This window comes from Erigeron canadensis, chromosome 6, assembly GCF_010389155.1.
Source record: "Erigeron canadensis isolate Cc75 chromosome 6, C_canadensis_v1, whole genome shotgun sequence".
Lineage (NCBI taxonomy): Eukaryota > Viridiplantae > Streptophyta > Magnoliopsida > Asterales > Asteraceae > Erigeron > Erigeron canadensis.
This window is the reverse complement of record NC_057766.1, coordinates 13,280,851-13,345,278: the sequence shown is the minus strand read 5'-3', so window position 1 is coordinate 13,345,278 and position 64,428 is coordinate 13,280,851. Positions and strand designations below refer to the sequence as shown.

At 37.3% G+C, this 64,428-nt stretch overlaps 1 long non-coding RNA gene across 1 annotated transcript; it reads right to left on the bottom strand.

Moving 5' to 3' along the window:
- Positions 1-14,995: 14,995 nt before the first annotated feature.
- On the bottom strand, positions 14,996-20,502 carry LOC122605809. The gene is made up of 4 exons (XR_006324724.1): positions 20,324-20,502; positions 19,431-19,504; positions 15,920-15,990; positions 14,996-15,192 (listed from the first exon to the last, which is right to left on the bottom strand). It is a non-coding gene; the product is annotated as an uncharacterized LOC122605809 (long non-coding RNA).
- Between the last annotated feature and the right edge of the window lie 43,926 nt (positions 20,503-64,428).

The window sequence follows — 64,428 nt, the reverse complement described above, 5'->3', positions numbered from 1 at the left end:
CTCTATATGGTACTTTTAGATTCACTGAGGAAAACAAAGCAGAAAGAGCAGTGGGTGAGCAAGGATGCAAAGAATCATTCATCTACCAAGTCAGCTTTGGGTCATTATTTGAACCTCAAGACACGCCCTACTATCTTGAGAGTGATCAGTCTGACTCAGTGAAAGAAGATAGTAGCTGAATTGATGAAAGTGGTATCTGATTTGCATCACATGAATGTGAGGAGGATGATGATGATCTAATTTGCTATGATTGCCAAAACTTTAATCGTTTAAGCTTTAAAAACAAAAGAAATGGCAAACAATTTTCATCAAACCAACGCTGTTGATAAGTCCAATCTTGAATGTTTTAATGTGGAAAGAAAATGACATTTATGAAGGAATGTAGATCATCACAACTTCCTATCACACATGCTCCTAACACTCTATCTTTCAAAAGCCAGATGAGGGTACAAAGCTAGTACAAAAAGCTTAAAGCCACATGGCAATGATGGCACAAGAAGAAGCCAACAAAAATAGCTGCATGGTAGCCAATACTGAAAAATGGGAGGATCTGATGAGTCCTCTGATGATGAAGAAGAAGCAAGGGATATGTGTTTCATGGCTCGTGAAGATCAAAGTCATGTTGAATCTGATGTGGAATCGGTCGTTGGGTGGATATTATCATGAAACAGGTTAGTGAATTTGGTTTTGAGACTGATGAAGACTAAAATGGATCTTTTAGTCGAATTGAGGCTGAAATATCGTATGTGGAGACTGTGCGTTCAGAAGTATTAAAAATTTTGAAATAAATTCTTCTGAAACTGAACGCAGTAGGTCAGATGAAAAACTGAAGATGTTCAGGACTCTGAAAAGTATCAATCAATGGTTTCAAAATTAGAATTAGAAAGGAAGAACTGAAAAATCATTTAGAAAAAGAACAAAAAATAATAAAATCTTGGAGAAATCACCTTTCCAGAAGCTGCCATAAAGAAAACTTTTGAAACCAAAGAATCGCTTATGGACACTGGTGATCTTCATCTTGCCTCTGTAATAACTGATTTTGATGCTCTCCAAAAAGAAATGAGACCAGAGAAATTGTTTTTAAAGATCTTGGAAATCAAAAATGATAACTGATCAAGCCCAGGAACAACATGAGGGCAAATCTGAAGCATGTCAGACCAGTGCTTCAGACAAGAAGGCTAAATCCAAGAAACCCTCCCCTCAATCTTCAAATCAGGTTTCCAAAAACCAGAAAAGAAGAAAGAATGTCATCCCTGCTGAGCCTTCTACCTCAGATTCTGGTAGAGCTCAGGTGTCTGATCATGAATCTATTTTGTTAAGAATTGAGAGTCAATTTCAAAACTTGGCTAGGCAAGTGCAAAGCTGTAACGCACGATTGAAAAATGTTGAAAGCACTCCCCAAAATCCTAAACAAAACCCAAAACCTTTTTCAAAGAAAATCAAACAAGAAAAGCAAAAATCTGAGAAGAAAAAGGTTTCTAAGATCATTAAACCAACTGTTTTTGTGTCATCAGAAGTTATGACTGAAATTCCCTTTGATCCATCTGTTCCACACATACCAAAGAAATCTGAGACTGTTCAGGGAAAGTCTAGTGAACCCATCAAAAGATGGGTTCCCAAAAAGAACTAATTTTTGTGTATGTGCAGGGTGACCGCAAAAAGAATACTTGGTTTCTTGACAGTGCTGCTGGCAGAACCATGACTGGTCACAAATCCCTGCTGGAGGAATATAGGGTGCAAGAGGGGCCCTCAATAACTTTTGGTAATGATGATCATGGACAAACTGAAGGATATGGTTTTGTGAATAATGGTCAAGTCAAATTCACAAAAGTTGCATATGTGAATGGTTTGAAATATAACCTGATCAATGTCAGCCAACTTTGTGATGATGGCTTTAAGGTTTTATTTGATATTTCACAAGGTACCATATTCAACAGAGATTGGAAGGTAGGAATGAATGCTCCCAGAAAAGGAAACATTTATGTTGTAGATATGAACAGTGCTACTTCTGAACAATGTTTCTATACAAAGGCTGATGAGGATACCAATTGGTTGTGGCACAAAAGGCTATGCCATATCAATTTCAAAAATATAAATAAATTGTCAAGAAAACAACTTGCTGATGGGATACAAGCCATGTCTTTCAATAAAGACAAGCCATGTCCAGGGTGTGAAATGGGAAAGAAGAAACGAGCATCTTTCAAAACCAAGCAAAATTTCAGCATCACTGAACCACTTCACATGTTACACATGGATCTCTTTGGTCCTGTGAATGTTCAGACAAGAGCTGGGAAGAAGTACACCTTGGTTGTAGTTGATGACTATTCAAGATATTGTTGGGTAATCTTCCTCAGAAATAAAAGTGAAGCTGCTGCTGAAATTATTGCCCTCATCAAACAAATTGAACTCAAACACAAGCGAAAAGTTGTCAGCTCAGAAGTGACAATGGCACTGAGTTCAGAAATTCCACTCTGGAAACCTTCTGCACTGACACTGGCATATCTCAGAATTTCTCCTCAGCACACACTCCAGAACAAAACGGTGTTGTAGAGAGAAAGAATCGAACACTGATAGAAGCTGCCAGAAGCATGTTGAATGAATCAGGTCTTCCAAAATGTTTTTGGGCTGAAGCTGTTGCAACTGCTTGCTACACTCAGAATCGTTCCATTTATGTCAAAAGACATAAGAAGACTGCCTATGAAGTACTCAGAAATAGAAAGCCCAATATTAGATATTTTCATGTTTTTAGATGTCCAGTATACATTTTGAATGATTCCAGCAAATTGGGCAAATTTGATGCCAAAGCTGATGAAGGGTATTTCCTAGGCTATTCAACAATTCGCAAGGCCTTTAGAGTCTATAACAAAAGACTTGAAAAGGTTGATGAGTCAGTTCATGTTACCTTTGATGAATCAAATTCTGCAATCTTTGATAAACCAGTCTCTGAACAACCTTCAGGAAGTCCTCTCAGTTTCGGTGATTCTGATCAAAATGACAAATCAGATTAGTCACCTGAACATGTTTCTGTTCACTCCAGTTCAGAACCAACTTCGAATCAGCAAAGTAACATTCCATTCTATCCCTCAGTCACATTCAAACTACCTCAGATATCAGTTTCCCCTGAAATACCTCAGAACGAAGAATTTCATGATGCAAATCGTGATTTACAAGATGATGAAGATGATGAAACTGAAATAGTTTATTCTGATCCATCTTCTGGAGTAGGACAGAGGAGTTCTTGCACTGATATCATTGTTCATCCTGGTCATTACTCTAAATGGACTCGCTCACATCCAATTGAGCAAGTGATTGGCGATCCAAGTAGAGGGGTTCAGACCAGAAGAGCCACAAGCGATCAATGCTTATTCATCAGCTTCTTGTCACTGATAGAACCGAAGAAGATTGACGAGGCTTTGAAAGATCCAAGTTGGGTTGATGCCGTGCAAGAAGAGCTCAACCAATTTGAAAGGAACAATGTTTGGGAGCTTGTTCCATGTCCCCCCAATCTGAAGAAAGAACCAATTGGGACAAGATGGGTTTTTAGAAACAAGGTAGATGAAGATGGCCATGTAATCAGAAACAAAGCCAGACTTGTTGCAAAGGGTTATGTACAAGTAGAAGGAATTGATTTTGATGAGACTTTTGCACCAGTGGCAAGACTAGAAGCTATCAGAATTTTCTTAGCATTTGCAGCTCATCATGAGTTCAAAGTCTACCAAATGGATGTTAAAAGTGCATTCTTGAATGGAGAGCTAGAAGAAGTTGTGTATGTATATCAACCTCCAGGATTTGAAAGCAAAGATAAACCTCACTTGGTGTATCGACTGAACAAAGCATTGTATGGTCTGAGACAAGCACCTAGAGCCTGGTATGATACTCTAACTCGACATCTTTTAGATAATGGTTTTCGTAGAGGTGCTATAGATAACACTTTATTCATCTTGCATGAGAAAAGTGATATCTTACTTGTACAAGTATATGTTGATGATATTGTGTTGGATCTACAAATATAAAATTGTGTGACAAGTTTTCAAAAATTATGTCTTCTGAGTATGAAATGAGTATGATGGGTGAATTGACATATTTTCTGGGTCTTCAAGTAAAACAAACCAGTGATGGTATTTTTATTAATCAAGAAAAATATGTCAAAGATTTATTAAAGAAATATCAATTTGATTCAGTTTCATCTAAAGATACTCCAATTTCTGCACCATTAACTTTGGACTCAGATCCTAATGGAAAACCTGTCGATCCCACAAAATATCGTGGTGTGGTGGGATCATTGATGTACTTAACTGTAACTAGACCAGACATAATGTTTGCAACATGTCTTTGTGCACGATTTCAATCTGATCCCAGAGAAGCACACCAGAATGCAGTAAAAAGAATTTTTCGATACCTGAAAGGTGTCCCCAGACTAGGTCTTTGGTATCCCAAAGGCTCAAGTCTAGATCTCATGGGTTATTCAGATTCTGATCATGCAGGTTGTAAGATAGATAGGAAAAGTACCACAGGTGGGTATCATTTTCTTAGTGTCAAATTAGTTAGTTGGACAAGCAAGAAGCAGACTGCAGTATCATTATCAACTGCTGAGGCTGAGTACATTTCTGCTGCAAGTTGTTGTGCTCAGATTTTATGGATGAAGAATCAACTAACTGATTATGGTGTTAAGTACACAAGCACGCCAATATTTTGTGATAACACAAGTGCCATCGCAATATCTCACAATCCTGTAATGCACTCTAAAACCAAGCATATTGATCTCAGGTACCATTTCATTCGTGATCATATTTTAAAAGGTGACATTGAAATTCATTTCATTCCCACTGATAAATAACTGGCTGATGTGTTCACAAAACCTTTAGATGTCAAAACTTTTAAACATCTCATCAGTGAATTAGGAATGCTAAATCCTGTGTAGCATTTCAGGGGGAATTGGCAAAAATGTTTTTACAAGAGAAGGAAACTTTCTTTCTGAGGGGGAATTTTTGCCTCAGAAAACATTTTGTCTGAAATGTTTCAGAAACTGAAGGACTTCAGAATGTCTAAAATATGAGAAGGTTGAGATTGCACTTCCTTAACCTCTCTCAGAAATTTAATATTATTAAATCTGAAGTCCATCAAAACCTTTTATTATACAATGGATACCTAGCTAGCAAGTGGACACATGACTTTTACTGTTCCAAGATACCTTTTGACTGACGTGTCATACCACTTGCGCCGTAAAGGAAAATGATCATTGCTTTTGCATTAAAAATGGTTGAATCTTTCTCGAAAAGGTGGGGTCATGCCCATTGTAGCATTTAATGCGGACGTGTCGCCTAAAATTATTTCGGACTTCAAACCCGATCAAAATTACCATCAATAAAATATCATTATTTTCTTTGAGTTTGAATTCCAAAATTCGTTTTATCTATTTTCAACTAAAAATCCTTTGAATTTCTTTGAAAATATATAAACCTTTTTCCAAAATCATTCTTTCATTTACTTCATTTTTCATTTACTCCCAATCATATTTCTCTCTCATTCTCTCAAACATTCAATTCATTCTCTCGAGTATTCAATATTGATTTCATCCTCTTTCATAACTTCCAACCCTAAAATTTCTTAACACATTTTCATCTCCTTTTCTTCATTTCATTCTATCTCTCTTTAAATGGCTTCCTCATCCTCCGTTAAAGAACCAAGAACCCTCATTGCTTTTGAATATTCTCCACCCAAATCTGCTGTTAAGCCCAGCTCTCAATGGCCAAAAGACTTTGAGTCTAAGACCATTCGCTTCAACATGAATAATTTTAAGGCAGCCCTGAATGCCAAATCTGAAGGGATTCTGGGCAGATTAAATACGTTTCTTCAACGCTGCCCCATTTCATACGCTCTTACTGCTGACCCAGAGCATTTATACCATCGTTATTTGCTGGAATTTTGGTATACGGCCGAAGTAGCCAAAGATGAGAAGTCAATAGCCTTCACGCTAAAGGAGGGTACGGTGAAGTGCGTATTGACGCTTGACGGTTTTAGGGAGGCGCTGAGGTTGAACTATTTGCCTCCCAACACCCCGTACACGAAAAGACAAAAAGGGGTGAACTTCAGGGAAGTTTTGCTGGTTACTGGCCACAACCAGATCGTTGATAATGATGGCAATTTGAAGACGTCGGGCCACATCTTCATATTGCCTTTCCCAGATTTTTGAGCATTTGTTTTTTGGCGATTCTAGGAAAGGGTTATGCTGACATCCTTCAGGAGAGTTCTCAGACTGAATTTTGCAAGGACCTCTCCAAGCTGACCGAGTCTGAGGACGAACCTGAACTATCCCCTGCCATGCTTCAGGTACTTAGTAACAACGTTAAAACTGACACAGCACGACCGACTGGCTCAGAAAGATCACTGGGTGGGTCACAAAAGAATGTGAGACCCACCAGTCGATCTAGTGGCACTACGCTACACTTGTTTAAACCCAAAACAAGTTTTACCCTGCCACTTTCATCTTCCTCTGATCAACCTGAGGATCTCTCAAAAGATTCCTCAGGATTTCCAAAGGGTTTATTAACACTGCGTCCTTTTAGGCCATCCTTACAACCCAAGGATATTAGTACCCAAGCTCAGCCTTTTGAAACCTCAAAACAGGTTTCAGAAGAAGGTCAAATGGGAAACCCACAAGCAGCCATCTCCAAAACTTCTTTAGGAGGAGATGGTGAAGATATTGGTGTGTCAGCCCAACACACATTAGAAGTTGTGTCTGCACATGCACTCCCTGTAACTTCACAAATCTTACACTCTTTGCTTGCACAAACTTTTGATATTTCTCAGGTGATACCCAGAGGAATGGAGGTTTCAAAGTCTGCGGCCGATGATGAGACTCTTGGATCCAGCACAAGAGTTACTGAGGCACAACTGGTATCGTCTGAAGCAGTTCCATCTCTGACCAGTAACGATGCACCTGCTGAAGCAACTGCTGAACTGGGTGCTGGTCTGGATTCTGGGAATCTAGACCAGAGCATATCTGACCAGGATGTAAATGTCTGGGATGAAGATGAGCTACCCGAGGGAAACCTCGAAGACTTCGTCTTTGATGAAGAATTACTGGGGGAGAATCTTTTAGATTCTGAGCCAACCCTCACTCATTTTGAAGAACCATCATCACAACAACAACAACAATCACAACAACAACAACAAAAATCACAACAACAACAACAACAACAACAACAATTCATTGATCTCGATCCACCGTATCAACCACCTCCTCAATTTCTTCACCCTCAAATCCATGATGCTCCACCAAGGAGGACTTATGAGCTGCCAGGAGAACAAGAGAAAGAGCTTGATTCTGAGACCGAGTCTGATGGTCCTTCAGAAAGAATTTTGGAGAAATCTCTGGCGAGCTTCAGAACAACTCCATTTTTTGCTTCAGCTTCCACTTCGACTGCTGCACCTCTGCGCATGGAAGCTCAGCTAGAGAAGTCACAAAATGCAGTCCACAACCTTCTCATTCAGGTTGAGGGCTTATCAAAATCTCTAGCTGCCAACACCAAGTCTCTGGCAGATTTGAAGGATGCCCAAAGTGTTATGGGTAATGAATTTACAAGAATTGCAGTAAATAAGAGCTTGGTGGTTGGGAAGTTACATGAAATGGTGTCATCATGCAATGGATTAAGTAGGGCTATTGATGAAGCATTCAAGTTGACCAAGAAGGATGTGCAGAGTTCAGTAGTTGCGAATCTGCAATCCTGGTTGTTAATGATCCAAGGTTCATTCTTGGCACTTGAAAAGGAAGTAGGTGAGTTGGTGAAGAAGCCCAGTGTTGATGAAGAGTCTCTTGGTGCCTCAGTTGGTGATAAAGTTTCTGCGACACTGAAATCTATATTTTCTGAAGATCTAATTTCTCAGATTTCAGTGTCGGTGGCTGACAAGGTTGAAGAGAGGGTTAGGATGTTGGTTTCTGAAGTATCTAAAGCAACAAATGACAAGGTTGACAGGGCTGTAACTGAAATGAAAAACTCTGTGTCAACTCCTGATAAACAAGTTCAGAACCAGTCAAAGCAACTGGATGAAATCCTGGCCCTGCTCAAGACAACTTCTGAAGTTGTTACTCCTCCTCCCTCTGGTATGTTATCTGAAGAAGACAAGGGGTTACTAAAGGAAGTCCTGTAGCATGAGAAGCTAAATCTGAACTCTACTTTCAGATTAAGAGCTCAGTTTGCAACTATGTCAAAGGGAATTTCTGATAGTATTTCCCAGCAGAATTGGGAACCTCTGCAGGGCATGCAACAGGCTATTGACTTATATGCAAGAATGCCTGCAAAGATTCCCAAAGGGGGAAGTGATGTGCCAATTGGGTTGCTGGCCAGCTCTCAAGAACATATTGAAGCAACCAAAAGGACATCTGGATATGAGGGGGAACAACCAAAGGTACAATCTGAACCTCAACCATCTGAACCATCAAGGAAAGATAAAGGCAAAGCAAAGATGGTTGAGGAGCCAAAGAAAAAGGGGGCCAAGGACTCTGGCTTTGTGGTTGGTGAAAATGTGGATGAGCATGGTTATCCATTGCCAGACTTGGAAGCTGATCAGAAAAAGTTGGAAGCCCTTCAAAAACAAGTCTCCAATCAATTCATTATGTGGAGAGAGACTCAAGAAAGAGAAAGGGCCCAACACTTGGCAATGGGTACCATTGATCTGGTGGATGCTGCAGCTCTTGGTCTTACTAAAGAAAGATATCAGAAGATCAAGCATGACGCAAGAGTGCAGAAAGCTTTGGTGGATATGGCAGAATATGAATATGGGATGAAGTATTCTCCCTTGGAACAGAAACTGGACCATCTCACTTTCAAGATATCTATTGAAGACTTGATAAAGAATAGAAAGAAAGAGATGGAGATTAAAAAGAAAGAAATAATGTCCAGTGTTCTGAAAGCTGAAAAGGAAATCTGCAGGCCACCCCAGAAGCCCAAACTTACTGGCCCAAGGACTTCAAGAAAAACTGCTCGAGATGATGACCTCTCTACATTCATACCCATTTCCAAAGAAGTTGCTCAGGTAAAGGATAAACATGAGAAAGATCAGTATGATTACTACATGAAACACAGGTGTCATCCTGCAAAGATCCTGGATGTGCAAATTCTGAAGGAAGATGGTCTGAAGCTGTTTAATCTGACTGTGAAAAGAGAAGGTAGAGCTGAAGAAGAGTATGAGCAAGTGTCGGTGCATAAGTTTGGGTATTCTGAGCATAAGGAGATGATCAATGCGCTGAAGGGAAAACCGAAGTCTCATCTGAATGGCGCCTGGATGCTGAAGATCCAACAGAAAATGAAGGCCAAGGTTGAGATGGAGGAAAGGCTATTTGGAAAGATCAGCTCTCCTAAGAGAAAAGCTACTGAAGGTCCTTCTGGCTCGAGGCCTGCAAAGAAGTAGTGTATCTCTTTGTAAATATTTGTACTTGTAAATATTTTCCATTTCACTTCATTTCTGTACTTGTAACTGAACAATCATCTCAGTATCTTTTATATACTTGCAAGTTACATCATATTATTAGAAAATAGTTTAAGTTAGAAAACAAACAAGAAAATTTTTCTTAAGGCATCGTGATCTATGAGATGTCCTTAGAAATATTTTTACAACTTAAACAAAAACTTGTACTTTTAGACTTACAAACTTGTATAGATAGAAGTCTAAAATACATGAACTATTTTAAAACAAATAGGGGGAATTTGTTAAGTCGAAAATCGACTAAGTATAATTTGTTCAAAATAGTTGAAGCTCAGTAAAGAAAGCTTGCTCAGGATTCTGAAGTCATTCAGAATATAGCTCATTGAAGCTTCACTTCAGATTCAGAATCAACCAACACTGAAGATGTTCAGACGAAAGTCAAAGACTGAAGACTGAGGAAGAAGATCATCTCAGAAGCAGAGCTCAGAGAAGATCTTACCTGAAGTTGAATCTGAAGAGGCTCAGTGAAAAAGTACTTACAACACTTTTTCACTGATTACGAGGAAAGTCTTTTTGCAGCTTTAACTACCTTTACCCGGTTAATTACTATCAACATGGGATTGGGAAAGTTTTAGCAAAAAGGTTGGGAATAAAGTATGTCAAGTCACATCAAGAAACTGACATACTTTACCTTAAACAAGCGTGTTATGTATTTGTCCTACAAATCTATCCAACCATATTTAGTACGGCTTTTTGCCATGTCATCAAGACATGCTTTGCCTATAAATATAAGACTTCTCACACTTGCAAAACTACTTGGAACTTTGGAAATTGCAACGTGTGATATTACTCTAAGTATTCTTACGAGTAATTCCTCGTTACATAGATCATTTGTATTTCTGGGTTGTTTAGATACTTTCACAAGTGTGATTATCTTTGTTCCGCAATAACTCTTGTATTTTGTTTATTGGAAATAAATAAAATACATTGAAAAATACATCTTGACTCATTGCCATAATACTTGATTATATTTAGTAATTTATATAGTTTCAAGCAACCATACTTTATTACTCTTATCCATTATCTGGATCATAATTCTAACTAGTCCCATCTAGTTTCGATTTACTTGCCAGTCGGGTTACTTGATATAACTTGTGATTATTATTGTCTAACCTTATATCTTGTTATATCTTGATCTTGTGTACATCTTGTTAGGTGGACTCACAGAAAACCTGAAATTTTACTATGGATTCTTTTTTTCAAGTCTTGATATGACATTATGGTATTTGGAAACTTGATAACATGATATGAAAATTTTGTCGATCATATGGTTTGGATATTTGGAAATGTAATAGTAATCGGTTTTCTAAGTATTTAAAACGGTGATGTACCAAGATTTATATAAAAACCTATGCGCTAACCAACTACGTTTTCGTAGTTGACACTTTTTCTTCATGCTTTTCAGGAATTAGCATAAGCTTTGAGGATTTATATGCATCATAATTGATTGCATTGCACTTTGGAGTTGAATATCAAACCTTATGATGGGCAATGGAATCCGCCTTGATCATTGTAGTTTACTATTTCATGTGTTTGTTATTTGGTTTGTGGACTTTATATCCAAGTATGGTGGACGCATTTGTACTTGGAAATTGGTTCACATGTTTTTACATTGTAAATTATTTTTATTAAATAAAGCTATGGTGAATGTTATTTATAATCCTTGTTCCGCCTTAGTTGGGGTGTTACACCAAGATTTATTAGACCGTTTGAGATTACAGAGAGAGTTGGTGTTGTTGCCTACCGTTTGAGACTTCCGCAAGAACTTAGTAATGTACACGATGTGTTCCACGTGTTATACCTTAAGAAGTGTTTAGCTGATGAGAAGACATACGTTTCTTTGAAAGAAATACGAGTAGACGACAACCTGAGTTTCAAAGAAGAACCCGTTGATATCATGGATCAAGAAGTGAAAAAGCTTAATAGGCATAAGTATATTATTGTAAAAGTTCGTTGGAACTCGCGTAGACGCCCAGAGTTTATCTGGGAAAGGGAGGATCAAATGAAGCAGAAGTATCCACACTTATTCGCCTAACACGATACACGAAGCTTAGTAAGTAGACTTGAACTTAATGTGTGACTACCTGACATGAACTTAATGTGCAACTACCTGACTCGAACTTAATGTGTGACTACCTGACTTGAACATAATGTGTGACTTATTGTTTGACAACCTCATCTGCGACTTGATGTTTGAAAACCTAATGTGGAAACTTGTTACTTGAGATCTAGTGTGCATTTTGATACTTGAAAACTAGGCGTGTTTCCTAGAAATGAAACGTATTGCGTAATCCGAATACGGGACAAAATTCCCTAAAGTTGGGGAGACTGTAACACCCGTGAGTTGACCATTTAAGTTTTCGAGTCAAAATAAAGTTTTTAGTGAATACGACCTCGTAAATCGGTTTCAGACTCGTAATTTAAGTCAACATCGTAATTTTTATTTGGCATCGTAGTTGGAGTTAGCCTCGTATTTGTGCCAGCCTCGTAATTAGGTGGCCGCATCGTATTTGGTTCGGCCTAGTATTAAGGCATTGTATGAAAACCTTCTCTTTAACCCTACCTATAAATACTCTCATTCTCCACACTTACTCATTTTTCCATCAACCTAGCCTCCTAACAAAAACACACACATACTTTTGCTACCCCATATTCCCTTTACTACCTCACTTTACTACCTCACCATTACTACCCCATAAACAAGTTTTAATAAAATCCAACCTTACTTTTGTTTAGATTTAGTGTCAAAAATAGTTTTTCTACCTTCTAAGCATCATTTCAAACATCTATTATGGGCAGATTTGATGTAAGAATCAAAACCCTTTTTATGCTCTTTTTTTTTGTATTTTTCGGTTTTTCTTTTAATACACACACTACACCCGCCAAGTATCAAACTTTTTACGTCCAAAACGTCTAGAATCATATACTACATCTTTTGTCAAAGTTTCGTGTGATTTCGTTAACAAAATCTTGTGATATAAGAATTTTTGTACACTTTTTATAAACTTTGTTCAAATGGGTTTTCGGGTTTAAGTCCGTTTTTTGAGTTTCCAACTTTAGTAATGTTTTCCCATCATATTAGGGAGTCTAAAAGTACAATCTGATGATAAAAACAATTTTCAGATCGAAAGAAGCGATTAGGGTTTTCTAGAATGAATTTTGGGGAAGAATACCCCAGTTTGCGACCCCGTCGAAATGAGACCTCGTATTTCAAATGTGATCTCATATTTCAAATGTGACCTCGTATTTCAAGAGCAGCAAGTTTAGCATCATATTCATTCTTTTGACTTTGCACTTGCTCTTTTAAAGCTTTGACTTGACGCTCATGCTCAAGTTCTCCATCCCTCAACTCCAAAGCATTCAACAGTCCCTGTCAATCATATTTATCATATCCCTATCAAACTACAAGATTTGTAATAAATGGTTATATGTGTTATCTTTTTCTTGTTGGTGAGAAGTTGATGAAATTTGTTGGGGTGTTTGTGTTGTTTGGGTTGGTGTTGGTGTTTGAATAGATGGTGAAACCAACCCGGAGGTTGTTGGCACACTTGTGGTGTGACCTAAATCAACCAAAGCTATTTCAGGATTTCCTACAGTTCCTCATGTTAAACCCTCACCAGCAGTTTCAGATTCAGTGGCTTTGCAACCAGAATCGGGTTGTGTCCTAGACTATGATAAATCACTATCCGGGACTTGTTTTTGGGTAACAGCACTAACAACACCGGGGTCACTGAGAATGCCCGTTAATACAGTCTCAGGTTGATCCTGAGAAACAGCAGTTTCACCTTGGCGTTCACACTGTCTCTTAGTCTCGGTTTGAGAGCTGCTGCCTGCGGCTAAAGCTGGCATAATGTTAGCTAAGGCAGGACTTCCAAGCTGTCCTACAGGGTCACACAAAGTGGGTCCCCCTTCGCTTGTCCCGGAATCAGTACTCAACTGAGCTTGCAGGTTCGTGTCCCTAGGAGATCTAGACTCAAGTGCACGAAATAAAGGCGAGAGGTGGGGCTGGTCATCTCTTGTTTCAACACTCTCATCCTCCAAATGAGGAGAGTGTGGTGAGTTTGGCTGTTCCCCGTGCATTTCTGAGACTAACTCCTGTTGTGAGGAGTCAGAATGGTGGGGAGAGTTTTGTGCATGCGAGAATGGGGAGCTCTCTACTTCTATCCTAGGGTTGTCATCCCGGCACAACATCATCTCCAGTGCCTTGATTATCAATATAAACATCAAATATCACACTTTCGATAGTTTGTGTGATATGTTCATCACCAAAATCCGTCGAGGTACCAAAAGTGTCATCAATATCAATTGTACCCGACCCTTCTCTGTGAATGCTAGAAGATGAAGCCAAATGTTTTCTTTTTATGCTCCTTCTTTGTTACCTTCAACAAACCATATTTTGTTTTAATTTTTCTAGCACGCATTTTCAATCTTCTTTTTTTTTGGTTAATGGGATACCCCTTTAAATTATATTCCATCACCAAAAAACATTACAAAACAAGTGGAGAAGCTGAATGCTCCCCAGTTCATACATATGACATGCCATATGCATGGAATCTAAAAAGTACCAGTTGTATGCTATCTGGAAACTATAGTATTACAAGATGTGACTAAATCAAAACTATCATAAACAAAACTTCTGCTGGATACTCACTTTCATCTTTTAATGAAGGCTATCTCTCGTGGCACCTTCCACACTTTCAACCAATGATCAACCACCGTAGTGTTCCTGAATCGAAATGTCACTAACTTGAGTCGGATAGTAGAAATAATGTGAATAATAATCACATCAGGTGGTCTCGTCTGATGAGTGAACAGGCGTAGATTCCTCTCTTGCCAAACAAAGTAAGTCGTAGCTGCAACAAGTAACCTCCCAATCACATTCTTGAAAGATCTCGACTTCAATTTGATGATCAGCCAATGTAGTACATCTTCCCATTTGTCAGAAACAAATGGAACTTCAGCCAATTGTCACACCTCGTTGTAGCGGAAATACAGGGTTAACAAATAATTGCGTACTAACCATAGGCTAATAGAAATTACATCCATTTAATACCAAATACAAGTCTAATACAAGTACAATCGTTCAAATGTGGACCCAGAATACGAATACAAGTCATCCATATATGAAAATGGGCCCACTTAATACAAGATAAATATTTGGACCGTGTAGTACAATTAGAACTAAGAACATAATAGTCCTCCAATGTCTGACGCTAATTATACGTCCAAAGCAAAAGAATGGCCCTATAATGCCAAGATAATCCAAGACTTACTGTTGGTTACCTGAAAAGCATGAAATTTGAGAGGATCAACTGTCGAAATAGTTGGTGATTTTATAGTGTGTTTGACTAAAAGATCAGTCATCATTGTGAGCACACAATGATATGTAGTTATAAAAGACAAGACTGTACAGACCGAAGTCTGACAAGGATATAATGACTGTACAGACTTGTAACACCCCGACTACGGCGGAAACACGAGATGCCACAGAACGACATGGTACAAAAGATTAAATGGAAAACATCATAATTGGAGTCTTAAAATCATCCCAAAATAAACGATTACATAGTTCAAATTCAATTGTTTAAGACCGTTACGTAATTCCAAATCCGAATTAAAAAGATACTTGTTTGCATTACAAGCCTTCAAACATCAAACAATTACAACATCCAGAGGCGGTCCATTAGCAAACCTACTGCTCTAAACCTGAAAAGCATGAAGAAAAAGTGTCAACTACGAGAGTTGAGTGAGTTCATAGGTTTTTAATCCAACAACATAAAGTATATATATACCCATCATAACCAAAAATTTGAGAGTCACCAAAATTCCCATATATACCTACAATATATCATTTGAAAAGCGTATGTTCAACTTACTATAATCAATCATAATAAAATCATTATCATACAACCACAAGGGTATAATTCAATTAACTTAGATGAGTAAATGCTTGAGCCACTACTACTACCATTTTTTCAAAGTCCAATAATAAATAAATAAATCTTGCACAAGCTGTCAATCAAGTGCCGTAATAATAATAATATAAAAGGGGTCGTGCCATGGAGACGACCTAAGTAAGGTAGCTAGAACACCCGTGGTCGGACTGGAAGTGGAGGTTGTCACAAAGGCAACCAACCTTCCACCGTTACACCAATGGGTTGGTGGACGAAACAGAGTTGCGCAACTAACTAACTACAGGCCTCCATAATCGGAGTAAATAGTAGTGAACCGAAGAAAGCGGTTTGACAGAACTCAAGCTCATCATATAAATCATTTATCATAATGAACATACGAAACAATTTCATTTCATAATCATAATATCAAGAATCATTTCATATATATGTAATAATAAAAGCAATTTAGCTTATATATCATGCTTTTCACCCCAATAGTTAAAACGCATAAAATAGTTTGAAAGGGGTCTATGACTCACTTGAATTGAGAGTGAAAGAAGTCTGATCAAAAGTGAGGTCCTCGGCTAGTGGTGTCTCTCCTCAAGCAAGCCTAAACCATGGTATTCGAAATATGCACAACGTAAGTGTGTGTTGCATGTCTAGTAAACTAGATCATGAGATGTATGCTAGTAGACTTGCCCAACTTTGGTTGTTGTTTAATTATGGAATTCAAGTACATTATGTTGTTCACCTCATTTGGTTGGAAAACATTTGGTAGTAAAGGTCATTTATACGATTTTGTTCGGTTATTGGAATTTCGGTAGTTTAACTTTGTTTTATATATATTTTCCATTGCATGCTTTGTTTAATAACCATATTTGACATTTGTGTTCTCATAATATTAATGTTGATATATCTTACTGATTTATAATTACTTATTTAATTTAATATTATTTAATTAATTTATTTACTTATTTTATTGGTTTATTAATTAAATGATTCCTTATAATTATTTTTAAGTCCTTGAATTATCTCTAAAATTCATAGATAATTATAGATGGATTATCTACTGATTTTCAAGCCTCTTTATTTGTAACATTGTGATTCTTATATTTATTTGTGCCTTATTCCTATTTATTTAATAATAATGATTAATTAGTGACTTTTACTTAATCATTACTTTTAAATTGTATAGTTCTTGTTCCCTTGCTTGTAATTATTTTTCCCCAGTAGTTTTTGGTCACTTTTATCATTGGTTAAATAGCTTTAATCAGATTCATGGTTTATATAATTTATTAATTAATATATATATCTTTTAATTACCATTTTAATTCATTAAATCATAGAAATTCTTATAAATCACCACAAGAGTTTTAGTCCGAAAATTCCAGGCCTTTTTGGCAACTTATATCAACACAAATTCATATCAATTCAACCTCTCTTGTGTCTTGCTTAAATCGAGGACTTTATAATTGAAAATCGTTTACCGAAATAGTGATTTTAGCCTCATTTCTTAAGCTATAAAGGTACTTTAAAATGGATTTTTATTCTTAACTTAAATATTACAGTAAGTTCATCATATTTTGGTGGTTCAAGTCGTGATAGTGGTGGTGGTGTGATATGTGTAATTTTGTGCTTTTGGTTAGTGATTTATTGACCCGAAAAGTTGATTTTTGAGCTAATTCTTGCCATACATCAAGTGACTTGCATTTTATACATTTGTTATATCATATTTCCAGTAGGTTTGTCATGATTTCATGCTCAAAATATTATGGTGCATGTGTGTGCTCAAAATGCATTTTTACAAGCTTTCGGTTTACGATTTCAAGCATATTTTAACTTGTTTTGATCCAAGCTTTATACTTTTGATATTTTATAAATTTTTCCAGAATATTAACTTCAAGATTAACATATTTTCAGTTAATACAAGTCCCTAACCATCTCATAATCCAAACAAAATATTCAACCTTCTTAAATCTAACATGCATGCAATTATCTCAACTTTTTAACAATAAATCTTCATCCATCTATAACCCATCCACATTATAACATACTTTTATGAAAAATTTCCAGAAATTTCCAGAAAATATGAACATAAAAATTATATAAAACATGTCCATCTTTTCATGCAAAAAGATTATCTTACAACTAACAATATATATCAACACTTTTTGATGCTAACTTTTATAGATCTAACTTTTCAACAACAAAAGTCCACATTTTTATAAATTTCCAGAAACTATAACTTCAAAATATATAAAAACATGACCTATCTTTCAAAGGAAAAACTACTTTAAAAGCTATATAATCTATATCTATACTTTTGGGTCTTAAACTAGTTGAATCCTTGGATTTTCTTCATAGATTCAACATGCATGAGCATGGGAAAAAAGATCCTATCAACTTTGCCCTCATCAAGTGTATTTTTAAAAGACAACATAAAGAAAACATGATCTTTTGATAAAATCTTTTTAATATAAACATAAACAAATTAAATCTAATAAAGAGGATGAAGATTATACCCTTGAAGAACACGTTTTTGATGATGAAAAAGGTGCAGATTTTTGTGACCTTCAAAGCCTTAAACAACCCTTAATCCAAGCCTTAAACAAACCTTAAACCTTGCTTGAATTAACCCTTTAATAGTCTAACTTAAAACCCTTATTATTAATATATCTTTTAAGTATGATTTTTATCTTTGTTTCCTCCTTGATTTGCTGGCCGAAATATTGAAAGAAAGTATGAAGGAGAAGAGTTTAATGTGAGAGAAGATTATGTGTGTATTTTGGAAGTTCAAAAGTGTGGTGTTATGTGTGAGAAAGGTTGGAGGGTTATTGTATCAAAAGTGTATTAAAAAAAATGAAGGATAAAATCTCCTAGCTACCTTTTGATTGGTAATTCGGTTATGGGGAAGTGGGGTGGCCGATTATTTGCTTCAAATTTCAAAAGAGAGTGTTTAGTTTTATTATTTGTATTTGTATATGTATGAAGTATTAGTATTAGTGCATGCATTCATAATAATTACTAGCTTTTAAACTTTCCAAGATAATTTGTGGACATATATATGTATAGGTGCAGCCATGAGTGTATGAATTCATACATACAATTTGTATTTTTAATTTACCATTTATTTATTAGTTATAAACTTGTATTTATATTAGACATATATGTACACTATTATTATTTAAACACTTTTATGTATTTTAGTAGTTAGAAACATTTTTACTATTATTATTTAAACACTTTTATGTACTTTAGTAGTTAGAAACATTTTTAAGTTGTTCATGGCATCTTTCATGACTAAATATTATTTAGTTGGCTTGATGGTACAAATTGTTGGACATTTATAAGGATTTTTGATTTTTATCTCAACTTGTAATACTTATATTATTATTTATAATTAGATTAAATTTCAATAAAAATTTTTGTTCAATGGTGTTTTATTAAATTGAACTTATCACTAACAATGGCTTTAGATTACTAATTTAGGGGCATTATCTACTAGCTTCAAGTATACAATGACTTGCGGAAACATAGACAACCTAACTAACACGTATATAATATTAAAAAGTAGGGTTGTTACAAGATTGAGGTCTGACAAAGATATAATGACTGTACAGACCGAAGTCCGACAAATGTATAATGATTGTACAGACCGAAGTCCGACAATAAGACCAATATGCCTCGTGCAGGATTTCCCGTTTACAGCGGGGTACGGACCAGAACCAAGACAGTCAGATGCAAAAACTGACAAGACTACCATTAAAATCTCATAATGGTAAAACTACATAAGGGGGATCATTTTAGTTCGTCAAACACAAAGAACAATTTAGTCTGCTGATAACATGGCAAGTCAAGACATACAAATCAATTTTCATAAGATATGTATATACATTTTCAGACAGCCGTTACATGGCAATTATAAGACAAATGATTTCATTTACCAAATTCTCATGGCATAGAGAAAGACAAATCATTTATAAAGTAGTCGTGTATACATTACATGCTTTTCAGGCCCAAAGTAAAGGAAAAAGGGTGCCATAAACTCACCTTAGCGATCAAAGAGCTAAAAGTATGAGTAGTCCGAGAAAATGAGCAGTCTAGTCTCCACGTCTATCCAAAACCTAGGATATGAGTACCAAGGGCGAGGATCAAATGTCACGACAACAAGTATCCTACGTACAACTACTTAGCTATAGACCCTAGAATGCCATGACCAAGAATGTGATTTAGTGTTCAATATATATTTGACTCAAGTTACTAACATCATTGACATTGTCATTACCAAGTGTCCATAATATACACCTTACTAGTTAGTCTATATCATAACTCAAGTTCATCTTTTGTCACTAAATTTGGATGGAAAATCAAAGTGTTTAAATGTGTGTTTTAACAAGTTTGATACCCTTTTTATGATGATATAAGACTATTAAATAAGTTTTGGATCATTAGAAGTCGACGGCTAACCAAACGGAAAAGTTACAAAAGTTCCAGGAGGACGACAACCTTTGCTGATGAGGACGGCTCTTGTCAAAGGCCGTGCTCCCAACAAGGTTCGTACACAAGGGTCGTGCTCTGAAAAAGGACGGCCTCTGTAAAAGGCCGTGCTTTGGCACAGAGGCCGTGCTCTTGTTGTTCGTGAAAACGGGTTTTAAGTGCAGTGTTTGACCATTTGCCGTAACCAAATCGTTTTCAACTCAATTCCTTTCATTATAACAAGTACCAACATGTTTAAGAACCTTGAAACAACTCCATTTCGCTAACCATTAACAACTTCAACACTTTTTGATTTCAAAAACTAATTTCCAATAAAAAATCAATCTAACAACCTATGTCAAAACTCATTCCACTTCCAAGTCTATCTAATTCAATTAACAATACTAAAATTTACCCATAAGATGGAATTTAATCAAATCAAAAGTTTAGAGAAATTAGTTACTTACCACTTTTTGTTGTTCTCGATAAAAATGAAGAAGATGATGATGAAACCCTAATTAGTATTACTATGAAATCCTTGTTACAACAATGAAAAATATTTTGCTTTTGATCTTCTTTGTCCAAGCCAATTGAAAAGAAAACTAAAATGGATGTGTGTGCGCGTCTCGACCAGCCAAAGAAAGAAAAGAAGATGGGGTGTTTTGGTGTTTTATTTGTCACCACAAGAAACAACGACCGGCCCATGTGGCCAATTTGATATTTTAATACCGCTATTTTGGTAAAATGCTTACGATTAAATACCGTATGACTACAAGGTTATAATTTAAAGTAATGGTATTTTCCCCCGTCTCATTTTAGTTAAGACAAGCCAATAAAACTTCATCAAACTAAACTTAAAAAAAATATTAAGTCTAGACAGTCTATTTATTTTATACAAGATATAACCTTTAAATAATTACTTAAAGTTATATTTAAGACTCGGCATTCGTCTAGATAGCTAATAGTCTACGTCATCAGGATACGTCTAATTTGACTAAGTCTAAAGTCCAAAAGTCTAATTTGACTAATAATCTATTCATTTTATAACCCTGTGAACGAGCAAACTTCGAGGACGAAGTTGATGTTAAGGGGTAATGATGTAACAACCCTCAATCTCCAATTAGGACTACTTACTTATATTTATCTAGGTTTCGATCCCTAGAGGTTTATTAAGAGAAACTGCCTCCTAGATATTCAAAGCATAGTGATAATTGCCCCTAGTACAGTGAAATGCCTTAGAAATGCCCTAAACAAAAACTATAATCATTCAATACGATCTCAAGCTATAAATTAGTTCTAATCAAACTTGGTGAAATGTCAATGAACCAAAAATTTTATTTCGAGAAGTTGAGTTACATAAATAATTGTACAAGACTCATAAGTTGTGATAAAACCAAAAAATCTCTATAAATGTCGAACAATTCAAAGACAAAGCTAATTAAAGTATATTTGAACACAAAAATATAATGACCATCTTGAAAATAGATTTATAAACTATTATGTACATAATAGTAAGCTTGAATAATAATAAGTACATAAATATATTGCAATATTTGAATAAGTCTTCCAATTAAAAGATATTCATACAACTTAAACTTATTATAAATATAAACTCTTATAAAATCCACCAATCAACATACAACTAACCCACTTATTCTTACACTCACACACCTATAATACATACATATACTTATTTGCATGTCTTAACACTAGTTGGGACCTAACCCAACACGTCACCCCATGAGTTAACCAACCCATGTCTTCCCACCACACCTCTTATTTGCAATGGGTCTCTCTCAACTCTCCCAACTTTCCTTCTTTCTTCTTCTCCATTTTCGGATTTTCCAAGGCAAAATGGAGCTTTAACTAACCAATCTAATGTAATAATAAGTCATATGGATCATCTATCACCTAGAGTCATGTATGGTGGAAGTTTGGAGGTGATTTGGAGGCAACAACCATACGAAATCAACCCTTTAAAGGGACTGATTGGCAGCAGCAAATATGGGCCGAGAACAACCCATAAACTCATGATTTAATCAACAAACAATCAATAACTAACAATAATCTTGTATGGGGTTAAGCTATAATCAATGGGAGCATGGATAGGAAGCATCAATAGCTCTCAAACGGCCATATATGTGAAGGTTTTCATCATCTAAGGTTGTTCTCTTAAAACCGATTTCAATACATCTTTATCTATAAATTTTTCAATGATCCATTAATGCTTTTGAGTTTGATTATCAGTAAATATGTGTTTTACAAGTAAATAATGCATTTTATGTTGAGAAAATACAAGATCTTTTCATGCATGTTGTTTTTAGGATGATCAAAAGATGTTTTGGCAAGAATCATGATTATCAATTATGTTTTGTATAAGTTCAGTTGAAAATGATGATGAATGATCTTGAAATTTGTTTGAAATCTGTATATTTGATGTTAAGAGATACAAAATTAAGTAATAATCTTGTTGGTGGTAATTTAGAGGCTAAAACAAGCAACCAACACCATTGGTGGGATGCATTAACCAATAAACATTTGGCCGGTAATCTTCCTTCCTCAAAAGGCATAATAGCGAGAATCGCTTGTTTCACATGCTCAGGAACATTACAGAAAAATGCAGTGCTCTTTTGCATACTCGGCACCAACCCCGACATATCTCTGAAGTCATTTAAAGCATTCATCATTGTTTTTGCTGAATTAGTTTCACCCCTTGCGAATAGAAAGAGATCATCCGCGAAACATAAATTAATAATCCCCCCTTTTTTTCGCATTGGTTTTGAAATCTGAAGCTAGATGTTGTTATGACATTATGCTGAAGAATAAGTGTTAAAACTTCCATAACTAATGTGAACTTGTATGGGGACATTGGATCCCCTTGTCTCAGCCCGCGCCTTCCTTTAATAAACCCATGGAGATTCCCATTAATAGCTATCGAAAAAGAAGTAGATGAGACACAAGCCATAATCCACCTCGTCATTTTGGGATGAAAGCCGAACCCATGTAATATGGCTTCCAAGAATTTCCAGTCAATAGTGTCATATGCCTTCTAGATATCAACCTTAAACGCACACCTTGAGTAAGAAGCATATTATCTGAGATTCTTCTACCAGGGACAAATGCAGATTGATTGATGTTAATAATATCTTTCAAGCTGTCCTTAATCCTATTAGTGATAATCTTACTAATGCATTTATTGATGGTGTTGTAGCAAGAGATAGGACGATAATCAGTTACACTAGCAGGAGTTGGGAGTTTGGGAATAAGGGCTATTAATGTATGATTTACCTGTTGTAGTAGTTGTTCATTACGAAAAAATTCATGAATTGCACTACAAACATCCTTTCCAACAATATCCCAAGTACCTTTAAAAAACGTGGATGTAAATTCATCAAGCCCCGGTGCTTTGTTCTCTCTAATAGCAAACATTGCGATTCTTATTTCTTCATCTGTAATATTGCGAATCATTTGGGCAACTTGCTGACATGATATCTTCTTCGTAAATAATTGAGGTTATGGGTGGCTATGAGTTTGTCCTTCTAAACCAATAAAGTGTTCATAGTAACTCACAAACGCTTTAGGGGTTGCACCACCTTCATGTATCACCCCATCAATATCCCGAACTACTTCAATCCTACTTCAATGATTCTTACTTTTTACCGAATTATGGAAAAAAGCTGAATTAGCATCACCTACACATAGCCATTCAACCTTGGCCTTTTACTTTAAGAACCTTTCTTCATCAAGCAGTGTAGTTTGAAACTTTTGTAAGAAAATTGCCTCTCGTTGTTGAACATCTAGATTATTTGGGTCCGCATCAATTTGAATTTGGAGACTATCAAGTTCATCCCGAAGCTTAGTTACATTGCTGTGGAGATTGCCTTGCTGTTTCAAAAGCTTTGAAACCAGGTTAAACAGATGATGACCTTGAGCATCCACTTCCCACGCCTTACCCACTGCTTCCAAAAAACTTGCTTACTTGTGTGTTGGAGACATTTGGTATGTAACTCTATGCCTTTACATATATTGTACAAAATACTCATGTTCATAAAGAATCGACAGGTTTTCATGTTCGTCACTAGTTTTTTTTTTGTTAATGGGATAACCCCTGTGAAATTTATACCATTACCAAAAACTATACAATACAAGTAGTATGGCTAAGATACCATACTAGTTCATATGCACGACATGCCATACATATGTTACAAATAAAACAAAATAAACCACCACTAGCAATTTTTTTTTCCAGTAAAAGGTCGTTACCCCTGTTAACTTGTATTAATCACCACAATAGAAGAGGCAACATGGCTGAAATGCCAGTTGACTTGGATGTTACATGCAAAGCAAAACAGTAAAACAGGTCATTACATGACCACACAAATCTACCTAGCAATTACAAAGACAAAGCAACTAGGAGATCATTATCTAAATAATGAAACAGGTAAATCCCATGCTGTAAGGAACCTTTCTGCCCGTCTCGTTTCTCTTGAATCTACATGACAAAACTTTGAGTCGAACTGTGTGAGTAATCACACCGAATAGCTAATCTTCAGACCTCTTCTTTTTGCGAAATAACCTGGAGTTACGTTCCTGCCATATAAAGTAAATAGCAGCCGCGAAGCAAAGTTTAGCCACCACACTATGAATGGATCTTTTTTGCGCCATTGGAATAAGACCATTCGCCACCGAACTCCAATCATTAGTAACAAAAGTTAATTCAGCTTTATTCTTCACATCGTTCCAAACCTTGCGTGAATAAGGACAATAAAAAAACTAAATGATTATATGAATCAGGAACTGATCCGCATAGAAAGCACATAAGATCAGTTTCTGTATCGTCCTATTGTGCCATCATAACCTGCAAAGAAAAAGAGCACTGAAAAAATAGATGTGAGCGAGAATCTATTCCTCTTTGGCAAAGAGGGCAGCACATGAGGTTGAGATTTGTGGCACTTCCAACTTCCCAAGCCTTCAATCTATCTAGGGTCTTCAATTTATTCTGAAAAACTAGCCATAGATGGAACACATGCCTTGGTACACATGTAGAAAACCACACACTCTTCACCCATGGTACTTTATCCTGTTTATACCGAACAACAATTCAAACCTCGCTAATAGAGAACTCCTGCTCCACTCCATCCAAATCCTTCCAAACAGCTCGATCATGAATGTTATGATGAAGCATAGGTGGATGAATCTGATCGAGGACAAGGTAAGTATTATACCACTCTTGAGGCCAGGTCCATTGATCATTACTAAGAACATCGTTAATATTAGAATCTAATCGAAAGCCAGCTCGCATGATGTCTCTAGTAGAGATGACCATTCCCAATCTTTTTCCATATGTGAGGGCGGATAGTGTCCCGTAACTGAAGGATCTTCCTCCATCCCCAGCTCATTGATCCACAAGGAGTAACATCCCAAAAGTTTCTACCTTTTAGTTTATAGGAGTGTATCCACCGAACCCATAACGATTCCCTATCATTCACAATGCTCCAAATATGGCAAGTGATGAGTGCTTTATTAAAATCTGAAATTCTTTTGATTCCCAGCCCACCTTCATATTTTGGTAGACACATTGATTTCCACGAAGCTTTAGATTTAACCTTCCCACTAGGTCCCGTACCCCATAGAAAGTTTCTCATTTTTTGTTCTAATTCTTTAATAACTCGAGCAGGAAGAATGAAGACCGATGCCCAGTAAATGTGCATTGAAGGTAAAACCGAGTTGATAAGTTGGAGTCTTCCAGCAAAAGAAAGGGTTTTAGTTTTCCAATCATCAATACGTTTTTCCATTCTTTCAACTAAAACCTTACAATCTTTGTAAACCAGTCTAGTCGAGATAAGCGGCACACCTAGATAACGAAAAGGAAGCTTACCTACATCAAATGGCATAATAGCTAAAATTGCTTGCTTGGTATGATCAGCAATGTTACAGAAAAATGTTGTGCCTCTTTGTAAGACTCGGAGAAAGGCCAGAAATCTTTTGAAAGTGGTTCAAAACGTCCATAAGGGTCTTAGCTGAATCCAAAGGTTTTGTTAAAATGTCAGCGAGTTGTTTGTTAGTGGGGATGAAATGGATTTCAACATCATTTTCATAACATGATCACGAATGAAATGATACCTGACATTAATGTGTTTCGTCTTGGAGTGCATGATTGGATTGTTTGAGAAACCAATGGCACTGTTATTATCACAAAATATAGGAGTCTTTGTCTACTTCATACCATAATCAAGTAACTGGTTCTTCATCCAGAGTATCTGAGCACAACAACTGGCTACAGACACATATTCTGCTTCAGCAGTGGATAATGTGACAGAAGTTTGCTTTTTACTGGTCTAGCTCACCAGTTTGCCACCAAGGAAATGACATACACGAGTAGTGGATTTCCTGTCTATCTCACAACCTGCATGATATTTATCTCAATAACCTATTAGATCTAAGCCTGAGCCTTTGGGATACCAAAGACCCAAACTGGGAGCACCCTTAAGGTACTTTAGAATGCGCTTTACAACAGCTAGATAAGATTCTTTTGGGTTAGACTGATATCTGGCACAAAGACATGTTGCAAACATTATATCTGGTCTACTGGCTGTTATATACATCAGTGAACTGATGGTGGTGTTTTATTCTTGTCTTTAAATTTATGTTGTACAAGTAACTATCTAAACTAACATACACTTTAACGAGCAGAGAACTCGGTCAATGCAGTATAGCCTAGTGGTAAGTTACAGGATCATTCGCAGGGACGCGTTGCGTTACCTAATCTAGTAGTACGTGCAATTCTAGTTTGTTGGGGGATTTGTCACTAACTCCTAATAAACTAATTCTTTTGACAGTATAGTATATAAAATCTAACCACGCGCTTTGCAGTGAGAGGCTAATCTGAAAATAGTTTGGAAAAAGCGAATAACAGTAATAAAATTAAAATACTTGTTTGGCATCTCCGATCTCATGGTACGACCAAATACTACCTTACTGGTTTGTTAGCCTGTTGGAAACTTAATCACGGTTCAGATTCTCGTTAGATTCACTTTACCTAGTTACTAGTGCTATCGCTAGACTCACACTACCCATTAAAACAAATTCTCGCCAGATTCATTGTTTTAAGCATTATGACCTAATGTTTGTGTTACTAATTCATCTTTTAATTACCTGGCTCTTAAGCCATGACCAGATATAATTCCCTCAGGTGACCACAGTGCTCGTTTCCAAGTCAAAGGATCGCGACTGGTATTGTTAAGCTTCATGTTCAATTCATCCTAGTTACTATAGTTCTGGATCCATCTGTTACAAGTGAATCACTTTTTACTTCTAGTCATAGACCGACTAGTTGTTTTCGGTCCTAGCATATTAGTCCTAGTGCATGATCATAGACAACCATTAGAATTAAACTAATATGTTCAAATATAAAACCAATAGTAACATGAATTACTAATAAAGATGGATCTACGATATACAGTAAAGCACATTCCAACAGAATCTAAATAAACACAGTAAAACAATAAGCGTCTACATGATCACGTTGATCCAAACAAGTATTCAGCCTACTAGCCTAGCATTATTAAAGGAATAACAAAGTCTGAGAAGATAAAAGACAGTTCAATAACAAAGAGTAAATAAAGATGAAAGATCTAGACCAAGAATGAAGATCAGAAGGTCTTTAGATGCACCAAAATCTTCTTGGAATCTGCAATTTCGATCAAGGGTTATTCTGGGGCGGCTAGGGCTGCTGAATCGGCTCTCTCTTAGGGTTTTGAGGGTTAGTTCGACTTAAATAGGTGTTAAAGTTGGTTTCAGATCTGGGCCGACCAGCGGCGCTGGTCCTGGGCTTCCTTGGGCTAGCGGCACTGGTTGGCCAAGGAGCGGACGCCGGTGAGTACCGGCGGTGCTGGTTAGGTGGCCAGCGGCCGCTGGTGGCTGCTGTCTTGCACTTGTGTCTTCGTTTGGCTCCCGAACCACTTCCTTGTGTCTTGTAACTTCATAGGCTTCCTTCTTGAGTCACATGATGTCATTTACCATCTCTCGCATCTTCCGGGAACATGCATAATCACATCATTCATTAAGTACCAATAGTTCCGGAATAATAACTCATTTAAGCATAGAAATGAAGCCTTTCTTTAGGGGTTTTTATCACAAAATGGACGCTCATCATATACCCCCACACTTAAGCTTTTGCTTGTCCTCAAGCAAATAGTCCAAGAAAAATAAAACAGTTGATGAGTGGACATTTTAATTGTTAAAGTATTCTACTATATCTGATTCATTTTTTAAAGTATAGTCATGCAAAATGATTTGAGAAAGCTTTTGACAAAATCAGTAAGTTATAGCTAGAGGTTGGATAATCAGTCAATCAAAACTAAAAGCTAACTTTTTATTTGTGTTAATACCTTTAAAACAATTCTATACTTCCACATGTCTTACAACTCAATCTTACTACCTTTTGCAGACTAGTTAAGCACTTAATTCAAGTTTGTATAGCAATCAGAACTACTTGCTACTAGCAAGGCATTTATATTTCAAAAGTGTGTGTACTTGTGAGTCACTACTTAGATATACTCCTACACTACAGTCATGTTTGCTAGCTAGATACAAAAGCAGTCATACAATATTATCATTTTTGATAGTTGAGACAATGGTGACAGGTCAGTGATGCCTTACGCGCAGAGCGACATAACTCAACTAAAGGTTTTACATCAAGACAGCGGTGTTAGGTCGGTGGTTCCCCACGAGCAGAGCGACATAACTTGATGCATTTGTATAGATTTTACTCGTTAATAGTTCTTTAAACTTTTATTTAATCTGCTGATTGCCTTTCTTTAAGATTTACTACATTATTCATGCAATAGACATTATCATAGATCCTAGATGACTCATAATCCTACTCCGCATGCAACTAGTTCTCATTAAATAGTGTAAGATTTAAGGTAAACCATACATCTAAATTAGTTCCTACACAAGCACGTATATTAAGTCCAATTAATATACCTATGCTAATGACTAGATAGCTCTAAATAGCTAGGTATATTAAAGTCCGGTTAAGTGTGTTATGGCAAACATAATCGCATACAGTTTCAGTCTAAACTCTAATCCAGTGGGAAGCATGAACAACCACAAATCTATAGTTAAGCTACCAATTCTAACTAACTGTTCATCCTACCCAGATAATGTTGCTTAATTATCGTCATCTTTTGTCTACTTACAAAGCTTATATTCTCAAAATAGTTTTCAGACACTTAAAACTTAAAATTTGCATGAAATAAGTAGTAGAAAACTTGTTTAAAATCATACAATTTGACCAAGGGTTTTTTCTATTCCATTCCCTGACACTTAAATTGTACAACGCCCTTGTTGTACTAGACATACATAAGAAAGGGTAATAGGAAAAACACGTAAAACTTAGGAGTAAAAGGATTAACGAAACTTCCCGGGTCTAAAATTGCATGATTATTGTTTGAAGATGGCATTTTGTGGAGCGACTTGAACATGATGAGCTTCTGATAACTTTAAGCGTCTCCATTTGATGGCGATCCATGGTTGCTTCTCCATCTTCTTTTCTTTTTGATATTTTCTTATTTTTATTTATTTTTTGGATTTTTGGGTTTTCTGATTTTTTTGTATTTTTGGCGATCTGGTGTGCAAAACGGACATGTAAACGACGCTGATGGGGCGAAAAATGGTACTGGTGGTGACAAGCGGCGCTCGTGAGGTTCCAAGCGGCGCTGGTGGTTGTTGCTGAGCATGCAACGGCGTTGTGTGGTAAGTAGCGGCGCTGGATCTGCACAGGTGCAAGTCCAGCGGCGCTGGTGGTGATGCCAGCGCCGCTGGGCTGCCCTGATGCAGTCCCAGCGGCGCTGGTTCTTGACTAGCGGCGCTCGTGGCTCCTGTACATGTTCCGAAATCTGATTTCTTCAGCGATTTGATGCTCGAACTCCCCCACACTTAGCTTTTGGCCAAGTGCATGGTTTCCTTCAGACTACAAAGCATTATACTTCTGCACACTTCGATCAATTTATCAAAATAGAAGTTACGAGCTAAAACAAAAACGAAATATAAAAACATAAAATACGATTGTAATAAGTTACTTGTTTCTTCAATCTTCGAAAGCTTGCATCTGTGATACTCATAACATTTTCATAAAATATCACAAATGATAAAACTTAAAACAATCACTTGGTTGCAATTAGTCACAATTTCCTAAAAATGAAAAATAAAAATAAAAATTACTGTTTGGGTTGCCTCCCAAGAAGCGCTAAGTTTAACGAGTCTTCAGCCGGACTCGGTCTGGGAACTAGGTTGAGAAGTACGGGTAGGCCTAGGGCCGATACCCATTGGTGTTTTGATGTAAAGGTCTGATCTATCCTTAAAGTGTGATTCTATCCTCCTTTTCTTGCTCTTCCAATTGTAGCTTCTAGTTTTACACTTAGTTCCAAATGGGTTTAAATCACTAATGTCTTCCTTGATGATAACTACTTGGTTAAATCCTAAGGTCATGGTCATCTTCTTTGCTTTCACGTTAACCGATGATCCTACTGAGAGTAAAAACGGTTGTCCAAAATGATATGATCCCTTGTCATCGAGTCATCTTCGACTATATAGAAGTCGGTCGGGATATCTAGGTCACCTACATTTATAACCACATCTTTGACAAGACCTTTAGTTAGAGGTGGACCTAAAGTCTAGGTAGGTATTTTCAAAACGGACGGAGTTGATGTGGCTAGGGATTTGAAATATGCTAGGGTCTCTATAAAACTTGCCGTAGGGCTCTCTAGCCATTACTTCATTCATTTTGTCTCTTTCAAGTTCAGCTATACGTTCCTCCCATTTCATATTTCCTAAGATCTTTCTAATTCTATTAGCTACTTCTCTCCCCTTTCTTAACTGTTCTTCTATTTTCTCCTTCTTCTCCCTTAGATTCCTAAAGCATTCATAGGTTATCTTATTCTCACGTTTTCCTTTTAGAGTTTGTTTACTATGACCTTGATCGCTATTTCTTATCTCCATACTAAGACATTCTTCTTTTGTCACTTCAATTCCCTTATCTAAGTCAGATACTTTGACCATATTTGTCCCATCGGACAATGATATTTCTCGTTTAAGAACATGGATCGTTACATCGGCAATATGCAAAAATGGTCGACCTAGAATTACAGGTGTATCAGATCTACCGAATCCAGCATAACAAACTCAGTCCAAAATTCTAAGTCCTTAACCCTGACATAGACCTGTTCGACAATCCCCTTGGGTTGTCGGTAAGTCTGATCGGCTAACCGAATGCTCATGTTGGCGGGTTTTAGCAAACCTACGGTAAGTCTTTCATAAACAGCCGTGAGTATTACATTAATACTTGACCCTAAATCAGCTAATGCACTCGAAAAATACTCATTGTTAATAGTACAAGAGATAAGAAAACTTCCTGGATCTTCGGTTGCTTGCGGCTTATTTTTCCCATCGTCCGGTATGTTGGGATTCTGACCTTCTTCACTTCTGCCCGAATCGTCTCCATCCTCCATTTTGCATTTGGATGTGAGCTGGGTACCTAGGTCTTCTTCAGAAATTGAAACTTTGTGTGAATCTGAACTGACTGACTCACCAGCGACGCTGGTGAGAGGCGAGCGGCGCTGGTAGGCTCCCAGCAGCGCTGGTTTTTACCTGGAGGGTCAACAGCGACGCTGGTTTGTACCCAACGGCACTAGTTGTTACTTGTAGGGTTACCAGCGGCGCTGGAGGGTACTTCCAGCGGTGCTGGTGGGTTCTGGACAGATTCCAGAATTGCCTTTTCGTTTGTTTCATCTTCATTTTGCTTCCGTATGACCTGTACCTGATTGGAACTTTCACAAGAATCATTAGAAATCACAATAGAGTCATTACCTTCGGTGAACACGGCGTTCACATTCTCGTTCTGTTCGATCAGGGGTTGGTACTTTTGACTTGAACTAGGGTTTGAGCTTGAACTTCCTTACAAGAGCGGCCTTGGCATAGGACTGCTCTCCTTCCTTGTATTCTGCTCAATCCATCTATCTATCCTCCTTTCTAGTTCCTTGATCGCGGCTTGTTGATTCCTTGCTCCTTCATCAACCTTTTGATTAAGTGCTTATTTTCTCATTGAGCGACTTCATGTAACTTGCCAAAGAGTCATGCCTTTTGTCATTCATGTCCATGTACTTCTCCATCATATTTGTAAGGTTGGCAATAGGGTCCTCCTTGACTTCATTTTCCACCTTTTGTTGCTCGGGTTGACCATTATAGTTAGAATTACCAGGATTTCTTTGAAATAATCCTCGTTGAAAGCCTCCTCGGTATTGGTTCTGGACAAAATTTACTTGCTCAGTGGTCTTCTCTTCACAATCTTCGGTCTAATGTATTTCTCCACAATCTTCAAACGTAGAAAAATGGTTAGATAAAGCTTTAAGTTCATGGATTACCTCATTGTCGGACCTACTCTCGATGCTAGGCACGGTTCTTCTCGGCTTTCTATCTCGATCCTTATCGTCCACGTCTCAAGCTAAGCTTGCTTTTACCATATCCTCCATCATTTTGTACGCGACATTAGTAGTCTTGTACAAAAAGTTACCACCGCCGGCAAGGTCTTAATCTTTTGGGAACTCTTTGTTAAACCATAGAAAAAGATTTCCATGATCTCATCCTTGCTAAGTCCATTCCCGTGACAGTTTCTGATCATCTCCCTAAGCCTTTTCCATGCAACAACTAGTGATTCTCCTTCGTCTTGCTTGAAAGCTTTGGTGTCTCGAAGCATTTTCCTAGCAAAACTCGGGGGAAAGAATCGCGAAACAAACTCCTCGCGAAGTTGATTCCGTGTGGTGATGGTACCTTCATCGAGCTCATTGAACCAAGCACGAGCCTCTGTGGTGAGAGACGACAGAAAAAAGCTAAGTTGCACATCGTCATCAGTAATGTTTCCTCCATACTGGAACGTCTTGCTTAAACTAGTGAACTTGCTCACATGCTTGTGAGGGTCGGAATTTGTTCGGCCGTCGAACTGGTTATCCTGAATTAGCTTAAGGTGGTGTGTTAGGTCGAAAATCGACCAAGTATGATTTGTTCAAAATAGTTGAAGTTCAGTAAAGAAAGCTTGCTCAGGATTCTGAAGACATTCAGAATAAAGCTCACTGAAGCTTCACTTCAGATTCAAAATCAACTAACACTGAAGACGTTCAGACTGAAGTCAAAGACTGAACATTGAAGAAGAAGATCATCTCAGAAGCAGAGCTCAGAGAAGATCTTACCTGATTGAAGAATCTGAAGAGGCTCAGTGAAAAAGTATTTACAACACTTTTTCACTGACTACGAGGAAAGTCTTTTTGAAGCTTTAACTACCTTTACCCGGTTAATTACTTTATACCTGGGATTGGGAAAGTTTTAGCAAAAGGTTGGGAATAAAGTATGTCAAGTCACATCAAAGAAACTTACATACTTTACCTTAAACAAGCATGTTATGGATTTGTCCCACAAATCCATAAATGCATCCAACCATATTTGTACGGCATATTGTCATGTCATTAAGACATGTTTGTCTATCAATATAAGACTTCTCACACTTGCTAAAATGCTTGGAACTTTGGCAATTGCAACGTGTGATATTACTCTAAGTATTCTTACGAGTAATTCCTTGTCGCATAGATCATTTGTATTTATAGGGTTGTTTAGATATCTTCACATGTGTGATTATCTTTGTTCCGCAACAACTCTTGTATTTTGTTTATAGCAATAAATAAAATACATTGAAAGATACATCTCGACTCATTGGCATAAAACTTGAATATTATTAGTATTTATATAGTTTCAAGCACTTGTTCTTTATTGTTCATATCCATATCTGGATCGTGGTTCATAACTAGTCTTTATCTAGATTCGAACCACTTGCCAGTCGGGTTACTTGATATACTTGTGTTTATTGTTAACCTATTTTATATCTTGTTATATCCTGTTCTCGTGTTACATCTTGTGTAGGTGGATTCACATTTGGTATCAGAGCCTCCCAGGTTAAATCATTAAATTGTTATACCTGTTTTGATCCTACAAGATGTCTGGAACCGAACAAACTCAACAAAGTCCAAATGGTAACCCAAATATCAACCAAAATGCAACTCCACCACCACCACCAGCTCAACCCAGTGTTCGTGTTCACTTTCGAAACAATCTGGTACCTAAATTTAATGGAAATAGTGACACATTCATTACGTGGAAGGCATGTATGCTCAAGTACATCGCTGGAGTTGAAAGACACTTGACCACCATTCTTGTAGAAGGTCCTTATGTTCCCATGAATGCATCAACTGTTGTTTTTAACCAAGATGGGACCCCTAGGTTAACACCCAAGGAGAAAGATCATTGGTCAGAGGAAGACCATCGTTTGGCTGACCTAGATTCCAAATTACAAAATATGATTCTCTTTGCTGTCCTAGAAAGTTTAAAACCCACTCTTGTTTTACTTGATAGTTCTAAGTTAATGTGGGAAGAGTTGCTAACACAGTTTGAAGGAACAAAGGAAGCTATCACCACAAGAAAAGTTTCTTTGAATAAAAAGTATGAAGCATATTTTGCATTACCAAATGAATCTTTAACTGAAACATATCTTAGATTTACAAATTTGGTCAATCAATTAAAAGCTCTCGGTGTTACAAAGGACAAAGAAATTTTACTTGAAAAGTTTTGTGATATATTACCTTCTAAATGGGAGAATTTGATCATGGTATTAAGGCAAGGTAAAACCCTTCCTAGTCACACTCTGGCCTCTTTGTATGGTGCCTTCAGATACACTGAGGAGAATAAAGCTGAGAGAGCTGTGGCTGAGCAAGATGCAAAGAATCATACTTCAACCAGTTCTACATTGGTTCATTATTCTGAAACACAAGATACTGCCCTACTGTCTTCTGAGAGTGATCAGTCTGACTCTGTGAAGAAGATGGTAGCTGAGTTAATGAAAGTTGGTATTTCTGAATATGCATCACATGAATGTGATGAGGATGATGATGATGACCTTGTTGCTATGATTGCCAAAACTTTTAATCGTTTTAAATTTAAATCAAAGAGAAATGGCAAACAATTTCCTTCAAATAATACATTTGATAAGTCCAATTTAGAATGTTTTAAATGTGGAAAGAAAGGACATTTTATGAAGGAATGCAGATCATCACAACCCTCCTCATCACACACTGCCCCTAAACATTCTATTTTTCAGAAGCCTGAAAGCCTACATGGCGATGATGGCTCATGAAGAATCCAATAAGAATAGCTGCATGGTGGCAAACACTGAAAAATGGGAGGATTCTGACGTGTCATCTGATGATGAAGAAGAAGTAAGGGATTTGTGTTTCATGGCTCGTGAAGATCATGGTCATGTTGTCAAGTCTGATGTTGAATCTGGTCGTTGGATGGATATCATCATGAAGAAGGTTAGTACATTTGGTTTTGAGAAGGATGAAGAACAAAAACTGGATCTTTTGGTTCCTATAGAGGCCGACATAGCTTATGTTGAAACTGTGCGTTCAGAGAGTATAAAAATGTTTGAAATAAATTCTTCTGAACTGAACGCCAGTCAGGCCAGATTAAAAGAATTGAAAGATGTTCAGTTTTGAAAAGTTATCAATCAATGGTCTCAAAATTAGAATTGGAAAAGGAAGAACTAAAAATCATTTTGGAAAAGGAACAGAAAATAATCAAATCATGGATGAAATCACCTTTTTCCAGAAGCTGCAATAAAGAAAACTTTTGATTTGGTTGAGTCGACTTGGTACCGAGGCTCTAGGGTCATTTTAATTTGTTTGCGAAACATTGATCGGTCTTTAATCAGTGTAATCAATTGATCTATAACTGGAGACTTGGTTGGGAATTAATAATTGGTTCGAACGGGTATGATTTTAATTAAGATTAACTAAACCAATTTGGCGAACGGAAACCGGAGCCAAGTGGTGTGGGTAATCAGCGTCTTTATACTTTAACAAGAATTTAGACTTACATTAAAGATTTCAGTCATAGTAACAGGCTCAATACTTAATGCTTAATGAATAACCTTAGCAGGAGTTCATTAAAGTGTTCAACCAGTCGAAAGGCAGTTGAACTAAATTATTCAAGTGAATCTAACGAGAATCTGAATTTGAAAAGAGTCGTTCAACAACTTCAATCATAATTGCTTTTAAGCGTGTCAATCAAAACCAAACGAATGTCAGTTCTTACATTTATTAATTCTCTCAAATTTATGTGCAATTAGTTAATTAGGAAAACCCCCAATCACAACTTGTAATTTCATTTCTAAATATTTTAGTTTTCTTAGAATTAAGTTCCCTTAGAACGAACCTGGACTTACCTAGGCTATATTACTACTAGACAGAGTACACTGCTCTTAGTTGCGTTTTAAGATCGAATAGGTAATCCTTGAATTATAAATTTAAAACTTAGGTAGTTTAATAAAAACGCCCATCAATCTTCCTCATATTCAAAAGTGAAACTGCTACTGAATTCATTGCACTCATCAAACAGATTGAACTCAAGCACAAGCGACAAGTACGCCAGCTCAGAAGTGACAATGGCACTTAATTCAGAAATTCCACTCTGGAAACTATCTGCACTGACACTGGCATATCTCAGAACTTCTCCTCAACACATACACCAGAGCAAAATGGTGTTGTAAAAAGAAAGAATCGAACGCTGATAGAAGCTGCCAGAAGTATGTTGAATGAATCAGGTCTTCCAAAATGTTTTTGGGCTGAAGCTGTTGCAACTGCTTGCTACACTCAGAATCGTTCCATTTATGTCAAAAGACATAAGAAGACTGCCTATGAAGTGCTCAGGAATAGAAAGCCAAATATTGGATATTTCCATGTTTTTGGATGTCCAGTATCATTCTGAATGATTCCAGCAAATTGGGCAAATTTGATGCCAAAGCTGATGAAGGTTACTTCTTAGGATATTCAACAATTCGCAAGGCCTTTAGAGTCTATAACAAAAGACTTGAAAAGGTTGATGAGTCAATTCATGTTACCTTTGATGAATTAAATTCTGCAATTTTCAATAAACCAGTCTCTGGACCACCTTCAGAAGGTCCTATCAGTTTTGGTGAATCTGATCACAATGACAAATCTGATCAGTCACCTGAATGTGTTTCTGATCATTCCAGTTCAGAACCAGCTACAAGTCAGCAAAGTAACATTCCTTTTTATCCTTCAGCCACATTCAAACTACCATCTGAATTGACTATTGGATCAGATGTGCGTGCTACTCCTCAGATATCAGTTTCCCCTAGAATACCTCAGAATGAAGAATTTCATGATGCAATTCATGATTTACAAGATGATGAAGATGATGAAACTGAAATAGTTTATTCTGAACCATCTCCTGAAGTAAGCCAGAGGAGTTCTTGCACTGATATCATTATTCACCCTGGTCATTACTCTAAATGGACTCGTTCACATCTAATTGATCAAGTGATTGGCGATCCAAGTGGAGGGGTTCAGACCAGAAGAGCCACAAACGATCAATGCTTATATGTCAGCTTTTTATCACTGATAGAACCGAAGAAGATTGACGAGGCTATGAAAGATCCAAGTTGGGTTGAAGCCATGCAAGAAGAGCTTAACCAATTTGAAAGGAACAACATTTGGGAGCTTGTTCCATGTCCCCCCAATCTGAAGAAATAACCAATTAGGACAAGATGGGTCTTTCGAAAAAAAGTTGATGAAGATGGTCATGTAATCAGAAACAAGGCCAGGCTTGTTGCAAAGGGTTATGCGCAAGAAGAAGGAGTTGATTTCGATGAGACTTTTGCACCAGTGGCCAGACTTGAAGCTATTAGAATTTTCTTAGCATTCGCAGCTCATCATGAGTTCAAAGTCTACCAAATGGATGTCAAAAGTGCTTTTCTGAATGGAGAGCTAGAAGAAGTTGTGTATGTGTATCAACCACCAGGGTTCGAAAGCAAAGAAAAACCTCACTGGGTGTATAAACTGAACAAAGCATTATATGGTCTGAGACAAGCACCTAGCGCCTGGTATGATACTCTAACTCGACATCTTTTAGATAATGGTTTTTATAGAGGTGCAACAGATAACACTTTATTCATCTTGCATGAGAAAAGTGATATCTTGCTTGTACAAGTATATGTTGATGATATTGTGTTTGGTTCTACAAATGAAAAATTGTGTGACAAGTTTTCAAAAATAATGTCCTCTGAGTATGAAAAATAAAGTTCCTTAAATGCTCCCAACCATATTTGTATGGCAAAATAATCACTGTAGAGATTATTGTAGAGGTTTTACACGCGTGTAAAGGTGGTTGGCTAAAAGGTGACAAGTCACTATCAATGTGACTTTATCCTTGTACTTTTAGTATTGCATTTAAAGAATATACCAAAGTTTCTTAAATGTTCCCAACCATATTTGTACGGCAAAATAATCACTGTAGAGATTATTTTGCCTATAAATACTAAGTCATTTTCCTCTTTCAAATTACTTTTTGCAATTTGGTGAACTTGTCTAAATACTCTAGATCCAAACATTTATACTTCACAACTTTAAGTATTTCAATCAACGAGATTATTTAGCAAGTATAGATCACTTGTAATTCATAAGGTTGTTTAGATATTTACTTTGGTATTATGTAAGTCCACCTAACAAGATGTACAAAGATCAAGATATAACAAGATATAAGGTTAGACGATAATAATCACAAGTTATATTAAGAAACCCGACTGTCAAGTAAATCGAAACTAGACATGACTAGTTAGACTTACGATCCAGATAATGGATAAGAGTAATAAAGTATAATTGCTTGAAACTATATAAATTACTAAATATAATCAAGTATTATGGCAATGAGTTGAGATGTACTTTTCAATGTATTTTATTTATTGCTATAAAGAAAATACAAGAGTTGTTGCGGAACAAAGATAATCACACTTGTGAAAGTATCTAAACAACCCCAGAAATACAAATGATCTATGCGACGAGGAATTACTCATAAGAATACTTATAGTAATAACACACGTTGCAATTGCCAAAGTTCCAAGCCATTTTGCAAGTGTGAGAAGTCTTATATTTATAGGCAAACATGTCCTAATGACAGGGCAATATGCGGTACAAAATATGGTTGGATGGATTTGTGGGACAAATCCATAACATGCTTGTTTAAGGTAAAGTATGTAAGTTTCTTTGATGTGACTTGACATACTTTATAGCCAACCTTTTGCTAAAACTTTCCCAATCCGAGGTTGATAGTAATTAACCGGGTAAAGGTAGTTAAAGCTGCAAAAAGACTTTCCTCGTAATCAGTGAAAAAGTGTTGTAAGTACTTTTTCACTGAGCCTCTTCAGATTCAACTTCAGATAAGATCTTCTCTGAGCTCTGCTTCTGAGATGATCTTCTTCTTCAGTCTCCAGTCTTTGACTTTCGTCTGAACGTCTTCAGTGTTGGTTGATTCTGAATCTGAAGTGAAGCTTCAGTGAGCTTTATTCTGAATGACTTCAGAATCCTGAGCAAACTTTCTTCACTGAGCCTCAACTATTTTGAACAAATTATACTTAGTCGATTTTCGACCTAACAAATTCCCCCTATTTGTTCTAAAATAGTTCATGTATTTTAGACTTCTATCTATACAAGTTTGTAAGTCTAAAAATACAAGTTTTTGTTTAAGTTGTAAAAATATTTCTAAGGACATCTCATAGATCATGATGCCTTAAGAAAAATTTTCTAGTTTGTTTTCTAACTTAAACTATTTCCTAATAATATGATGTAACTTGTAACTATATAGAAGATACTGAGATGATTGTTCAGTTACAAGTACAGAAATGAAATGAAAAATATTTACAAGTACAAATATTTACAAAGAGATACAACTACTTCTTCGCAGGCCTTGAGCCAGAAGGTGCTTCAGTAGCCTTTCTCTTTGGAGAGCTGATCTTTCTAAACAGTCTTTCCTCCATCTCAACCTTGGCCTTCATTTTTTGTTGGATCTCCAGCATCCAGGCGCCATTCAGATGAGACTTTGGTTTTCCTTTCAGCGCATTGATCATCTCCTTATGCTCAGAATACCCAAACTTATGCACCGAAACCTGCTCATATTCTTCTTCAGCTCTACCTTCTCTTTTTACAGTCAGATTGAACAGCTTCAGACCATCTTCCTTCAGAATTTGCACATCCAGGATCTTTGCAGGATGACACCTGTGTTTCATATAATAATCATACTGATCCTTTTCATTTTTATCCTTCACCTGAGCAACTTCTTTGGAAATGGGTATGAATGTAGAGAGGTCAGCATCTCGAGCATTCTTTCTTGTTGACCTTGGGCCAGTAAGTTTGGGCTTCTGAGGAGGCCTGCAGATTTGTTTCTCAGCCTTCAGAACACTGGACATTATTTCCTTCCTTTTAATCTCCATCTCTTTCTTCATATTCTTTATCAGATCTTCAATAGATATCTTGAAAGTGAGATGGTCCAGTTTTTGTTCTAAGGGAGAGTACTTCATCCCATACTCATATTCGGCCATATCCACTAAGGCCTTCTGCACTCTTGCGTCATGCTTGATTTTCTGATATCTTTCATTTATGAGGCCAAGAGCTGCAGCATCCACCTGATCAATGGTACCCATTGCCAAATGTTGGGCCCTTTCTCTTTCTTGAGTTTCTCTCCACAAAACCAGAGTCCTTGGTCCCCTTTTTCTTTGGCTCCTCAACCATCTTAGCTTTGCCTTTGTCTTTTCTTGCTTGCTCAGATGGCTGGGGTTCAGATTGTATCCTCAGTCGTTCCCCCTCAGATCCAGATGGCCTCTTGGTTGCTTCTATTAATTCTTGAGAGCTAGCTAGCAAACCAATCGGCACATCATTTCCCCCTTTGGGAATCGCCGCAGGCATCCTTGCATATACTTCAATGGCCTTCTGCATGCCCTGCAGAGGTTCGCAATTCCTGCTGAGAAATACTGTCAGAAATACCCTTTGACATAGTGGCAAACTGAGCTCTTAGTCTGAATGTAGAGTTCAGATTCAGCTTCTCATGCTCCAGGACTTCGTTCAGTAACCCTTTTCTTCATCAGATAGCGCACCAGAGAGAGGAGGAGTAACAACTTCAGGAGTTTTCTTGAGCAGGGCCAGGATTTCATCCAGTTGCTTTGACTGGTTCTGAACTTGTTGATCAAGAGTTGAGATAGAATTCTTCATTTCAGTTACAGCTTTGTCAACCTTGTCATTTGTTGCTTTGGAGACCTCAGAAACCAGCATCCTAACCCTCTCTTCAACCTTTTCAGCCACCGACACTGAAATCTGAGAAATGAGATCTTCAGAAAATATGGATTTCAGTGTCGTAGAAACCTTTTCACCAACAGAGGCACCAAGAGACTCTTCATCAACACTTGGCTTCTTAACCAACTCACCTACTTCTTTTTCAAGTGCCAAGAAAGAATTTTGTATCATAAGTAGCCAGGATTGCAGATTCGCAACGACTGAACTCTGCACATCCCTCTTGGTCAACTTGAAGGCTTCACCAATAGCCCTACTCAATCCATTACATGATGACACCAATTCGTGTAACTTCCCAACCACCAAGCTCTCATTAACTTCTATTCTTGTAAATTTAGTACCCATAACATCCTGGGCATCCTTCAAATCGGCCAGAGACTTAGTGTTGGCAGCTAGAGATTTTGATAAGCCTTCAACCTGAATGAGAAGGTTTTGGACTGCAGTTTGTGATTTCTCTAGCTGAGCTTCCATGCTCAGAGGTGCAGCAGTCGAAGTGGAAGCTGAAGCAACAAAAGGAGTTGTTCTGATGCTTGCCAGAGATCTCTCCAAGATTCTTTCTGAGGGACCATCAGACTCGGTCTCAGAATCTAGTTCTTTCTCTTGTTCTCCTGGCAGATCATATGTCCTCCTTGGTGGAACAACATGGATTTGAGGGTGAAGAAATTGAAGAGGTGGTTGAAAGACAGCAAATGTAACATATGCTGGAGTTATGCCTTGTGGAAATAGAGGATGTTGATGAGAAATTGGTGGTCGTTGATAAGGTGGATTAAGATCGATGATATTTTGTTGTTGTTGTTGTTGTTGTTGTAAAAGAGGTGGTGATGCAGGTTCTTCAACAGGAGTGAGGGTTGGCTCAGAATCTGAAAGATTCTCCCTCAACAAGTCTTCATCAAAAATAAAGTCCTCGAGGTTTCCCTCAGGAAGCTCATCGTCATCCCAGATGTTTACAGTCTGGTCAGATATGCTCTGGTCTTGATTCCCTGAATCCAAGCCAGCACCCAGTTCAGCAGCTGCTTCAGCAGGTGCATCGTCACTGGTCATAATTGGAACAACTTTAGACGATACCAATTATGCCTCAGTAACGCTTGTGCTGGATCCAAGAGTCTCTTCATTGGCCGTAGACTTTGAAACCTCAATTTCTCTGGGTATCACCTGAGAAACATCAAAAGTTTGTGCATGCAAAGAGTGTAAGATTTGTGAAGTTACAGGGAGTGCATGTGCAGACTCAACTTCTAATGTATGTTGGGGTGACGCACCAATATCTTCACCATCTCCTCCTAAAGAAGTTTTGGAGATGGCTGCTTGTAGGTTTCCCATTTGACCTTCTTCTGAAACCTGTTTTGAGTTTTCAGAAGGCTGAGCTCGGGTACTAGTATCCTTGTGTTGTAAGGATTGCCTAAAAGGACGCAGTTTTAATAAACCCTTCGGAGATCCTGAGGAATCTTTTGGGAGATCCTCAGGTTGGTCAGTGGAAGATGAAGGTGGCAGGGTAGAACTTGTTTTAGGTTTAAACAAGTGTAACAAATTGCCACTAGATCGACTGGTGGGTCTCACATTCTTTTGTGACCCACCCAACGATCTTTCTGAGCCAGCCGGTCGTGCTGCGTCAGTTTTAATATTGTGACTAAGTACCTGAAGCATTGCAGGGGATAGTTCAGGTTCGTCCTCAGACTCGGTCAGCTTGGAGAGGTCTTTGCAAAATTCCGTCTGAGAGCTCTCCTGAAGGATATCAGAGTATCCTTCTCCTAGAATTGGCAAAAAACAAATACTCAAAAATCTAGGGAAGGCAATGTGAATGCTCCCCTTCCCCTTCAACTTAGTCAACAGCTGAGCAAACAACATCTCAGCAAAATCCACATTCATCCCGTGCCATAGATAATAGCCCATCTCGACTTGGATCAACGAAATTTGATCCAGTCCTCCACTGTTCCCTACAAGACACTCTACAATCTGTGTCCAAAAATATCTCCAGCACCCCTTGAAACCAGCAATGAAGATGTGGCCAGACGTCTTCAAGTTGCCATCATCATCAAGAATTTGATTGTGGCCAGTAACCAGCAAAACTTCCCTGAAGTTAACCCCTTTTTGTCTTTTCGTATATGGGGTGTTGGGATTTAAATAATTCAACCTGAGCGCCTCCCTGAAACCGTCAAGTGTCAATACGCACTTCACCGTACCTTCCTTCAGCGTGAATGCTATTGACTTCTCATCCTTGGCAACTTCGGCCGTATACCAAAACTCCATCAAGTAACGATGGTATAAACGTTCTGGATCAGCAGTTAGAGCGTAGGAAATGGGACAACGTTGAAGAAACGCGTTTAATCTGCCCAGAACCCCTTCAGATTTGGCATTTAGGGCTACCTTAAAATTGTTCATATTAAACCGAATGGTTTTAGATTCAAAGTCTTTTGGCCATTGAGAACTGGGTTTAACAGCAGATTTGGGTGGAGAGTATTCGAAAGCAATGAGTGTTTTAGGTTCTTTAACGGTCGATGAAGAAGCCATTTAAAAGGAGATAGAAAGAAAGAAAGGAGATGAAAATGTGTTAAGAAAATTTAGGGTTTGAAGTTATGAAGGAGAATGAAATGAATATTTGAGAGAATGAGAGAGAAATATAATTGGGAGTAAATGAAGAATGGAGTAAATGAAGTAAATGAAGGAATAATCTTGGAAAAAAATATATATATTTTCAAGGAATTCAAAAGGATTTTCCGTTGAAAATAAATAAAAAAAAATTTTTGGAATTGAAACCCAATGAAATATAATGATCTTTTATTGATGGTAATTTTGATCGGGTTTGAAGTCCGAAATAATTTTTGGCGACACGTCCGCATTAAATGCAACAACGGCCATGACTCCACTTTTTCGAGAAAAATTCAACCATTTTTAATGCAAAAGCAATTATCATTTTCCTTTACGGCGCAAGTAGTATGACATGTCAGCAAAAAGGTATCCTGGAACAGTAAAAATCACGTGTCCACTTGCCAGCTAGGTATCCATTGTACAATAAAAGGTTTTGATGGACTTCAGATTGAATAATTTAAAGTTCCGAGAAAGGTTAAGGAAGTGCAATCTGAACCTTCTCATATTCTAGAAATTCTGAAGTCCTTCAGTTTCTGAGCCATTTCATACAAAATATTTTCTGAGGCAAAAATTCCCCCTCAGAAAGAAAAATTTCTTTTTCTTGTAAAAACATTTTTCTCTATTCCCCTGAATTGCTACACGAGATTTAGCATTCCTAACTCACTGATGAGATGTTTAAAAGTTTTGACATCTAAAGGTTTTGTAAACACATCAGCCAGTTGTTTATCAGTGAGAATGAAATGAATTTCAATGTCACCTTTTAAAATATGATCACGAATGAAATGGTACCTGAGATCAATATGCTTGGTTTTAGAGTGCATGACAGGATTATGAGATATTGCAATGGCACTTGTGTTATCACAAAATATTGGCGTTCTTGTATACTTAACACCATCATCAGTTAGTTGATTTTTCTTCCATAAAATCCGAGCACAACAACTAGCTGCAGAAATATACTCAGCCTCAGCTGTTGATAATGATACTGCAGTCTGCTTCTTGCTTGTCCAACTAACTAATTTGCCACCAAGAAAATGACACCCACCTGTGGTACTTTTCCTATCTATCTTACAACCTGCATGATCAGAATCTGAATATCCCATGAGATCTAGACTTGAGCCTTTGGGATACTAAAGACCTAGTTTGGGGACACCTTTCAAGTATCGAAAAATTCTTTTTACTGCATTCTGGTGTGCTTCTCTAGGATTAGATTGAAATCATGCACAAAGACATGTTGCAAACATTATGTCTGGTCTACTTGCAGTTAAGTACATCAATGATCCCACCATACCACGATACTCTGTGGGATCGACACGTTTTCTATTAGGATCTGAGTCCAAAGTTAATGGTGCAGAAATTGGAGTATCTTTAGATGAGACTGAATCAAATTGATATTTCTTTAATAAATCTTTGACATATTTTTCTTGATTAATAAAAATTATCATTGGTTTGTTTTACTTGAAGACCTAGAAAATATGTCAATTCACCCATCATACTCATTTCATACTCAGAAGACATAATTTTTGAAAACTTGTCACACAAATTTTTATTTGTAGACCCAAACACAATATCATCAACATATACTTGTACAAGTAAGATATCACTTTTCTCATGCAAGATGAATAAAGTGTTATCTATAGCACCTCTACGAAAACCATTATCTAAAAGATGTCGAGTTAGAGTATCATACCAGGCTCTAGGTGCTTGTCTTAGACCATACAAGGCTTTGTTCAGTCGATACACCCAGTGAGGTTTTTCTTTGTTTTCAAACCCTGGAGGTTGATACACATACACAACTTCTTCTAACTCTCCATTCAGGAATGCACTTTTGACATCCATTTGGTAGACCTTGAACTCATGATGAGCTGCAAATGCTAAGAATATTCTGATAGCTTCTAGTCTTGCCACTGGTGCAAAAGTCTCATCAAAATCAATTCCTTCTTCTTATACATAACCCTTTGCAACAAGTCTGGCCTTGTTTCTGATTACACGACCATCTTCATCTACCTTGTTTCGAAAGACCCATCTTGTCCCAATTGGTTCTTTCTTCAGATTGGGGGGACATGGAACAAGCTCCCAAACATTGTTCCTTTCAAATTGGTTGAGCTCTTCTTGCATGGCTTCAACCCAACGTGGATCTTTCAAAGCCTCGTCAATCTTCTTCGGTTCTATCAGTGACAAGAAGTTGACATATAAGCATTGATCGCTTGTGGCTCTTCTGGTCTGAACCCCTCTACTTGGATCGCCAATCACTTGATGAATTGGATGTGACCGAGTCCATTTAGAGTAATGACCAGGATGAACAATGATATCAGTGCAAGAACTCCTCTGTCCTACTTCACAAGATGGATCAGAATAAACTATTTCAGTTTCATCTTGTTCATCATCTTGTAAATCACAATTTGCATCATGAAATTCTTCGTTCTGAGATATTTCAGGGGATACTGATATCTGAGGAGTAGCACGCACATCTGATCCAATAGTCAATTCAGTAGGTAGTTTGAAAGTGACTGAAGGATAAAATGGAATGTTACTTTGCTGATTAGTAGTTGGTTCTGAACTGGATTGAACAGAAACATTTTCAGGTGACTGATCAGATTTGTCATTTTGATCAGAATCACTGAAACTGAAAGGATTTTCTGAAGGTGGTTCAGAGACTGGCTTATCAAAGATTGCAGAATTTGATTCATCAAAGGTGACATGAACTGACTCATCAACCTTTTCAAGTCTTTTGTTATAGACACTAAAGGCCTTGCGAATTGTTGAATAACATAGGAAGTAGCCTTCATCAGCTTTGACATCAAATTTGCCCAATTTGCTGGAATCATTCAGAATGTATACTGGACATCCATAAACATGAAAATATCCAATATTTGGCTTTCTATTTCTGAGTACTTCATAGGCAGTCTTCTTATGTCTTTTGACATAAATGGAACGATTCTGAGTGTAGCAAGCAGTTGCAACAGCTTCAGCCCAAAAACATTTTGGAAGACCTGATTCATTCAACATACTTCTGGCAGCTTCTATCAGTGTTCGATTCTTTCTCTCTACAACACCATTTTGCTCTGGAGTATGTGCTGAGGAGAAGTTCTGAGATATGCCAGTGTCATTGTCACTTCTTAGCTGACGTACTTTTCGCTTGTGCTTGAGTTCAATTTGTTTGATGAGGGCAATAATTTCAGCAGCAGCTTCACTTTTATTCCTGAGGAAGATTACCCAACAATATCTTGAATATTCATCAACTACAACCAGAGTGTACTTCTTCCCTGCTCTTGTCTGAACATTCACAGGACCAAAGAGATCCATGTGTAGCATATGAAGTGGTTCAGTGATGCTTAAATTTTGCTTGGTCTTGAAAGATGCTCTTTTCTTCTTTCCCATTTCACACCCTGGACATGGCTTGTCTTTATTGAAAGACATGGCTGGTATCCCATCAGCAAGTTGTTTTCTTGACAACTTATTTCTATTTTTGAAATTGAGATGGGATAACCTTTTGTGCCACAACCAATTGATGTCCTCATCAGCCTTTGTATAGAAACATTGTTCAGAAGTAGCACTGTTCATATCTACTACATAAATGTTTATTTTTCTGGGAGCAATCATTCCTACCTTCCAATCTCTGTTGAATATGGTACCTTGTGAAATATCAAATAAAACCTTAAAGCCATCATCACAAAGTTGGCTGACACTGATCAGGTTATATTTCAAACCATTCACATATGCAACTTTTGTGAATTTGACCTGACCGTTATTCACAATACCATATCCTTCAGTCTGTCCATGATCGTCATTACCAAAAGTTATTGAGGGCCCCTCTTGCACCCTATATTCCTCTAGCAGGGATTTGTGACCAGTCATGGTTCTGCCAGCAGCACTGTCAAGAAACCAAGTGTTCTTTTTGCGGTCACCCTGCACATACACAAAGATTAGTTCTTTTTGTGAACCCATCTTTTGATGGGTTCACTGGACTTTCCCTGAACAACCTCAGATTTCTTTGGTATATGAGGAACAGATGCATCAAAGGGAATTTCAGTCATAATTTCAGATGAAACAAAAACAGTTGGTTTAACGACTTTAGAGACCTTTTTCTTCTCAGATTTTTGCTTTTCTTGTTTAATTTTCTTTGAAAAAGGTTTTGGGTTTTGTTTAGGATTTTGGGGAGTGCTTTCAACATTTTTTAATCGTGCATTACAGCTTTGCACTTGCCTAGCCAAATTTTGAAATTGACTTTCAATTCTTAACAAAATAGATTCTTGATTAGACACCTGAGCTCTACCAGAATCTGAGGTAGAAGGCTCAACAGGGATGACATTCTTCTTCTTTTTCTAGTTCTTGGAAACCTGATTTGAAGATTGAGGGAAGGCTTCTTGGATTTAACCTTCTTGTCTGCAGCACTGGTCTGACATGCTTCAGATTTGCCCTCAGGTTGTTCCTGGGCTTGATCTGTTATCAATTTTAATTTTCCAAGATCTTTAAAAACAATTTCTGGTCTCATTTTTTTTGGAAGAGCATCAAGATCAGTTATTACAGAAGCAAGATGAAGATCACCAGTGCCATAGGCTATTCTTTGGTTCTCAAAAGTTTTCTTTATGGCAGCTTCTGGAAAAGGTGATTTCATCCAAGATTTTATTATTTTTTGTTCCTTTTCTAAGATGATTTTCAGTTCTTCCTTTTCCAATTCTAATTTTGAAACCATTGACTGATAACTTTTCAAGGTCAACTGAACATCTTTTAGTTCTTTCAATCTGGCTTGACTGGCGTTCAGTTCAGAAGAGTTTATTTCAAAATTTTTAGTACTTTCTGAACGCACAGTCTCAACATATGATATGTCAGCCTCAATTCGAACTAAAAGATCCAGTTTTAGTCCTTCATCATTCTCAAAACCAAACTCACCAACCTTTTTCATGATAATATCCACCCAACGACCAGATTCCACATCAGACTTAACAACATGACTTTGATCTTCACGAGCCATGAAACACATATCCCTTACTTCTTCTTCATCATCAGATGACACGTCAGAATCCTCCCATTTTTCAATGTCTGCTACCATACAACTATTTTTGTTGGATTCTTCTTGTGCAATCATTGCCATGTGGGCTTTCAGCTTCATGTACTTGGCTTTGTACCCATCATCTGGCTTCTGAAAGATAGAGTGGTTAGGGGCAGTGTGTGATGAGGAAGGTTGTGATGATCTGCATTCCTTCATAAAATGTCCTTTCTTTCCACATTTAAAACATTCAAGATTGGACTTATCAACAGTGTTGTTTGAAGAAAATTGTTTGCCATTTCTTTTGGTTTTAAATTTAAAACGATTAAAGGTTTTGGCAATCATAGCAACCAGATCATCATCATCATCCTCATCACATTCATGTAATGCATAATCAGAAATACCAACTTTCATTAGTTCAGCTACTATCTTCTTCACAGAGTCAGATTGATCACTCTCAGAAGATAGTAGGGCAGTATCTTGTGGTTCAAAATAATGAACCAGAGCTGACTTGGTAGACAAATGATTCTTTGCATCTTGCTCAGCCACAGCTCTCTCTGCCTTGTTTTCCTCAGTAAATCTAAAAGCACCATACAGAGAGGCCAGAGTGTGGCTGTGAAGGGTGTGGCCTTGTCTTAACACCATGATCAAATTTTCCCATTTTGAAGGCAAAATATCACAAAATTTTTCAAGCAAAATTTCTTTGTCTTTTGTGACACAAAGAGCTTTTAATTGATTGACCAAATTTGTAAACCTTAGATATGTTTCAGTTAAAGATTCATTTGGTAATGCAAAAAATACTTCATATTTTTTATTCAAAGACACTTTTCTTGTGGTGACAGTTTCCTTTGTTCCTTCAAATTGTGTTAGCAATTCTTCCCACATCAACTTAGAATTATCAAGTAAAACAAGAGTAGGTTTCAAACTTTCTGGGACAGCAAAGAGAATCATGTTTTGTAATTTGGAATCTAGGTCAGCCAAATGATGATCTTCTTCTGACCAATGATCTTTCTCTTTGGGTGTTAACCTAGGGGTCCCATCTTGGTTAAAAACGACAGTTGATGCATTCATGGGAACATAAGGACCTTCAACAAGAATGGTGGTCAAGTGTCTTTCAACACCAGCGATGTACTTGAGCATACATGCCTTCCAAGTAATGAATGTGTCACTATTTCCATTAAATTTAGGTACCGGATTATTTGGAAAGTGAACATGAACACTGGGTTGAACTGGTGGTGGAGGGGGTGGATTTTGATTCATATTGGCATTTGGGTTAGGATTCGGTTGTTCGGTTCCAAACATCTTGTAGGATCAAAACAGGTATAGCAATTTAATGATTTAACCTGGGAGGCTCTGATACCAAATGTAAGTCCACCTAACAAGATATACAAAGATCAGGATATAACAAGATATAAGGTTAGACGATAATAATCACAAGTTATATCAAGAAACCCGACTGTCAAGTAAATCGAAACTAGACATGACTAGTTAGACTTACGATCCAGATAATGGATAAGAGTAATAAATTATAATTGCTTGAAACTATAAAAATTACTAAATATAATCAAGTATTATGGCAATGAGTCGAGATGTACTTTTCAATGTATTTTATTTATTGCTATAAACAAAATACAAGAGTTGTTGCGGAACAAAGATAATCACACTTGTGAAAGTATCTAAACAACCCCAGAAATACAAATGATCTATGCGACGAGGAATTACTCATAAGAATACTTAGAGTAATAACACACGTTGCAATTGCCAAAGTTCCAAGCCATTTTGCAAGTGTGAGAAGTCTTATATTTATAGGCAAACTTGTCCTAATGACATGGCAATATGCCGTACAAAATATGGTTGGATGGATTTGTGGGACAAATCCATAACATGCTTGTTTAAGGTAAAGTATGTAAGATTCTTTGATGTGACTTGACATACTTTATTCCCAACCGTTTGCTAAAACTTTCCCAATCCCAGGTTGATAGTAATTAACCGGGTAAAGGTAGTTAAAGCTGCAAAAAGACTTTCCTCGTAATCAGTGAAAAAGTGTTGTAAGTACTTTTTCACTGAGCCTCTTCAGATTCAACTTCAGGTAAGATCTTCTCTGAGCTCTGCTTCTGAGATGATCTTCTTCTTCAGTCTTCAGTTTTTGACTTTCGTCTGAACGTCTTCAGTGTTGGTTGATTCTGAATCTGATGTGAAGCTTCAGTGAGCTTTATTCTGAATGACTTCAGAATCCTGAGCAAACTTTCTTCACTGAGCCTCAACTATTTTGAACAAATTATACTTAGTCGATTTTCGACCTAACATATTATCTAGGTTCCGCAACAACCTTGTATTTTGTTTATACATCAATAAATAAAATACACATTGAAAATTACTTTCATGCTCCACCTCATTTAACTTGTTTATTTATTGCTTAAGTCTTGTATTTACTTATTTATATTCTTGCATTTATATTTACGTAAATACTAGTCCTTATCTAGTGCATACTTGACTTGTTGTATTTTACACTCGTGGGTTAAACCATTGGTGAGGGACTTCACAATTGGTATCAGAGCAGGTCGCTAAAACAATTGCTAGATCTGCTATTAACTGATGGCAACCCCAGAAAATACACAAGGTGTTGGATCTGACACTAATGAAACTACTGCTAATATTGACCCTCCTGTTTCACCTCATAATGTTAACAATAATCCACCACCTCTTCCTCCTCTTGTTTCTCCACATGTGCATGTGCATTATTCTAATACTCCCTGTCCCAAATTCAGTGGGATTGATGAGGAATTTAGTACGTGGAAAGCAAGAGTTTTACTTCATGCTACTGGTATTGATAGGAATATGTTAAAAACTTTAAATGAAGGAGCTTATATTCCCAGAAATCCTATTAATCCTACTCTTTATCCAAGTGGTTCAAGGACTGGGAGGGAAAAGAGAGAAGAACATTGGTCTGAAGAGGAGAGGAGACTTGTATCTCACGAAACACTTCTCAGAAACATGATCCTTGGGGCTGTTCCAGAAACTCTTATTCCCACACTAATTCTTTATCCCAATGCTAAAGTATTATGGGATGAATTAGTTAACCAGTATGAAGGAGGTGATGACATTGTTAGCACCAGAAAAGTATCTTTAAATAAGAAGTATGAGTCATTTTTTGCTTTGCCCAATGAATCATTAACTAGTACTTATACTAGATTCATGTCAATTGTAAACCAGTTGAGGGCTCTTGGTGTCAATAAAGACAAGGATATACTTCTGGAAAAGTTTTGTGACATTCTTCCCACTAAATGGTCTCATATGATTTTGGTTTTAAGACAAGGAAAAACACTTCACACACATACACTTTTAACTCTGTACGGTGCTTTTAGATTTACTGAAGAAAACCAAGCTCAAAGAATTGAGGCTGAAAAAGAAGCTTTAAACCATGCTTCAGACCATGCTGCTGTGACCAGTCATTCTGGGCCACCATGTGCAGCCTTATTATCTTCAGAGAATGTATTCTCAATGAAGAAGATGATGTCTGATCTTATGGTGTCTGGAGTTATTAATAACACATCTCCAGATTGTGAGAAAGATGACAGTGATGATCTGATGGCCATGATTGCTAAAACTTTTAATCGTTTCAAAGCAAGAGCCAATAGACCCACTGGAGACAATGTACCCAGTTCTTCCACTGATAAGACCAATTTGACATGCTTTAAGTGTGGCAGAAAAGGTCATTTCATGAAAGAGTGCAAGTCCAGTCATTATGTCTCACAATCTGGTCCACCAACTTCTTATAACAAGCCTGAAGATAATTATAAGCATAAATACAAAAAGCTTAAGGCTCAGATTGCACTTATGGCACAACAAATGGAAAATAACAATAATAATAAGTGCATGGTTGCTGAAGAAGATCAGATTCCCTCTGATGACTCATCAGTCGATGAAGAGGAGGAAAGAGATTGTTGTTATATGGCTCTGGCTAATGAAAAGCATCTTGTGACGGACATTGTGATTAAAAAGGTTAGTGATTATGATAAAGAAATCGATCCAGAATTGAAACTAGATATTGCTGAAGCTCTAAGTTCAGATTTAAATTTTGTGGAAACTGTCAGATTTGATAGCTTAAACGGTATTGAAACTGATTCCTCAGAAAACTTTGTTCTAAAATCTAAACTAAAAGCACTTCAAGATATTGAACTGGCATTTCAAGCCCAGGTGTTGGTAACTGAACAACTTTGTCAAGAAAAAGAGGAATTAGAAAGAGTTTTAGAAAGTGAAAAACAAGTCATAAAATCCTGGCTTGAAACCAAAAAACCCTATGATGTAGCAGTCAATCAATATCCATCACAAAAACTAGCATTTCAAGATGGAAACATTCATGTTGCTGCCTTAATTCCTGTACTTGATAAATTGCCAGAGAAGGCCCGACCAGAAACAATTTATGATGAACCAACCACACCCAAAGCATGTATAATTCCAGCTGATATCCAAGTGGTTAATACTGGAGTACCCCAGATGACTGCTCCAGTGAAAAAGAAAGTCAAAAATTCTTTGCCACAGACTGCTTCCAAAAATCCCCAGATTAAAAGGAAAATTCCCAGTCCTCCTTCTAAGCCGAAAATCCAGTCATCTGGAAAGGCTAAGGAGTCATCTGAAAATGAAATTTTGTTAAGATTGGAAAGCCAGTTTCAACTACTAGCTCGTCAAGTTAAAAGTTGTAATGCAAGACTGAACAACTTTGAGGGTACTTCATCTAGCCCAAAACAAATTTCAAAACCATTTTCCAAGAAAAATAAAAATGTATCTTCCAAAGAGGATAAGAAAAAGGTTTCTGAACTATCTGTTCCAATATATTTTGATAAACCCAATGTTGAAAAACGAGAACTCGACCAGATACCAACAGGGGTCCACAAGGCTGGATCCAGAGAACCCATCAGTCGATGGGTTCCCAAATCTAACTAACTAATTTGGTGGGTGTGCAGGGCGATCGAAAGAAGTATATTTGGTATCTTGAAGCGCTGCTGGCAAGACTATGACCGGATGTAAGACCCTGCTGGAGGAGTTCACCATTTCTGAAGGACCCTCCATTACTTTTGGGAATGATGGTTGTGGAAAGACTGAAGGGTATGGTGTTCTGAATGATGGAAAACTCAAGTTCAGACAGGTGGCTTATGTTAATGGTTTGAAATATATCCTAATAAGTGTGAGCCAACTGTGTGATGATGGCTACCAGGTGTTGTTTAATGTCTCTCAGGGCATTGTATTTAACAAAGATTGGAAGGTAGTATTGATTGCTCCCAGAAAAGGGAATGTGTATGTAATGAATAAGGAAAGCTCACCTTCAGAGCAATGTTTCTATACAAAGGCTGATGAAGACACAAACTGGTTATGGCACAAAAGGTTATCCCATTTAAATTTTCAAAAATATTAACAAGTTGTCCAGAAAACAACTTGCAGATGGAATACCTTCAGTTTCCTTCATTCAAGAAAGGCCATGTCCAGGATGTGAAAAAGGAAAGCAGAAGCGAGCCAGTTTTAAGAAGACCAAGCAGAATTTTAGCATAACTGAACCTCTTCATATGCTTCATATGGACCTCTTTGGTCCAGTGAACGTTCAGACACTTGCTGGTAAAAGATATACCCTGGTAATTGTTGATGAATACACCAGATACTCTTGGGTTATTTTTTTAAGGTCTAAAGGTGATGCTGCTGCTGAAATCATCAGTCACATCAAACAAATTGAACTCAAATACAAGCATAAAGTGTGTCAGCTAAGAAGTGATAATGGAACAGAATTCCAGAATGCAACTCTAGAGAAATTTTGTGCTGACACTGGCATCTCTCAGAATTTCTCATCAGCTCGTACGCCAGAACAAAATGGTGTTGTAGAAAGGAAGAATCGTACACTGATAGAAGCTGCTAGGAGTATGCTTGCTGAATCTGGTCTCCCAACTAGTTATTGGGATGAGGCAATTGCAACTGCTTGCCACACCCAGAACCGATCAGTTTATGTTAAAAGACACAAGAAGACTGCATATGAAATGCTCAGAAAAAGGAAGCCAAATATTGGCTATTTCCAAGTTTTTGATGTCCAGTTTATATCCTGAACGATTCAAGTCAGTTAGGCAAATTCGATGCCAAAGCTGATGAAGGATTTTTCTTGGGGTATTCAGAAATTCGAAAAGCCTTCAAAGTCTACAACAAAAGACTGAAGAAAGTTCATGAGTCAATTCATGTCACATTCGATGAATCCAATGAAGCTGATTTAACCCCAGTAATTCCAATTGTCTTCGATAAATCTGATCCTATCAACTACAATAAAGATTTATCTAAAGAAGTTTCCAGTCATCCTGATCTGGACCCTGTTCAAAAGGTTGTACCACCCAGTAGTACCTTGATCTATCCTTCAATAAGCTTCAAACTACCCTCTGAAGTTACCATTGGATCAGATATTCGTACTACTCTCCCAGTAGCAGTTTCAGTTGAATCTATACCAGTTCTCCAGAACTCTTAATCTCTCCAGGATACTGATCCAGTACTCCAGGAAATGCCACAAAATGATGAATTTTATGATGCAAATCGTAATCTTACAGATTCAGATGAAGATGTGGAAATTGTCTGGCAAGACCCTTTACCTGATGCAACTCCAGAGGGAAATCAATCGAATCCGTGCACTGATGTTATTGTTCATAATCCTGGTCATAACTCTAAGTGGACAAGAGCTCATCCAATTGATCAGATAATTGGTAATGCTTATATGTCAGCTTCTTATCACTGATAGAACCGAAGAAGATTGATGAGGCAATGGAAGATCCAAAATGGGTTATTGCTATGCAAGAAGAACTTAACCAGTTCGAGATAAACAAGGTATGGAATCTGGTGCCCTTTCCTACTGGAAAGAAAGAACCTATTGGCACCAGATGGGTTTTCAGAAACAAGGTTGATGAAGATGGGCATGTGATCAGAAACAAAGCCAGATTGGTTGCCTAGGGGTATGTTCAATCTGGAGAAGATTTTGATGAATCATTTACTCCAGTGGCGAGACTCGAAGCTATCAGAATGTTTTTAGCATTTGCTGCTCATCACAAGTTCAGAGTCTACCAGATGGATGTAAAAAGTGCATTTTTGAATGGAACACTTGAAGAAGAAGTGTATGTCAAGCAACCACCAGGATTTATCAATGAAAAACATCCTCACTGGGTGTATCGTCTGGACAAAGCACTTTATGGTCTCAGACAAGCCCCAAGAGCCTGGTATGACACTCTGACTAAACACTTACTGGCACATGGTTTTAAGAGAGGTGCAATTGACAATACCTTATTCATTTTTTGGGAAAAAGGTAATCTTCTACTGGTACAAACTTATGTTGATGATATTATTTTTGGTTCTACTGATGAAAATATGTGCAAGAAATTTTCAAAAATAATGTCAAAAGAATACGAAATGAGTTTAATGGGTGAATTAACATATTTCTTAGGTCTTCAGATTAAACAAACCAGTGATGGTATTTTTATTAATCAAGAGAAATATGTTAGAGATATATTAAAGAAATTTGATATGAATTCTTCTTAAACTAAATCAACTCCAATTTCTGCACCACTAAACTTAAATTCAGATCTTGATGGTAAGCCAGTGAACATCACTACCTATAGAGGAATAATTGGTTCACTGATGTATTTGACTGTCAGTAGACCAGATATAATGTTTGCAACATGTTTATGTGCCAGATATCAGGCTAACCCAAAGAATCTCATATGCTTGCTGTAAAGCGCATACTGAAGTACCTTAAAGGTGTCCCAAGTTTGGGCCTTTGGTATCCCAAAGGTTCAGGCTTAGATTTAATGGGTTATTCAGATTCAGATCATGCAGGTTGTAAGATAGATAGGAAATCCACTACTGGTGGATGTCATTTCCTTGGTGGCAAACTGGTAAGCTGGACGAGTAAGAAGCAAACTTCAGTTTCACTCTCTACTGCTGAAGCTGAATATGTATCTGCAGCCAGTTGTTGTGCTCAGATACTCTGGATGAAGAACCAGTTGCTTGATTATGGTCTTATGTATACAAAATCTCCTATTTTTTGTTATAATACCAGTGCCATTGCTATCTCAAACAATCCAGTCATGCACTCCAAAACTAAGCACATCGATCTCAGGTATCATTTTATTCGTGATCATGTTATGAAAGGTGACGTAGAAATTCATTTCATCCCTACCGACAAACAACTCGCTGACATTTTTACTAAACCTCTGGATGAGAAAAATTTTTGTTATCTTGTTGGTGAGTTGGGAATGTTGAACCCATAAATCTAGAACCTTTGTTATGAACGCCTTTGTGACACTGACAGGGTTCTTTGATTCCAGATTTATAAATCTATACCAGTAAAGCTATCGAACGCCTTTGTGATACTATCTTTGCACTGATAGATTTATAGATCACCATTCCAGGGGGAAAGACTCAGACCAAATTTTATTTTTTTATCTAAGTTTCAGGGGGAATTTATTAATTTATTAATTTATTTTCTCACTGTACAAATTTTTCTAAAAATGTTTCTAGTACCTTGTAAATGTGTCCCTCTCATTAATACTGGACAAGTTGATGTGCATGTTTGAAGTAACTTCAGTTGCTTTGTAAATGTGTCCCTCTCATTTGTTTATATTAGTTGATGTGCGTGTTTGAGGATTACCAGAATGGTTAAATCTGGGTAGTTACTGGAGTGTCCCTTTAGTATACCATTAATGCATATTCTACTGGACTAATCCACCAGTGAAACTAGAGTGACTAGTCATCCTCCAGATGCATTAAATTGAGTCTTGGTTCGTCAGTCATAACAATTTCAATACTTGGTCTAAGCAACATTTTCGTTAGTGGGAAACTATCTTTATCTTACGTGGCATAGATTTTTTTCTAATAAAATGATGGTTTGTTACCTTGGGAAGTTAAAAAGTTGAAATATGAGTTTTGTGGGCTGTCAAACGTCCCTGTTGATGGATGAATTTAATGCGGATCTCAAAAGCCGATGAAAAACTGTTTTGTATAAATTCAAAATAACCTTTTGAAATCCAATAGTTATTTTCTCTTTCTTCTATAAATACCCTAATCCTATCACTTTTTACATTTTCTTCGAAAATCTTAACTCCCAATTTCTTACAACTCTTTCATTTACTTCTTCCTTCAATTCCAATCATCAATCTCTTTCTTATTAACTGCAAATTCCTATCATCAATTCTTTCTTAAATTCTTCATTTTCTTCAAAACCCTAAAATTCCTTTCACTTTCAACTTCAATCTCAATTTCCAAATGGCTCCAGACAAGCAAGCACAGAAAGAAACCTCTTAACAAATACATACAACCCTCCTGAACGAGTTGACAAAGCTCCTGGCATTATCATTGATACTGATAAAATGAGAATCAATATGCATAATTGGATGGCAAAGTTGGCCGGAACTCATGACCCCCAATCTCTCATTGGCCGACTCAATGTATTCTTTCTCAGTTCTCCTCTTTATGGAGCCCTAACCATGAATCCTGGCAAAATATATCATGGTTATCTTTGTGAGTTTTGGTTCACGGCTCACTTTCAGGATGGTGATGATGCCACCATTCATTATACTCTGAAGAGAGGAAGCGTTCCTCTAACTTTAACAGTTGATTCATTCAGAACGGCGCTTGGAATGAATTCCTTGTCAGTGAATGAGTTGCCACTCCTTCTTCCAATTGGATTGAATCATAGGCAGGTGTGTCGGGAGATGGGACACACAGATATTGTTAATGAGCATGGTGCTCTTAAGAGGAAAGGTACTATATATATGAGTAGGTTGTCTGACTCATGGAGATACTTCTTTACTCATATTGTCTCTTGTTTAGGAAGTGGGTCTGGAGGATTAGATCAGATTAATCAAACCCAGTTGTTAATAGCTTATTGTTTATGGTATGGGTTAAGGGTTGATTTTGCCCAAATTCTGTTCAATGATTTGGCTGATAGACTAAGGGCACACAAAAGAAAAGCAAATGTCCCATTTATTAGGTTTTTGTCTATTATTTTCAAAAGAGAACTGGGTGATGATTATGAAAGCAGTTCGAGTAATTTTTCAATGGCTGAGTATATAAGTGATCTGAAGCATTTGGTGTCAAATAATCTGGAAGTTGATATGCCTGAAGCTATGATGAATAATTTTAGAAGGGAAGTTGTTGTTAATGATGATGAAAATATTGCTGATGAACAAAATGCTGAAATGGTTCCTCAAGAAACTCAAGAGGTTCCTAATCCAGAGCAGTCTTTCCTCTCTATTCCATCAAACATCTCTTCTAGACCAAGAACTAGGCTTAGAAGACTTAGAAGAAGGGGAAATTTGGTCATTCCCAGTAATACTGAAGCCAACCATCCAGATTCCTCCCAACAGGAAAGGGAGAGGCTGCAAGCAACCACCATGTCTACTCTAAACATTGAAAGACAAACTGGTGTCACTGGAGCCTCACCTCCAGTAATTCCAATTCCACACTCTACTGCTGGAGACATTATGAATCTGGATGGATCCTTGATTGTGGAGCAGGTTCAGCCACAAGTGAATGAATGTGTACAGGTGAATGTTGAGGAGCAGGAAGCCCAGATTGTTTTAAACAGAAGTGTTGGTGAGCAACTGGTAGAAGAAATGCCAGATTTTGAAATGGAGTCTCCTATTTCTGATCAAGACTTCGATGAAGATATGGATTTCCTTCGTGATGATGACTTAAACATTGAAAGATCTCCCAGTCACATCACCAGTGCAGTTGTTGAAGAATTAAATACAACAGTTTCACCACCACCATCCTCTCCAATCCAAAATGAAAATCAAGCACCACCAGAATCATCAATTCGAACACCACCTCCTACAAATCCTCCTTCTCCACAAAATGCTCAACAAATTTCTGAACCATTGGTGGAATTGGAGACTGTCAACCAGAATGAAGAAATTACAAGGGTTGAAGCTCCAGTATCTCAAGCCACCAGATTGACTCCTCTATGTGATCTTTCCACCAGTTTTCTAACCGAGGTCCAAGACCTTTTCACTAAGGTGGCGGACCTGGAAAGATCCCTCCAGACTTCTTCACAGGTAGTTTCTGACTTTAAAACCTCACTTTCAAACAATATGAGGTCAGAAATGCTTGTCTTTGCTGAAAATGAGAAGGTAGTTTTCGAGAAGCTGGAGGAACTGGTATTGGCCACAAATAACAATTCTGAGAAAATTCAAGTGGCAGTCCAGGGATTGGAAGAAACATTGGTCAGATCAGTGCAAACTGCCATTCAGACAAGTGTTGCTAGTCCCTTGTCCAGTTTGACTGATGAAGTTCAGAGGTTGGTGACCAGAGTTGACAATATGGAGAGAAGGCCAACACTTGACCAAAATTCAGTTGTTAGCAGCATTAGTGATGAGGTCACCAGAAAATTTAGAGCTAACATGCTGAAGGAAGTTACCGAAGAAATCTCTAGGTCAGTGTTGAGGACTATTTTGGATAGTTTGTGGCCACAAGTTGAAAAGATAATAAAAGATGAAATGCCAAAGGACTTGGTCTCTGAAGTCCAAACTCTTCGAAGAGATTTTGAGCAAATAAAAACTTCTGTGGCTATCATGACCCCTGAATGTAAAACCTTTGGGTCCTCTGATAGAAATAAACTGGAGGATGTGTGGAATGCCCTCAAGTCTGGGACTGGTGGTCATTCCAAGGGGGAAAGCAGTTTGAAGGATGATATTGATGACATTACAAAGACAAAAGAAGTAATGATGAAGAAAGCACTTGCACTGAAGCCATTGCTCAGGCATGTATGGAAAAAGCAACTGGTACTGATGCCAGTGTGCAGAATGAAGAAGAGGATGCCAGTACTGAAGTTGGTGAGATAGAACCTCAGTTTGAGGACTTCCCAGATTTGGCTACACTCAAAAAGCAAAGAAAGCCTCATGTCATTTCTGGTGAAGATACTGAAGTAGGTGAAGAAATAGATATTACTGCCTCCTTGCCTTATGCTGATGAAGAAAGATCAAGGAAACTTCAGCAGGAGTGCATATTAATTGACATCTGGGAACAAAACCTGAAGAATGACTGGGAAGCACATAAGATGGATATGGCACAAAGAGGAACACTGGACGCTTTCAATGCTGGCCGTCTTAATGTGCACATTGATGTGTATAGATATATGAAGAATGATCCCAGAGTCATTAAGTGTCTGGAAGTGATGGATGATGTTCGCCTGCGTTCTGTATACGCTCAAGATAGGCAGATGTATGATGCTGAAACTTATGAGGTGAGTATACTTGAACTGATTGCTGCCAGGAAGGATGAGTTGATTGAGCTTTAGAGAAAAGCAAAAAGGAATGCTCTGGCCTTGGAAAATGAATACAGGAAAAAGATGAAGGGTGTATCCAAGCCAACAAGAAGAACAAAGGCAGAAAAAGATGCTGATCTAAGCAACTTCATTCCTCTGGATGTGTCCAGGAGCATAAGCAGGACTCAATTACAAAGAGTTGCAAATTCACAAGGCATTTCCAGAGAAACTGAAGAAGAAGTAAGACTGGAGAAGGTAAGGCAGGAATACAATGAAAGAATACACTATAGAGCCGATGCCAGGAAAATCATTGCTGCAGAGATCAGATTGGCCACAGACCATGAAGCCTACTCAAAATTCTATGTAAAACTGACAAGGGAAGAAAACTTCACTGATGAAAGAAGAAGTACGTCAGTAAGGGCAATTGGGTGGTCTGAACTCAGAGAAATTGGCTTATACTTCAAGGAAAATCCTCAGCTTATTTCTGTTGATGTGAGGTATTTCATGAAAAGGATTGAGAAGGAGCATGGTAGGATTATGATGATGGAAGTCACTGTGGGAATAAGGAAACCAGAAGACTCTCCAAGCTTTAAGAGGAAGGCTACTGAAGAAGCTGGTGGAAGTGCTCCAAAGAGACAAGCCTGACTCTTTATTTTTCTCATTTTACTTGTTGTATGTAAATATAATTGTAACTTACTGCAAAAGATGTAATGTCATTAATGTTGCAATTTATTTTCACAAGTATATGATCAAATTAAGTCTAAGATAGAACAAAAATATGAAACTGGAAACACTGATGATCTATAAGGTATCTTCCAGTAACAAAATTTAGACTTAGTCAAATTTCTCAAGTGTTTTTCAAGCATATAATTGTATAGATAGAAGCTTGAACAACCTTGCATAATTTCTAAACTAATAGGGGGAATTTGTTAGGTCCAGTTTTTACTGGACTAGCTCCAGACTTGAAGACTGGAGTAATCCTGAAGATTTATCCAGAAATTATTGAAGTCCAGTAAGCGTCTACTTGTACAGGAAATCTGGAGTCCTCCAGATTTGCTTATTGAACTTCACTCCAGTCCAGATCTACTCCACTGAAGAACATTCTCACTGAAGACAAAGTCTGAAGTTTGAAGAAGAAGACTGACATATGGCGGAGCCCACTGACAGACTTACCAGATCGACAACTGGAGTCCTTGTAAAGGTTTTACACGCGGAATTGACCTTACAAGTCTGAACACTGATTACGAGGAATTGACTTTATGCCTTTACACGCTTTTACCCGGATATCTCTTTTATCCCTTGTAAAGGTTTTACACGCGTGTAAAGGTGGTTGGTTAAAAGTGACAAGTCACTATCAATGTGACTTTATCCTTGTACTTTTGGTATTGCATTTAAAGAATATACCAAAGTTCCTTAAATGCTCCCAACCATATTTGTACGGCAAAATAATCACTGTAGAGATTATTTTGCCTATAAATACTAAGTCATTTTCCTCTTTCAAATTACTTCTTGCAATTTGGTGAACTTGTCTAAATACTCTCGATCCAAACAGTTATACTTCACAACTTTAAGTATTTCGATCAAGGAGATTATTTAGCAAGTAGAGATCACTTGTAATTCATAAGGTTGTTTAGATATTTACTTTGGTATTATTTAGGTTCCGCAACAACCTTGTATTTTGTTTATACATCAATAAATAAAATACGCATTGAAAATTACTTTCGTGTTCCACCTCATTTAACTTGTTTATTTATTGCTTAAGTCTTGTATTTACTTATTTATATTCTTGCATTTATATTTACGTAAATACTAGTCCTTATCTAGTGCATACTTGACTTGTTGTATTTTACACTCGTGCGTTAAACCATGGGTGAGGGACTTCACAAATGAGTATGATGGGTGAATTGACATATTTCTTGGGTCTTCAAGTGAAACAAACCAGTGATGGTATTTTTATAAATTAAGAAAAATATGTCAGAGATTTGTTAAAGAAATATCAATTTGATTATGTTTCATCTAAAGATACTCCTATTTCTGCACCATTAACCTTGGACTCAGATCCTAATGGAAAACTTGTCGATCCCACAAAATATCGTGGTATGGTGGGATCGTTAATGTACTTAATAGCAAGTAGACCAGACATAATGTTTGCAACATGTCTTTGTGCACGATTTCAATCTGATCCCAGAGAAGCACACCAGAATGCAATAAAAAGGATTTTTCGTTACCTGAAAGGTGTCCCTAGACTAGGTCTTTGGTATCCCAAAGGCTCAAGTCTAGATCTCATGGGCTATTCAGATTCTGATCATGCAGGTTGTAAGATAGATAGGAAAAGTACCATAGGTGGGTGTCATTTCCTTGGTGGCAAATTGGTTAGTTGGACAAGCAAGAAGCAGACTGCAGTATCATTATCCACTGCTGAAGCTGAGTACATTTCTGCAGCAAGTCGTTGTGCTCAGATCTTATGGATGAAGAACCAACTAACTGATTATGGTGTTAAGTATACCAGAACGCCAATATTTTGTGATAACACAAGTGCAATCGCAATCTCTCACAATCCTGTTATGCACTCTAAAACCAAGCATATTGATCTCAGGTACCATTTCATTCGTGATCATATTTTAAAAGGTTATATTGAAATTCATTTCATTCCCAGTGACAAACAACTAGCTGATGTGTTTACAAAACCTTTAGATGTCAAAACTTTTAAACATCTCATCAGCGAGTTAGGAATGCTAAATCCTGTGTAGCATTTCAGGGGGAATAGACAAAAATATTTTTACAAGAAAAGGAAAATTTTTTTTCTGAGGGGGAATTTTTGCCTCAGAAAATATTTTGTCTGAAATGGTTCAGAAACTGAAGGACTTCAGAGTTTCAGAAAATGAGAAGGTTCAGACTGCACTTCCTTAACCTTCCTCGGAACTTTAAATTATTTAATCTGAAGTTCATCAAAACCTTTTATTACACAATGGATACCTAGTTGGCAAGCGGACACGTGATTTTTACTGTTCCAGGATACCTTTCTGCTGATGTGTCATACCACTTGCGTTGTAAAGAAAAATGATCATTGCTTTTGCATTAAAAACGGTTGAATATTTTTCGAAAAAGTGGGGTCATGGCCGTGGTTGCATTAAATGCGGACTTGTAACCAAAAATTATTTCGGATTTCAAACCCGATCAAAATCACTTTTAATAAAATATCATTATATTTTATTGGGTTTGAATTTCAAAATCATTTTTTTTATTTTCTTTGGAAAATCTTTTCGTATTCCTTTGAAAATATAAAATTTTTTTTTCCCAAAATCATTCTATCATTTATTTCATTTTTCATTTACTTCCCAATCATATTTCTCTCTCATTCTCTCCACACTCAATTACTCTCCTTCATATTTTCCAAACCGTAAATCATTCACATTCGTTCATCTTCTTTCTCTTTCTTTAACAAAAATTCAATGGCTACATCCGTAAAAGAACCTAAAA